Source organism: Schistocerca nitens, chromosome 12 (assembly GCF_023898315.1).
Source record: "Schistocerca nitens isolate TAMUIC-IGC-003100 chromosome 12, iqSchNite1.1, whole genome shotgun sequence".
Lineage (NCBI taxonomy): Eukaryota > Metazoa > Arthropoda > Insecta > Orthoptera > Acrididae > Schistocerca > Schistocerca nitens.
Window position 1 is genome coordinate 74790022 of NC_064625.1, and position 72089 is coordinate 74862110.

A 72089-nucleotide genomic window follows, 5' to 3' on the forward strand; every position below is an offset into this window, starting at 1 on the left:
GTTGCAATTGAGAAAATTTTGTCAATACTGTATTGAATAGTCTGTTACATTATTCCTCTACTGCACACCAATAATCAGTAAGCGAAAACAAATTAAGAAGTGTTATTGAAAACCAGTTACAAATTAACATGTTGAAAAGAAGCTTTTGGAAACTAGCTGTAGAACGATTGGAAAAATGTGAAACAAGTTCCACCTATGACCCAAAAAAGAAGGAAAAGACACATTATATCTGTCATTATTGCAAGAAGCCGATCTGATTTGAAATCTCTACAAAAATTTCCAGTGAGTGCAAAGAAACCCTGTGAGAAGGGAACTAAACACGGTAAACGTAATTTTCATTTTTTGAATGTCTTGTGGGAGTTTTTATGTTTTTATTATTACCTTTGTAATAAGCAATAAAAATATTGCAAAAAATAAAATTTGAAGTACAGGATAGATGAGTTTTCATAGCATTAACATTATCATGTAATATTACATTCATTTTGTGTAGTTTTCTCTTTTAATGTGTGTTCTTGCAAAAATAAACATTTTAATTTACTTGAATATATATTTTTTGTGTGGTATTAATGGAATCTTTTACATAAAATGTGAAATGTTCCACTGAAGTTGCTGAATGCAATTTTTATGACTATTTAAATAGAGCAGGCACTCAGCCTGCATCTGGGACAGTGAGTGACAAAAAATGACCTGGGATGCTAAGGGTTAATAAATCAAACAACGGAAAAATCCAGGATGGAATGTAACTATATTAGAGAAGGAAAGTTGCTACACACCATATAGCGGAGATGCTGAGTCGCAACAGACACAACAAAAGGACTGACGCAATTATAGCTTTCGGCCATTAAGGCTTTTGTCAGGAATAGACACACACACACACACACACACACACACACACACACACACACACACACACACACACACACACACACACACAAATGCATCTTGCACAAAAGTCTGCAGTCTCAGGTAACTGAAACCACTCTGCCTTAGACTAGGCCTTTGGCTCGTTCCAGATGACTGACTGCTACCTATAAGGCAGTAGGGTTTCAGTCATCTGCGACAGCAGACTTGTGTGCAAGATGCATTTTTGTGTGTGTGTGTGTGTGTGTGTGTGTGCGCGCGCGCGCTCACTCGCCTGTGCGTGCGTGGGTGTGTATGTGTGTCTATTGCTGACAAAGGCCTTAATGGCCGAAAGCTTTAATTGTGTGAATCTTTCGTTGTGCCTGTCATGACTAAAGGCTAATAAAGATGCTTTTGAAATGTACTTGGTTGAGCCATGACACAGCATCCACCACTTGGTAATTTTAAATGGTTAAATGCTGGTCACATGCATTTATAAACATAAACATCATGCACAGACTAGGCCTTAGACTTGTTTCAGCTGACCAACTGCTACCTATAAGGCAGTATGAGGAGTGATGCATGTAGGGATGTGAATTATGTGAAATGCATGTATTTGAAATGCGAATACAAAATGCAAAGTACCTATTTTTATTTTGCATTTGAAATACTTTTTCCAAAATGCATTTTCTATTTTATTTGAAACAAAATATAGATATATTGTATTTGTAAAATGCAAAACATTTCTCATGAATTTTTTATTTAATACATCATAGTTTTCATTCATTTAATGAGCCATTTATTTTGACAAAAATAGTTCAACGATGGATACAGATGACACAATAAGCACCAGAATTATACCTGTCAAGTGAATATGACTATATGCTAATTATGAGTCTGCTCATGTCTGTTATCTCTACAACATGTAAATATTATGGTCACTGATTACTTGCAGTTCCAGGATAGCTGATGATGACAAATGTTAAAGTGCATAGTACTGGATTAATAAAACCATTTTGCATTCAGTCCATGATTTTTCCCTTGGTGACCTAGTCAGCATTTTGCAGACTAGGTCTATTTTTCATCATGGTTGCATGTCTCCTTCATGACTTTGTGTCATGGATACATTATTATGCAGTTTATACTATAATTCCATTCAAGATCTACTCACAGTCAAGGATACTCCAAGCCAGTGGTCATCAAACTGCGGTTCACTGGCTGAATTAAATGTTCTTCATCCCACAGTTCTCAGCCATATGCTGTTACAACATGCAGTTCTGTTTTCAACTTTCATTATAATTGTATGTTAAGACAGTACCTAGCAAAAAAGGTGAAAAAGTGTTTTGTGTAAATGGTGCAGATAGTTTCGTAAGCTATACAATATACCTACCGTTGTTGTTGTTGTGGTCTTCAGTCCTGAGACTGGTTTGATGCAGCTCTCCATGCTACCCTATCCTGTGCAGGCTTCTTCATCTCCCAGTACCTACTGCAGCCTACATCCTTCTGAATCTGCTTAGTGTATTCATCTCTTGGTCTCCCTCTACGATTTTTACCCTCCACACTGCCCTCCAGTACTAAATTGGTGATTCCTTCATGCCTCAGAACATGTCCTACCAACCGATCCCTTCTTCTGATCAAGTTGTGCCACAAACTCCTCTTCTCCCCAATTCTATTCAATACCTCCTCATTAGTAATGTGATCTACCCATCTAACCTTCGGCATTCTTCTGTAGCACCACATTTCGAAAGCTTCTATTCTCTTCTTGTCCAAACTATTTATCGTCCATGTTTCACTTCCATACATGGCTACACTCCATACAAATACTTTCAGAAACGACTTCCTGACACTTAAATCTATACTCAATGTTAACAAATTTCTCTTCTTCAGAAACGCTTTCCTTGCTATCGCCAGCCTACATTTTATACCCTCTCTACTTCAACCATCATCAGTTATTTTGCTCCCCAAATAGCAAAACTCATTTACTACTTTAAGTGTCTCATTTCCTAATCTAATTCCCTCAGCATCACCCGATTTAATTTGACTACATTCCATGATCCTCGTTTTGCTTTTGTTGATGTTCATCTTATATCCTCCTTTCAAGACACTGTCCATTCTGTTCAACTGCTCTTCCAAGTCCTTTGCTGTCTCTTGACAGAATTACAATGTCATCGGCAAACTGAAAGTTTTTATTACTTCTCCATGGATTTTAATACCTACTCCGAATTTTGCTTTTGTTTCCTTCACTGCTTGCTCAATATACAGATTGAATAGCATCGGGGAGAGGCTACAACTTTGTCTCATTCCCTTCCCAACCACTGCTCCCCTTTCATGTCCCTTGACTCTTATAACTGCCATCTGGTTTCTGTACAAATTGTAAATAGCCTTTTGCTCCCTGTATTTTACCCCTGCCACCTTCAGAATTTGAAAAAGAGTATTCCAGTCAACATTGTCAAAAGCTTTCTTTAGCTCTACAAATGCTAGAAACATAGGTTTGCCTTTCCTTAATCTTTCTTGTAAGATAAGTCGTAGGATCAGTATTGCCTCACGTGTTCCAACATTTCTACGGAATCCAAACTGATATTCCCCGAGGTCGGCTTATACCTACTAAAGAGCTATATAATGATGTTAAATTTGATATAAGTGGCATGTTTAATACATCTGGAGGTAAGTTTGATAATAACTATAATATCTCAGTATGTAACAGGTGAGTAGTAGGACCTGTGAAAGATGAGTTTGATGGAGACATTGTAACAAAATTTATTGGTTTATAAGCAAAACTGCATGCAGTAGAAACAGATTATCAGTGGGTATTTCAAAAAGCAAAAGATGTGTACCATGCATCTCTAAAGATCTATGAATATTGATGACTACTGTGCATGTTTATTGGATAATGTGCTTAATATTACCACATTGTTCACTATCCACTCAAATTATCACATAGCCCATACAATAAGGGAAATAAAATTAGTATTGGCACATGACAATGACAAATGATAAGTGGTAGAAAATTATATAAATACATTACCACTCAGACATCACAGGACAGAAAAAAATTCAGCTATTGTGTCTATTAAATGTACAATCTTGGAAAATTGAAACATGTATGTATAATTATATTAAAGATGGATAAAATAACAGACCGTTTGATTTGCATAGTTTTTTATTCACAGAAGAAAAATGAAATGCAATGATCGCATGGCATTGTTGCCTGGGAGGCCCCTTCTGGGGGAATTCGGCCACTGGGTTGCAAGTCTTATTGCAGGTGACACCACAATGGCGACTTGTGTGCTAGTGATGATGAGGACAACACAACACCCAGTCCACAGAAGATAAATTAATTACATTCTTTCATTGTTTATGATTATCTATTACACCATTATATTCATTATCAGTTCGAGATTGTTACAATGCTTATAGTGTTTTAAGTATGGATCATTTTGCAAAGATGATGGCAAGGATTTAAAAACCTATGACAGATATTAACACAGGTAATAGGGCCACAGGAAACATAAAATAATTTAAAGCACTTAAATTTTGAGGGTCATCTACCAATTGATAAGTTCTAAACAGGGTTTTACATATGTTTCTTGGTTTTAAACTATTGGAATAACTGAAAAATGTCATAATCATCTACTTGGAAACAATAATCTTCCAGCAGTACCAGATGTATAACTTTATGAATTGCATTCCTCAAACACTGCAAAACTTCCAGTTGCACATGATGTCTATAGTATACAATTATTTTACATTCACTGTGAGAAACAACGTTTCAATGAGATTTTCTAGTTTAGTAGCTGAATAGATAATAACATGAGCACTTAATTTTTTCTGAGCACCCTCCATTAAATTCACAACTGCTCAAGTTATAATATAGTGTAACCTAAGAAACACCAGAGGAAGATGGTGAATACACACATTTGCTACATTCAAAACCAAACATTATGGTGACTTCATTAAATATCAAATGATTGTCAAGAGAGAAAATTTTTTTTACTATCAAATAAGTGCAAACAACATTCATGGGACATTTTAGCTTTGCAAGAAAGACACAGAGAGGTAAACAACGAAAAAGCAAACTCTAAACTGATGGTATTAGAATGTCCGATTGAACAATGTGGTAGCACTGTCTTTGTAATAATGGATATAGAGATTATCAAGTATCACAGACACAAAATCTGCGCTCCATATTCCAGCAGGTTGCTAGTAGTCCCAGCTGATGCCCCCTTCCACATCCTCCCCGCCCTCCTCCCACTCCCATAGGTGGACGCCTATGCATGCAACATTCCATCTCCAAGGTCATGCAAGCTTTAGGGTTTGCATTTGCCACCATGGTGAAGGTGTACCGCAAACCCTCATTTCAAGGAAGATCAGTTGCACCAGAGCCAGCTGCTTATGAAAGGTCACTATTGTTTATCAAGGATTGTTGCACTGGACAGGTGACTGCAGTGCAGCAAGACATTCACCTGTTCATTGTTGAACAAAAACAGCTGATGATAAGTCATTGCATCCAGAACGATCCCATTGCTGTAAAGTACAGTATGCTTCTGTATGAAATAAAGATCAGTTTTTAGTGGTGGGAATTCAAATTGATACATCCAAGTATTTGACTCAATTGACTGATTCCAGTTGTGACTCATTTTATTGCAATCATAGCTAGAAATAAATTTTGTAGTTTTAGATTCCTAAACTTTTAAAGCAAGTTTCCAATCCTTGCAACATCCTGAAACCTCATCAAGATCTGACTGAAATTTGTGCAGCTTTTTGCAGGCAGTGCTTCACTGTAGATAAATGTACCACCCATGAAAGGTCTTCATCTGTCAACAAATCTCCACCCAAAACAAAATCTTGCATCTTCACAATTGACAAATCCTCAATACAGGCACAAATTTTGATTGACATTCTGTATGATCATCTGCCTCCATAGCTGAGTTCATTAACACAAACCTGTGCAGTGGTGTCTGACTGGGTGGCAAGTTGGTTTGAATCCTGGTATTGGAAAATTTTCACAGCCAGCATTTGGCCAGCAAGTGGAGGAGAAGTTTTGATGTAAGATTTCTGATTATCAGTCCTTGTGCCAGTTTCATTGATTAAATTCCACGGAGACATTAAGCTCAATGCCCCCTCAGTGCTGCTGAAAAAGTTGTTCTATGGCACCAGGTCTCTCTCTTTCCTTCTCTACATTGATAATAATACAAACCCAGCGGTACTGTGTACAAGCACTCATTACCATCATCCACATGACAGAGGTACAAATTTGACACTTCATGAAACATAGGAGAAAGGCAATAGCAAACCACCTTCATTGAGACCTTGCCTAGAATGGTGATGCAGGCTTCCAGAATCTGTCTCCCCTCTCCTGCCGCCCCCCCCCCCCCTCTCCCAACCTCAGGCCGACCACCATGCACATTTGATGAGTATGGGAATACTTTGACTGGGTCTCACATATTTGTACTTTGTTAAAACCGAGCCAATTGCCTTTTGGAAGCCAAAAAATATGTCCTCTACCTGACTGACTCAAATGATATCTTTCAGGGTGTGTAGCACAGCTTGTTTGGTAGAATTTGCCAGTACTTCACTGCCACCTGACAGGCATCACATAATTTTATTTATTTATTCTGTTGCTGAATATTGTGCCCCTGCATGGGAAGGCAGTGCACAAGCAACTAATATAGATTTACATCTGAATGAGGCCTTCAAGACTGTTTCTCATACTACCAAACTGACTAATATTCAGTGGTTGCCAGTTCTGTCCAGTATTGTTGCTCCACAATTCAGAAAAAAATCTGGTTCACAGAACTATGGAGAGCTCTTTAAATACCAGAGCCCCAGCTCCAAGAGGGGAGAATGATTCAGGTCAATGGGAATGATTGAGTCCCATGAGAATTTATTTCTAAGTACTATTTTCCAGAATAGACCACATATACACATGAAGTCACGCAAGCCATTGGGTCACTCTTTGCATCCCAGATGTTTTCTGTCACTGATTAGTAGAAAGAGTACTGGAATGAACATTCACCCCAGAACACTCACCTTATTGAAAATCTAACAACTAAGTTGCTGCCTTAGGCAACTATTTTGTAATTTTTAAAAATTTATATACTGTTCTGGCACAGAGTAATATGAGTTCCAAATTATAAAATTTTTAATGAAGTTCAACCACTTTGACATAAAATAGGCCTGTTACTCCATGATTAGTGGCAGACCCAGAAGCATGGTGATACAAGACGGACGGGCAGCACAGTCTGCAATTCTGCACTAGCTGAATGAGATAGAGCACAACAGCAGGAAAACAGAAAAGGACAGCGATTAAGCAAAATAACACGCATGCTCATTCATGCTGTGTGATGCCACAAGAAGCAATAGACATGGCTAGGGAAAACAGTCATAGACCAATTTAACTAGCTGCTAAGAGAGAATTAAAGCAAGGGTAGCAGAATAACGAGGCCACATGTGGTCATCGCTAGTAAACCGCATGTCACAGAGCTACGGAGAGCTCTTTAAATATCACAGCCCCAGCTCCAAGTAGGGGAGAACTGTTCAGGTTAATGGGAATGACGGAGTCCATGTCAATGACATTCCATTCCGTGAGCATGTTGTTTTAGTAAGTCTAGTCTCAGATCAACCAGCACAGCAGCAGCCAGCCATGGAGCACCACAGAGCTGAACTCCACTGATGTACTTCATGCTGTTTCACATCACGCACTACCAATGGGAGAACTGATGAACTACCAGCAGCAGTGGAGTACCAGGTGCTGTACTCTCTGAGTGTGGGATGGAAGATAACCATGAGGCTGGCAGTACTTGGTTCAATGCCTGCCGTCTACACCATGCTGTGGATGGGATGGTCCAGGGAAGAAGAGGCATGGCATGGGATCGAGTCCACTCCCTCAGCCAGTAGCAGCTACCATGGTGTACTAGACTGGACTAAGCATCTGTATCTTTTTGATAAACTTAAGAAAGAAAAGAAGAAAAATATTATCATAGCAGCTGATTTTAAAGTAAATATCATGACTATAGCTTTAAACTAAACTTTTGTGAATTCCCAAGGGAAAATGTTTATTCAGCTGCTTGTATATACAATTTGTTAGCAAATTTACGTTTGACTGTGAAAACAAGTTCTATTTGGACTTAGGAATTTCTGAACATTCTGCTTTGTTTATTCATCTGCCAGGAGTAACTAAACCAGATGTTACGAAAAGTATTATGTAAAGAAAGTTATGTGAAAATAACTTGAACATGTTGTGTGACAAAATAGATCCAGTAAAACAGCATATAGATAATAGTGTGTCAAGTACTAAGAACTTAGATAAATTTCTAAGTAAGTTTTCTAGAGGTGTTCATTGAATTGTTCCCACCAAAGATCTGGCACCAAAAAGCCAAAAGTAAACTATATGGGATTACTCCAGGATTAAAATATCTAGTGCTAGAAAATGAGAGCTACATAAAGAACTGAAATACAATAAGACTCCTGACTTTATTAACTATGCAAAATGTTACAAAGTTGTTTGAAGGTGTCAAAACTACCAAAAGAATGTCAAAATAATAAGTTCATTTTAGGACATAATAATAAATCTAAGGTAGTATGGTGTGTTATTAAATCTGAATTAGGTACAGTAGTTGATCACCAGGAAATTTCAAAATTAAACAAAACAACAACACTGTTCTCAGTTCCATTCAAATATCTCAATGCTTTAATAAATTTCTCATAAATGCAGTAAAATCTAATGCTGATGTGGTTATTTATCAAAACAGTGTACATCTCTTTGGCCCAGACCAGAATACTGGGACTCACACTCGGGAAGACAATGGTTCAAACCCGTGCGGCAATCCTGATTTTGGTTTTCCATCATTTTCCTAAATCACTACAGGCAAATGCCAGGATGGTTCCTTTGAAAGGGCGCAACTGACTTCCTTCCCCATCCTCCCCTAATCTGATGGAACCAATCATCTCGTTGTTTGGTCCCTTTCCCCAAATCAACCAACCAGCCATCCACAATGGTGACTCCCTTGTGGCGTTTAGCAAAGTCTCAGCTGAAGATGTAAAGAATGCTATTTTGTCCTTAAACAAAAACTCTGCAGGGTGGGACCAAGTACACACTAAAGTAATTAAATCTGTCTGTGATAAAACTGCACACCATCTATCTTTAATAATCAATCAGTCATTTAAGCCAATGACTGGGAAAATTCCCACTTCATCGGTACCTCGGAGATGCTGTGTCCCATGGCTGTTGCGCCGACTATAACACCAAGTTCAGATTCACTTAATCACTTAAATCGTGATAACCTGCCTTTGTAGCAGCAGTAACCGATCTAACAACTGTGCCAGACACTTGTTCTCTTATATAGGAATTGCCGATTGCTGCAGTGTATTCTGCCTGTTTACATATCTCTGTTTTTGAATACCCACACCTGTGCCAATTTCTTTGGCGCTTCAGTGTATATGCTTATGGCTACTGTGCTGGATCTTTTTACGTCAGCACAACTTTAAATAAATACAGCGAAACAGAGTGTTTGTAACTTGCTTTTCAGTGTCACAAGAATTATCTCGAGTATGTAACAGAACATTTCCCCGTCATCTCATATATTTGAAAAGTTTGTCTGGTTACTCCGATAACTGAGGACAGAGTGTATAGTACACGACATGTTCTTTATGAGAGATGAAAGCTAATTCACACTCATTTGGAGTCTCATTAATAGCAGAAGCTGCTATGCATCACTCTTATTCAAACACAGAGATGTCGTGGTATGCAGCCCACCCTACTTAATACACAGAACAAATTCCACCCCAACCTAACCCCCTTGACTCTGCCAAAAACTGATGGAAGAGATTGGACACACCATGACCACGCTGTCAGCTGATGTTATGAGGCCACCTCTGGCAGCGGTGTCTGACGACTGTTGTCGGTGCCACTGTGAACGCAGCCTTAGTTGGTGCGCACAGTAGTATGCACTGCCATCTACTGCCAAACAAAACAGAAAAGCTTAACTCCGTCCGAATATGCCTTGGAAGGCCCGACGGTACCAACCGGCCGCCGTGTCATCCTCAGCCCACATGCGGATATGGAGGGGCATGTGGTCAGCAAACTGCTCTCCTTGCCGTATGTCAGTTTATGAGACCGGCCTCTACCACCAAGCAAAACAATTATTCCAAGAGTCCCATAACACAGTCAGGAAATAATTTATTCCGACTTATGTCGCACGCTAAACAAACTATGAGAAAACCCAGCAATACCGCTAACATCTTTCGCGAACTAGGTAGCATTGAGCGAGTTTTGAAAATACCCCCCCCCCCCCCCCCCCACGTGAGACGAGTTTTGCAAGAACGGGCTGTATTCTCTGTGATATAAGTGTGGAATAAAGCCAGTTTTGCTAAAGGCGGCTGCACAGTTTTTTAGAGAAAGCTGAACAGTGTATGTTAAGAAAAAAAATTATTTTTTGCGAAAAAAAGATGAATGAAGTGAGTTTTTCAAAAACGCTCGTTAGTTGTGGTCCTAAGAATAGGATGTGATATGAGAGAAGTGGAGTTTCATAATAACGGATGTTTTCAGTGTTACTGCAGAGAGAGAGAGAGAGAGAGAGAGAGAGAAAGAGAGAGAGAGAGAGAGTGGAGGGCAACAGAACACTCGAGACGAGTACCAAGTCCGGCTGCACGGCGCCAGATAAGCGTGCTCTGTGCTCTGCCACAGGGACCTGGACACAGCTGCGGTCGCCCAGTCCCCACCATGACGTCCCTCAGGCTGGTCGCTCTCTGCGGCTCGCTGCCGCCGCTGCTGTTGCTGCTGCTCTGTACTGCGGCCGCCACGGCAGCTCAAGCACCAGGTACGCAGGTACCTCACCACTTCACCCTACGTCGCCTTGTGTTGTGTTCCTGGTACGGTCCGCCGAATGCCGGTAGTCACTAAAGCAAGGGTGCGGATATCGGCGGGTATACCCGAAATAGTAGTTACTGCATCTGCATTTACATATACATGATGACTCTGTAATTCACAATTAAGTGCCACCATTAAGCTAATTCTCTACCGTTACACTCTCGAACAGCGCTCGGGAAAAACAAACAGTTAAATCTATCAGTACGAGTTCTGATTTCTCTTATTCTATTATGATGATCGTTGCTCCCTATGTAGTTGGGTGGCAACAAAATGTTTTCGTTCTCTGAGGAGAAAGTAGGTGACTGAAATTTCACAAGAAGGTCCCGCGCAACGACAAACCCCTTTATTTTAATGACTGCCACCCCAATTCGTTTATCATGTCCGTAGCACTCAATTCCCTATTACGCGGGAATACAAAACAAACCACTCTTCTTTCAACTTTATCGATGTCCTCCGTCAATCCTATCTAATACGGGTCCCACACCGCGCAACAATTCTCTAGAAGAGGACGGACAAGTGTAACGTAAGCGGTCTCTTCAGTAGACCTTTTACATTTTCTGCCGATAAATCGCTGTCTTTGGTTTGCTTTCCCCACATCATCATGCACGTGATTGCCCCAATTTGAGTTATTCGTAATTATAATACCTGAGTATTGAGTTAAATTTATAGCTTTTAGATTTGTGTGATTTATCGCGTAACTGAAATTTAGCGGATTCTCTTTAGTGCTCCTGTGCATGACTTCACACTGTTCGTGATTTAGAGTCAAGTGTCACTTTTTACACCATACGGATATCTGGTGTAAATCATTTTGCGATTCGTTTTCATCATCTGATGACTTTACATGACGGTAAATGACAGAATCATCTGCGAACAATCTAAGAGGATTCTTCAGATGGTCTCCTAAACCGTTTGTGTAGATGAGGAACAACAGAAAGCCCGTAACACTTTCTTGGGGAACGCCATGCGTGGTATAACTTCTGTTTTACTCGGTGACTTTCCGTCAGTGATTACGAACTGTGACCTTTCTGACAGGAAATTACGAATCCAGTCGCACGGCTGAGACAAGAGTCCGCAGGCAAGTAATTTAATTACAAGTCACTCGTGAGGGACGGTGTCAAAAGCCTTCAGGAAATCCAAAAACGTGGAATCGATTTGACTTACCCAGTCGATAGCACTTCGTGTCTAAAAGTTAAAGCACAGCGTCAGTAGTACGATCTTCGTGTATTTTAGCCTTACAATACGTTAAAGCAGCCCCATAGTCAGGAAATGGGTGTAGGTGAACGAATTCTGGGATCCTGCACCGACGGCCTAGACCAGTTTCAAGTGAATGTACGCAGGTGACGTAGTAGTCTGTTAATTGGATGCGACTTTAACTGCCGAGTGTAGACTGGGACGTCTATGAGATTGATTGCAGTGGGTACAGATAGTCTTACGAGGTATATCGCATACATTATCGATAGAAGGCAACAGGAAGATTTCATATTTCTAGATTTTAGGAAAGCATTAGACATGGTGTCCCACGGTAGAATGTTGACGGAGGTCCGACAATGCAGTTTAGGATCCCATTTATGTGAGCGGATCGAAGACTTTTAAAGTAATAGAATCCAGTACGTGGTCCTCGACGAGCAGTGTTGATCAGAGACAAGGGTACAGTCAATAGTGCCCCAGGGGAGTGTGACAGGACCGCTTTTATTGTCTGTATTCACAAATATTGTGACGGAAGGGTGGGCAGCAATCTGCTGTTGTTTGCCGATGACGCCGTGGTGTACGGGAGAGAATGGAAGTCGAGTGGCTGTACGAGCGTACGACTTGGACAGAAGTTCTAGTTGATGTTATGAATGGCAGCTTGCTCCAAAAGTAGAAAAATGTAAGCTAATGCGGATGAGTAGGAAAAAAGATTATTGTAACGTTCGAATACAGCATTAGTAGCATGCAGCTTGACAATGTAACGCTGCAAAGCGATGTGAAATGGAATGAGCGCGTCAGGTTGGTAGTAGGGAGGTGAATGCTCGACTTCGTTTTTTGGGAGAATTCTGGGAAAGTGTAGCTCATGCATAAAGGAGACGCTTTATAGCTGTATAGCATTCCTGAGTACTGCTCCAGTGTTTGGGATCTTCACCAGGTAAGCCTGAATGAAGATTTCGAAGCAATTCAGAGGTGTGCTACTAGATTTGTCACTGGCAGGTTCGGTCAGCGTGCAGGTATTACGGAAATGCTTTGGGAACTCAAATAGGAATCCCTGGATACGACGCAAGGCTCTATTACAGAAATTTAGGGAACAGGCAGCTGAGACCGACTGCGGAACGATTCTGCTGCCACCAACGTACCTTTCGCGAAAGTACCACGACGATAAGATGAGATAAATCAGGACTCATATGAAGGCTTATAGAGAGTCTTTTTTCCTCGCTCTGTTTGCAAGTCCAACAAGATACCAAATGACTAATAGTGGTAGAGGGTACCCTCCACCACCACCGTACGGTGGCTTGCCGACCTGCAGTATGTAGATGTGCTTTTGAACACGTCTTGGGAAGATACTTCGACAACCCACACACAATGGAAATATTTTAGAGCCGGCCGCTGTGGCCGAGCTGTTCTAGGCGTTCCAGTCCGGTACCGCTCTGCTGCTACGGTCGCAGATTTGAATCCTGCCTCGGGCATGGATATGTGCGATGTCCTTAGGTTAGTTAGGCTTAAGTAGTTCTAAGTCTAGGGGACTGATGACCTCAGATGTTAAGTCTCATAGCTCAGAGCCTTTTGAACCATTTTGAAATGTTTTAGATTTTGTAGCTACATACAGGTCTGACCTTACCGACGGCGTCAGTATAGAGACAGGGATTAGTCGCCATCATCTCGCCATACTGACTGTGGTTACTAAAGATAATAAATACGTGAAGAAGGCTAGGAGACTATTTATGCCAGAAGAAGCAAGCAAGCAGCTTGTGGCATCCCATTCAGAAAATAAATGGACATTACTTTGTTTCAATTTGACGGAAGTAGAAAAATCATGTATACAGTTGTTTAAACTTTGTAACTCATGCTTTGGAGAAGTATGTGCGGAGTTTAGTGGGTTGAGGGCGAAAAAGACCCATTGTAGTTTGACAACGAAATTCGGAAATTGCTGAGGAAGCAAAGGCTGTTGCACTCTCGGTTCAAAAGAGAACGAGCAAATGACGACAGCTGACTGTGCGACCGTGAATAGAAGATCTATGCGCGAGACATACAATAATTCCCAGCGCCGTACTTTAACAAAAGATCTAACAGAGAAAATTCTGGTCTTACGTAAAATCTCTAAGCGCGTCGAAGGCTTATATCCAGTCACTCGTTGACCAGTCTGGTGCAGCAGTAGAAGATAGCAATACAAAAGCCGAAGTTTTAAATTTCGTATTTAAGAAATTACTCGCCCAGGAGGATTGTACAAACAGTGTCGTCTGACCGTCGGGCAGATTCCCGTATGGACGACATAGTAATAAGCATACCTGGAGTAGAGAAACAAGTGAAACAGTTGAAAGTAAATAAGTCGCCAAGTGCTGATAATCCCAGTTCTTCACTTAAAACTTCCGGGCCGATAGGCCGTGCTCGGTGTATAAAACTCTCCGCTGACGTTTCGTCTCCGACTGCGGGACACATCCCCCGAGGAAAAGCGGCGAACTGCAAAGGCAACTCGAGGAAGCGCTGATTATATAGGCAGTGCAGAGGGCGCCACTGTCCATCACGTGGCGTCGGCAATGAGACTGTCTCTGGTAATGCCAACATTCTCGACTGAAAGTAATCGATCGTCACGCTTCCGGTGCAACGCTGACTTCCAAATTTTATCAAAGAAAATTCCGCACTGGCTGTATGACTGATTTTTATTAAATCTGCGACCGGTTTCGCACCATTTATCGGTGCATCCTCAGGCAATATATGCTATTTATAACACAGTAACGTTGAACATTGCCCTGTAGCCACTCCTCACTCCAACTGCAGGCGTCTCAAACCATTACAGAGCATCCACCAGCTTGAGCAGTACCCTGATGACATGCAGGGTCCATGGATTGATGAGGTTGTCTCCATACCCGTACACGTCCATCGGCTCAATAACCTTTGAAACGAGACGCGTCAGGCTAGGCAACATGTTTCCAGTCATCAGCAGTCCAATGTCGGTGTTGATGGGCCCAGGTGAGACGCAAAGCTTCGTGTCGTGCAGTCATCAAGGGTAAACGAGTGGGCCTTCGGCTCCGAAAGCCTATGTTCCGATGAATGGTTCGCACGCTGACACTCGTCAATGGTCCAGCATAAATCTGCAGAAATCTGGAAGGGTTGCACTTCTGTCAAGTTGAACGATTCTCTTCAGTCGTCGTTGACCCCGTTCTTGTAGCATCTTTTAGCGGCCGCAGCGATGTCGGAGATTTGATGTTTCACAGAATTCCTGATATTCACGTACACTCGTGAAATGGTCGTAAGGGAAAATCGCCACTTCACCGTTACCTCATAGATGCTGTGTCCCATCGCTCGTGCGCCGACTATAACACGACGTTCAAACACACTTAGATCTTGATAACCTGCCATTGTAGCAGCAGTAACCGACCTAACAGCTGCGCCAGACACTTATTGTCTTATATAGGCGTTGCCGACCGTAGCGCCGTATTCCGCCTGTTTACATATCTCTGTATATGAATGTGCGTGCCTATACCAATTTCTTTGACGTTTACGCTACGCAACCAGCAGGTGCAAAGGATATTTTTGATTCTGTAGAATATCACGCAAAATTCAGAATTATTTTCCCTCGATTACTCGCAAATGTGGCCCACTAGGGCGCGTCGTTGCTGCGTGTGATACCTGGGACCTTAATTTAAAAAAATTATATAGATGGTTTTCAAAAAGTTCATTCCACCGCTGGGGATCTCTCCTTGTCAGATGGCATCCAATGACTACAGTCAGTTCATTGTGAGAACAATCCTGATGTAGATATTACGTTACATATTCTTCTGTACTGTCTATTACCTCACTAGATTTTATTTTTAGCGGAGCGTCAGCTATGTGTAGGTAGGTACAATAGTAAAGTTGACGTTCCATCTCTGAATCTAAACAAGACATTTCATCAGTGGAACTGCCATCTTAAACACTGATATGTGGCCGATCAACATTACAATCTATGAAGCCATCCAATTACTACTTTTTTTCTTCCTCTTTAGTACAGGTTGTTCTGCCTTCCACCAGCTTTCGGCAGTGAAGTGCGGCAGAGCTTTGTGCATTAATTTATGCACATTTGGTAGTTAAAATGTCGTATCATTCTTTGTGATATATCCGTCAATTTGGCTCCTAAAACGTTCTGAGAGGTTCAAATTGCTGTGTTATGGCGGTAACCTAACGACAATGTGACCTCCAGACTATGCCGCTTCATCAGTTTACTGATCTGCAATGTAATCTTCAGCCTCTTTCAGTAATTCACGCTTAATCTCAATAGGATCGACATGTGCTCCCTTTCCCTTCAGGCAGTCTGCAGTGTCTTCCTTCATTCCTCCAAGATTTTTCTGTCCTCCACTCAACCCTAAAACTACGACACCAAGCATTGACCATAACTATAACACTGTTGAGCTCTAATTTGGATAAAATATCTTTGAACCGTGTTAGGAACCCTTCACTATTCGTATCTTCATGATAATCTCCACTCTTTTTTAATCCAAAAATCAATTCAGCATCTTCCACAAAACCACAGTTGTTTTCTATATGAGCTGTAATCAGCCTTTTTCCTTTTCCCGTCGGGTGTTATAACCCCTCTGATAAACCTGCAACAAAATCGTGTCTCTTATCAGTCACTGTTTTGTCAGTCCACACATTTTGTGCCACATGCCCAGCATTAACCATTGTTTTGTCAGGGGAATAAATCTTCCGTCCGAACTGTTGAATCTGCTGGAGATAACTTCTCCTCCACATACCAATATCCACTCTATCTGTAATTATGCCATTTCGTTTATTGCTTTCGAATCGAAAACCAATATCTTTTATCGGTTTATAAAATTCATTATTTTAAAAGCAGGCAAGTCATCATCATTATTTACCGCTTGAAGTATCTTGCTTACTGGAGGTGATTCGTTCCTGAAAAAAAATGCATGCAACTCTGACCGTACATCACTTTTATCGAAATAGTCACATTTTCCTAAAACATGTGATGGACGTTTTCTTGTCTTTTCTGGAATTGACAGCTTGTGCGTACACATTACATTTGTCATTGCTGCTAGTTCCTTTACCATTAGCGACGGATTTTCCTCCGATAACTTCACAAAAACATTGAGAACTACCAATTTCTCATTCCTTTATAACGGTGTACTTCTTCTATGTTTCACAAAAGACCGTGACGCAGTTTCAGTCATTTTTACCATACACATGGGAAACATGAGAGAATGAGAAGCACCACAATGACTGCCAGCGCGATTGTTGCGAAGCGGTTGGGGAGGGGAAACTTCCCGCTGTTTCCTTCAGTACTCACAACGGGAGAGATTCTCTGCTCCCTCCTTCTTCAGAATGACATATACAGTGTGGTCAGAAAATGTCTGAAACGCTTGTAGGGATGTTGCACGGCGGTTTGTACTGAGATAGAATGCTACGAAAAAAGTTCGATACGTTACGCCGTTTCCGAGTTATTTAGCATTGGAGTTAGCCAAACAGATCGTCGCGCGCGTAAATTCAAGTTTCAGCTAACGAGACAAAGCAGTCGTTGGGCAACACCGCCCCTGGCAGGCCGCTTCAATGTGAGCGCTCGACGCCCCGATAGGCTAACTTCAATGCTAAATTACTCGGAAACGGCGTAACGTATCGAACTTCTTTCGTTAACATTCATATCTGAGTACAACCCGCCCTGCTACATCCCCACAAGCATTTCACACATTTTCTGACCACCCTGTATAACTGAACACTCCTGTACAGGAACTTAGGAACTGAGTATTGTCACATACAATGTGTCATTTTCCTCCGCGCACTCGCCTTACTCTCAAATGTGTAAGACAGAATATCATTTCGGTAAACATTAAGAAAAAAAAATTAGAGTGGCACCCACAACTTTACTTACAATTCAGTTACTGCGCTAACACAACTGCGTGTATTTGGTGATATTTTTATAATGATCTATGCCATGTTTTTTATATTTACTAGGACCGTTCAACAAGTAATGAACCATATTTTTTTAAAAAGCATTTAATATACATAGAGAAACGTCCTTGTTGGTACTTAACATTTGATATTCGTTCTGTGTGCCGGTGAGGTCGCTGATATGGAGCACCTGGCAGTAGGTGGCAGCACAATGCACCTAATACGAAAAACGTATGTCTTTGGGGGAGTCCGGGTACTTTTGATCACATAGTGTAACTAAAGCTCAAAACTGCTACAGCGTGTATTTAAAGCAAACCTGATTTCCCTCATCATAGTTGCATTACTAGCTATTGGCGCAAAATTTGAATAGACATCAACTTTCAAATGTAGAAACTCACCTATCAAGTTTCTTTTACGTCGCACAACTCGTTCATGGTGCTGAGATATTTTTTCATGCGTGTACAGTGAGACATAAGTGTCGTATACCATTGTAGAGAGGGGTGACTTTGTGCAGGCGAATGAAACCCTTTCCGTTCAGGTGGCTGAACCCCCCAGCCACCCGTGCACAAGACCGTTTGTTTACAGCGATGCTGTTGCGTTGCCGTGTTTCAGAGGACGTGGAGGAGGACCGCGTGCTGGGTCAGAACGCGTCGCTGTCTTCCTTCCCGTGGCAGGCGACCGTCGAGTTCAGCGGCTCGCCGCGCTGCAGCGGCTCCATCCTGACGCCCACCATGGTGCTCACCGCCGCTCACTGCACCATCGGTGAGCTCGGCCGCCACTGCCTGGCCCGGCTCCCTGCCGCCCAACCTTCTTCCAACACTGATATTTTACACCACTGGCCATTAAAATTGCTACGCCAAGAAGAAATGCAGATGATAAACGGGTATTCATGGGACAAATATATTATACTAGAACTGAAATGGATTACATTTTCACGCAATTTGGGTGCATAGATCCTGAGAAATCAGTACCCAGAACAACCACCTCTCGCCGTAATAACGGCGATACGCCTGCGCATTGAGTCAAACAGAGCTTGGATAGCGTGTACAGGTACAGCTGCCCGTGCAGCTTCAACACGATAGCACAGTTCATCAAGAGTAGTGACTGGCGTATTGTGACGAGCCAGTTGCTCGGCCACCATTGACCAGACGTTTTCAATTGGTGAGAGATCTGGAGAATGTGCTGGCCAGGGCAGCAGTGGACATTTTCTGTATCCAGAAAGGCCCGTACAGGACCTGCAACATGCGGTCGTGCACTATCCTGCTGAAATGTAGGGTTTCACAGGGATCGAATGAAGGGTAGAGCCACGGGTCGTAACACATCTGAAATGTAACGTCCACTGTTCAAAGTACCGTCAATGCGAACAAGAGGTGACCGAGACGGGTAACCAATGGCGCCCCATACCATCACGCCGGGTGATACGCCAGTATGGCGATGACGAATAGACGCTTCTAATGTGCGTTCACCGCGATGTCGCGAAACACGGATGCGACCGTCATGATGCTGTAAACAGAACCTGGATTCATCCGAAGAAATGATGTTTTGCCATTCGTGCACCCAGTTTCGTCGTTGAGTACGCCATCGCAGACGCTCCTGTCTGTGATGTAGCGTCAAGAGTAACCGCAGCCATGGTCTCCGAGCTGATAGTCCATGCTGCTGGAAACGTCGTCGAACTGTTCGGGCAGATGGTTGTTGTCTTGCAAACATCCCCATCAGTTGACTCAGGGATCGAGACGTGGCTGCACGATCCGTTACAGCCATGTGGATAAGATGCCTGTCATCTCGAGTGCTAGTGATACGAGGCAGTTGGGATCCAGCACGGCGTTCCGTATTACCCTCCTGAACTCACCGATTCCATCTTGTGCTAACAGTCATTGGATCACGATCAACGCGAGCAACAATGTCGCGATACGATAATCCGCAATCGCGATAGGCTACAATCCGACCTTTATCAAAGTCGGAAACGTGATGGTACGCATTTTTCCTCCTTACACGAGGCATCACAACAACGTTTCACCAGACAACGGCGGTCAACTGCTGTTTGTGTATGAGAAATCGGTTGCAAACTTTCCTCGTGTCAGCACATTGTAGGTGTCGCCACCGGCGCCAACCCTGTGTGAATGCTCTGAAAAGCTAATCATTTGCATATCACAGCATCTTCTTCCTGTCGGTTATATTTCGCGTCTGTAGCACCTCATCTTCGTGGTGTAGCAATTTTAATGGCCAGTAGTGTATTTAATATCCATCTAACTCCATAATATCCAATTAGCCTGATAGGGGTTCAGTTTGAAAGGTCTGTATATCTGTGTGTGTGTGTGTGTGTGTGTGTGTGTGTGTGTGTGTGTGTGTGTGTGTGTGTGTGTGTGTTTCATAAGCAAGTACTACTCCCTGAAGTAGTGATAATCAAGCTCTAATACTTTCAAGATATGTAAAATGTATACTTGTAATGTCCCAGAGAAACACAGTCTGACTCGTCAACAGAACAGAAAATGCAGTATCCAATTTCATTAATGTGACCACCTGTAAAGAGCCTGAATGACCAGCTTTTGCAGAGACGTGCAAGAAGAGTGTCAGTGACGTTCTGGAAGGTACCGACAGGGATGTGGAGGCACGCCGACTCAGTGTAGTGGCCAGCTGCGCTAGGTTTCTCGGACGAGGATCCATCGTGCGGACAGCCCGATCGATGTGGTCCCACGGATTAACGATTGGGTTTCAATGCGGGCACTTTCATGGCCAGGGGAGTACGGTAAACTCATCTTGGTGCTCTTCGAACCACACTGCGAGCTGTGCGGCACGTAGCGTTGCCCAGCTGGTGGATTCCATTGTGCTGAGGCATGTCAACCTGCCAACACCAGACATGCTCCTGGAGGGTAGATGCATACTTGTGTTGCTCCTTTGTGCCTTCCATAATGGCGAAATGACCCAGGAAGTGCCACGAAAACATTCCCCCAGGCCATAACGCTCCCTCCCCTGGCCTGGAGCCTTCTGACGATTGTTGCAAGGTTATTGCTTCCAGACATTTCCCACTATACACGCCAACAGCCATATAGATGGAGCACAAAACGTGTTTCTGCTGGAAAAGCCACCTGTAGCCACTCTGTGGATGTCCAGTTGTGATTCTGGCGTGCAAATTCCACCCTTCGTCCCCGACAAACAGCAGTCGGCATGGGTTCATGAACCAGCAAGCACCTGCTGTGGAGGCCCATACGCGGTAACGTCCACTGAATGGTCGTTGAGGAGATGCTGTTGGTAGTCTCTTGGCTCATCTTGGCGGTCAGTTGGCCAAACACATCTCTGCAGCCGTCGTTCACCCTGTCGTGTATGGGCCACGGTGCGCCACAGTTGCCTCGACGCCGATTTTGGATGTTGCCATTTTAGCATGCAGAGTATACTTTAACGACAGCGGCACACGAACAGTTTGCAAACTTAGCCGCTCCAGAAATATTTCCATCCTTGCCCAAAAAACCAATGATCTTGCCCCTTCGGATTTGAGATAAATTGCTCCGTTTCCGCATCACGACAACAGCGACTCAACAAGTCGTTGGAAGTTCCCTGCAGCCATGCTGCGTCTGCGGACGTCCATAACTGCGAAAATATTGCCGCTGCAGGATTTTGGGCACAAACTGACCTGTCTGTTATGTTCCATAAATATTCGATGTGATTCATGTTGGGGGATCTGATCAGCGGAACCATTCGCTCGCGATATCCAGAATGTTCTTCAAGTAAATCGCGAACAACTATGGCCTGGTGAAAGATGCACTGTCATCCATAGAAGTTACATCGTTGTTTTGGAACATGACGTCAGTGAATGGCTGCAAATGGTCTACAAGTAGTCGAACACCCAGAGGATCCAGTCTATTCCATGTAAAAACAGCTAATACCACCAGCTTGCGCAGTCCCATTTTGACAACTTGGGTCCATTGCTTCACGGGGTCTTCTCCAAACTTGAACCCTACCATCAGCTCTTACCAGCTGAAATCGGGACTCATATGAACGAGCGACGGTTTTAGGATTCAACAGATATTGATTTCTGTGGCTATTTCAGGTACTGTTGCTTGTCTGGTAGCACTGACAGCTGTACGCAAATGTCACTGATCTCGGACGTTAAGTCGGCCACTGCGATGTCCATGGTGAGAGATAGTGTTGGACATTTGGCATACTCGTCACACTGTTGACACGTTCCATCTCGGAATATCGATTTTGCTAACCACTTACGAAAAGGAATGTGCCATGTGTCTACTCCAACAACCATTCCACTTTCTAGTCTGTTTATTCCCGCCGTGTGGCCATAATCACGTCGGAAGCCTTTTCACATGAACCATCTGAATACAAATGACAGCTCCGCCAATGTAGTGCCCTTTTACACCTTGTATACGTGAAACTACTACCATCTGTATATGTGCATATCGCTATCCTATGACTTCTGTAACGTCAGTGTAGAAGCTTCTGAAATGTGGTGCGACAGGAGGGTGATGAAGATTTGATAGGCAGATCGAATAACTAACGATGCATTGAATCGAATGCGGCAAAAAAAAAAAAAAAAAAAAAAAAAAAAATACTGTAGCCCAATAAGAAGGCATCCTTTGATAAGACACATTATGAGGAATCGTGAATTTGGTAATGGAGGGAGGTGAGGAGGGTAAAAATTGTAGAGAGAAACCAATGTTTGATTACAGTGAACAGGTTCAAGTGATGAAGAGATTTAAGGCTTCTGCATGGTAGACTGCCACGGGGAGCTGCATCAAAAACATCTTCCGACTGAAGACCACTAACGAGGAGAACACAGCAAGTGCCATAACGCGATTCCCCAGAAACTTCGTCCAGTGGCAGAGGAGCCAAAATGTTACCAAACTCTTCGTAAATTTGATGCGATGTTGTAATCACTGAAATAGCATCACATGGCCACACACTCACCAGATTTTCTTTTCCTTTGCTGATTCATCTGATTCATTCTATAACGTTTTAGTCCGGCTAACTAGCGGTAGAGCTGTATATATTGACGTTACATAAAAGATCTATTTGGGCTGCGCCGAAATCCCACCGAGTGCGTATTAGAGTCTCGATCAGGGGCAAGCAATTACGTGCTCCCCGGCGTATTTAAACACAGTTACACGTAGGGATATATCAGTTCCTATTCCGGTATTAATCATAGCTTCAGTACATGCACAACACCAATATCTCCACTGAAGTTTATCAGAGTACTAGAGCCTAATAGTTCGTAACAGAGCGATAATTTGTTAATGCGGCAAAGAGTACTTATGCCCGCCGCGTTCCTTGGACAATCAATGTCGTCGCACAGAGAACTATTTACTGAGTACACAATACTGAATCGATTGAAATAAGTTATTAACGCAGTAATAACACTGAATGCTGGTTTATTGCACTATTTTCACATCCTAATATTGCCGTAAGGAAGTAGCTTTTCCTATCTCGGTGGAATTAATGACGTATATTTCAGTCCAAGATATTAAGCAAGTTCCAGAGTCCATTAACTTATACGATAGTTAATTCTTTTCTCACAATTCGATTTCAATGTTTAGACTCTGTATCGGTCCATCATTAATAGTTTCTAACTTTGGGTAATGTCCAGTCTTTTATTCAAAATATTCAATTTAAGACAATTTCGAATCTCACTATCTGGATTCTACGTGATATCCTATTTGAAGTTACCGATTTACCTCTTACAAGTTCAGTGCGTCGTAGTAGATCGCAACTCTTCAGCGTTCAAAAAACAATCTCGTCTCGCGCACGTATACGAGCAGCACACGCTGAAGTACGACTTGATCCGCAAACTCTCGTAACTCAGTAACAATGCATGGCTCTTTCTTAGATATTACATACGATTCTCAAAGAGTACTCATAAGGAGTATTCTTCGAGATCGTTCGTCCTACTCCGTTATTTCTAATTACGATACTTTGCGATCTACTATGATTTTATTTTGAAACTAATGGGATTCTATCTTCTTTCTTTCTTTCTTTTTCAAAACATTAATACTTGGTACTGAATTTCTTTTCTATCTACGTGCTACTATTCAAGCAACATTATTCTAAAAGGGGCTTTTTTTGTCTTTTTTTCATTTATGAAATTTGGAACTTGATTATTTGGGACTTTTGGGGCTTTGCGGTACTATTTTTATATTGTTCATTTTTCGTCTAAAGGAAGCGGCGTGACACTTCTTAATGATTCACATTTTTATCAGGCTGTGCAGTATTGAGGAAAAAGAGATTTCTGATAGAAAAGAACAAACTGTGCAATTCAAGATGGTGGTATTAAAGATTTTTGTGCGGTTTATATCTACTGCATCTTCAGTGTCATTTATTTGAAACTGTCTTCAGACAATAACTGTAGAGCCAGGACTTACCAAATTTTTGTGAAAATATGAGGGCGTTCAGAGTGCGATAATGCACGCATTCTTAACACAAAATATCGTATGGAACAATACAAGTATTTTAACAACAATGAAAACTTTATTAAAACAAAACTTACGAAAACGGAGCTTATCAGGGATTAAATAAAGTAAAATTCCACTACGCTACTCGTATTATTTGACGCGAAACTTGACATTATAAATAACTAAAGTATAATGCTTCCATTTGACGAATTTACATCATCCTACAGTACTTTCAATATTATGTATACAAACAAAGATCATAGTTCATATTAATTTGTGAGAAATTTGGATTCCTAACTTATATATAAAATCGGCAGTGTCACATTAAGTTCTTCGATTTATGAGAACAGTGGCAGCTGGCCCTTGAGCCAGAATCGCCAGGTGTGTGTCGATTATATCGGCAGCTGTTTCTTATCAATTAATGAAAAGCAATCTGTCTTAAGAGAAGAAGGAGATAAATTCCCAAGTACCTTAATCTTGAAGTATCATACGCCTCTGTCAAGTGGCTCCACGGCTGGAATAGCACTAATACATTGAAAATGTGTCGCTGTGTCAGACTAGGTACTTTTGCACTGATTTTTGTCGAAATTACTGAAAACGTCACCATAGGCAGACCAATGGATGGGCGTGGTTAGTGACAACTAACAAGTGCAGTAAAGGAGCTGCTCTCGTAGTTCTGGTATTATCGCCCGATTCTTCTGAGATAACAGATTATTTGAGACGTGCTGTTCGTGGTAGACGACATCAGTGAATTCTGAAGTGCGCTGGCGTATCGCTAACAGCCTTGACCCAGACACAGGACGAAAGGAATAACATGCCACTGACCCCTAGCAAACTTCCTCACTCAACAGCAGAAACGTGAGGTCCGTCGCTTCTTCTCCAACGGTCCTTTCCGAGCGAGACCATTAACGACTTTGGAATGATCTCCCTCACTACATTATACAATGAAACACATGTCCACCTGAGGATGACCGTTAAGAACCTATCGTCTTAGAGAACATTAATATTCACTCTTGATTTGGCTAAGGATCACCCTTCTACATCACGACTTTTCCATTTCCCTATATCTACATTTACATGTATACTCCGCAACACACCACATGGTGCATGTCGGAGGGTATTTTGTACCACTACTGGCCATTCCTCTCATTGTCCTTTCATTAGAAAAAAGGAAAAATTTTTAATACAAATTCTTAAAAGTATTTGTCAAACAAAACTGTGAAACTTTTTTTAAAAAAAGTCAGTATTCACATGGTTAGCCCTCAAAGAATCGGGAAGCTACGATGTACAATAGTTTTTATGAAATCCTATTCTAATAAAAACTGAATTTTAATTAACTGTGCGTCGCCTCAGGATGTACCTGTTATGGTGCAAAATCCGTAGTGTTCCCAATAAAGAACTACTTAACATATTTGTAGAATAAAAACCCCACAGTACTTATAAGTTAGTAGCTCCTCCTCTTCTTCACAGTTGGCGGCACCTCAAGTTTTAAGCTTCGTAACCAGTCGTGAAATAAATTAAGAAAATTACTGGCAACAGAAGCTGATATTTATTCTGTAACCACGTTCTTCAGTTCCGAGTGTTCATCTGATCAAATATTTTGCTACTGCATCACAGTTAAAGCAGCTTGAAGAGTCTTCATTAAGTTTAAATCCCATAATCCATAAGAATTTTTTTTACTACAAAGAAGTTTGATAAAACGTTGTGTAGGTGCAATGAGATGGCATGAATAGAAAGACGGCTCTGGGATTTCCGGAGACGATCCATGCGCTGCTGATTACTGTAACAGCAGCCATTGTTAGCCAGTTTATGATCTAACCTCAATTTCTTCCTGTAAAGGAATTGTGAACAATCTGTGAAGAGCATCAATATGCCTAAACCCCCACACAAAACACTGATCCACTATGTGGCAGTTAAACGCAGAAAAATTCCATACATTTGCATCTTTCTGCCAAGGAGTTAAATTCTTTTGCAACAGACCGTCACCTTGTAATGGTTCTTTACTTGCGAAACCATTACCACCCGCCAACCCTATTTTTCGATACCGTAGATTAATGAATATTTTTCTACGTAATGTCTCATATTTTTCACTCTATTCAAATTTGGTTTCATTTTTGTATGTGTACGTCGATATTTTGAGATGTTGAAATCGATATAATATCTCGTGTGAATATCTTTGTACTTATTGAAATCTTTGATGCTGGCTTGTGTCTTTTGGCGCGGAAGCGTGCAGAGTAGTCAAGTTTTTGTGTTGAATATGAACAGTCTTGACTTTGTGTTGGAAATGAAAAGATGAGTCTGAGTTGTGGACAATGAAAAATGTTATGAGTTTTATTAAGAGCAGTAACGGCTGCGAAACTGTATGATGAACTAATGTTTTGAACATGCGAAAATATAAAAAGTTTAATGAATGTGAATTTTTGTGAAAAGTGAGTGTCAAGAATTATTGCCACGTGACCATTGTTTAAAAAAGTATGAATCACATTACAATGAAAAACATAAATAATCAAATTAATCCTGAAAGATTGTCTTCGTAAGCTCTTCAAGTCGGCATAATTACCATCCGAGTGCCTTTCGCACCAACAACGATAGTCATGCTACCTAGATAACATTTTTAATTACGAGCCAAAGCCAGAGCGAGATCGTCGTTGGATTGCAAATACAAGATAAGTGATATTATTGTTAATTTTCTTCGGTGACTGTAATTAATTGATGTAGCAATACCTGCCACATTAAAGACCTTTTAGTTGCGCAATAAAAAGATCATACTTTGAGTGCGCGACGTGATAATTTTTGAACTAATTAACTGTTAGTGGAGGTATTGTTACAACCTCTTGGTGGAGGCGTTAAACAACAGTCTATCACACCACCGTACTGCGAACGGAGTTAATTGTAAAGAAGTTACTGATGCTGAAGTTTTATTACAGGAACAGCGAAAATGTAGGAAATGATAAAACGTTTTTTCTTTAATGATTTTGTGGGGGAGGTGGGTTCTGAGTAAGTGTAAAGTCCATTGGAAGGCGCTAAGTGCTCTGATTATCTGGATTCGGTAGTTTCGGTACACCACATCAATGTGAGGGCAGGGATTCTTGGTGACCACGCTCTTCGACTGGTTATTACTCGACAATGCCTCGACGGAGAAAGGTACCTGAGCATTCTACGGAACACGCTCCCTGGGCAGCTTGAGAATGTGGCTTTGGCCGTATGGTAGGTTATGTGGCTTCTACATGACATGAAGCACCATCCTTCTTCCGCATTACAGTTCGCCGACATATCAGTAACATCGTCCCCTGACGCTGGATGAGATGTGGAGCCCCTGTAGCATGTCCTACTGAATCACCGAACTTAAACCTCTTCTATTTTTACCTCTGGGAACATCTGAGAAGTGCTGCGTATGTTGAATCAGTCCCTGATGCGCGGACCCTTCAACAGCGTGTTCACGACGCCTGTGACGGTGTTCGGAGAGGGGACGGAACGTGCGGAAGGCTACAGCAACGCATGGCGTGACGTCTGAGCACGTCCTCCCACGGAAGCCACTCTGAACATCCGTTGTGGCGTGGATGCGATGCAGCTCTGTACTGTGTTCCGGGACGATTTTTTTTGCCATTCCACGCACACCGTCCATTACCTGGTACTTGTTCCCAGGACCTTTTTTCCTCCAATTCCAGTGAGCAGTCCGTTCCTGCAGTATGTCGGTTTTATTAATGCTCACCCCGGATGGATCTCCTCTCCATTGTCCATAGTCACTCGGTGTTTCCAAACTTACGGAGGGTAGTGTATGTCATGTAAAAGACATTCGAAACAGAAAATTCTAAGAGATTTGGAAAAACCGTTTTTCCACTGAATAAAATTGCTCAGCGCGCGCACATGTACGCAGTCTCTCACTTAAAAATTTGCCTTACTGTATTAAACCATTACTGTAAGACTGTCGCCTCTTAATGAGTAGGTTATGAGGCATTTTAACACTCCCTCAAGTCAACAGACACCGCTGGCTGCCCGTAAATATTGCAGTGGAGTTTTGTCCCACGGGTTGCTGCTGTTGAGTAAACGAAACATGTTGTGTTGCGAGGGCAGACGGGATCGCGCAGTACATCACGGTGCGTGTGGGGACGTCGGCGCTCAACAGCGGCGGCGACGTGTACCAGGCGGACGCCATCTACATCCACCAGAACTACAAGATGTTCAGCGAGGACTACGACGTGTCGCTGCTGCCGCTGACGAGCGAGATCGCGCTGGAGGAGGGCCGCGTCGAGGTGATCCCGCTGCCCGGCAACGAGACGCTGCCGCCGGCGCTGGGGGCCGTCCTCAACGTGACCGGCTGGAGCACCGAGAACGGCACCTCTGCCGACACCCTGCAGGTACGCCTCGCCACCCTGCCCAGCGTCACCAACATCAAACAACTTTGATTCCGTAACGAACTGTTGCGCACAGCGACCGCAAACTACGAGGGTGAGTCAAATGAAAACCTTAAATTTGTAATAACGAATCGAAATATCGCTCCGATATCCTGTAAGTTGGTAAGCGTGCTACAAATGGCGTGCAGAATGGCCTGTAGGTGGCAGCATAGCGCAGATGCACACATACCGTCGCAGTATCAGCATAAAGATGGCCGCCCGACTTGCGACTTGAACCAGGGAAGAACAGCGTTCTGTTATTCGGTTTTTGCGTAGTTAAAATGTGAAACGTATCGAAATTCATCGACGAATGAAGGTATTGTACGGTGATGCATGTTTGTCACAGCAGCAAGTCTACGAATGGAGTAGGAAATTCGCAAATGGTGTGACTTCAGTGGACGATGCTACTCGTCCAGGTCAGGCACAACGAGTTGTGACTCCACAGAACATTGCAGCAGTTGAAGCCATAGTGAAGGAAAACCGCCGAGTGACCACTGAATGACATTGCAGCATGTTTACAGAGTAGTCATGGCTCAGCACACCACACTGTGTACGATGTGCTCTAGTTTCACTCTTGAAATGAGAGAACTACGTGTTGATGCTTGTGAAGAACTTCTTCGGCGCTTTGAACGAGAAGCTGACGGCTTCCTTGCAAGTATCGCTACTGGGGACGAAACCTGGGTTCACTTCCACCAGCCGGAAACGAAGAGAACGAGCAAGGAATGGCGCCGTTCCTCATCACCAAAACGAAATAAGTTTCGAACAGAACCATCAGCAGGGAAGGTTATGCTGACTCTCTTTTGGGACGAAAAAGGCGTCATTTTGGAGCATTACATGCCTAGAGGGACCACTGTCACCAGTGCATCATACACAGATCTCCTAAAAAATCATCTGCGGCCTGCAATCAAATCAAAGCGACATGGATTGCTGTCAGCAGGTGTCCTTTTGCAACATGACAATGCAAGATCCCACACTGCCCGTACAACACTTGTAACAATCACAGACCTGCATTTTGAGTGTCTTCCTCATCCACCATACTCACCAGACCTCGCCCCAAGTGATTTCCATATGTTTGGACCACTCAGAGAGGCAGTGGGAGGAAAGAACATGAAGAGGTACGCCACGCGGTGCATGAGTGGTTGCGCGGACTACCAAAAGAACTTTTTTCTCTAAAGGAATTTATGCACTTTGTAAGCGCTGGAGAACTCGCATTGAGCGTGGGAGAGATTATGTTCAAAAGTGATACAGCTTTGTACCACTTCTGCACAATACATAATATTTAAAAAAAATATTTAAGGTTTTCAATTGACTCACACTCGTATAACGAAGGAGAGGCACACAGCAATTAGTCACAATCCTATTAGCTTTCACTACTCTTGCAAACCTAGATTTCTTCTGGGTATTATAGTTACAATTCATCAGACTCGCGCCAGTACATGTCGTCACATGCTCTTACTGGTATATCAGGCAGAAGGAAACAGAGCGCATATGGTGACAAGTACTGCTGCAAGTATGTTGAACTGTAGCTCAAATACTTTACAATGTGTATCAAAAACAATCATCCGATTTGGTACGTCTATATTTCTGAAAATAATAAACATATACGATGAATTTTGTTTTTTGATGAACGGGAAACTCATAAAATTTCTTTTTCATACCTTTTCATAGGTGTTCAGCATGCCCCCCTTGAGATGCACGACATATGTCACTGCGGTATTCAAATTGTTTCCACACTGCAGCGAGCATTGTCGTGTCCTGACATAGGTGGGAGGGGGAAAAACGAGGTTACTGGTCAGTCTGCGCACCCGAGCGGTAAGAGCAGAAGGCACAAGGACAATTCGCAGTGAAGGCATTTGATTGTTTTCTTCTATCTGAGCCAACACTGGTACAGGCATTTACTAGAAATGCAGGTGGCGAGACTCGGTAGGGAACTCGTTGTGGAGACTCTAGGACAAACAGGGTTTTGAAATAGTTGTTTATTCCAGACAGGACTAACTAATACACTGGAGGCTAGTTCTAGGGTTAGAAAAAGCATGAATGACACTGTTACAACAGAAGCCAGTGCAGAAGTCCCAGAAGTGGATCCTAACCACAGTAGCAAACACTAGCAGCATCTTAAGGCAACAACTTAGTTGCAAAACAAAACATACTGAATGTGGCACTGTTCAATGAGGCACTCCAAGTGAGAGAGAGCAGAATTACGCGCAGCTGGACCGAGGCGGATTCGGCGCCCAGATCGTCTGACTGTGAACTCCGTCAACATGGGGAATCTTGGGGTTTTAAAGAGTCGCTTGGGGGCACTGTTTTTTCCACTTAAAGCCACACAGCCAATGCCATAGGTCTCTTGCAGGTACCTGCCAATCACGGTTTAGTAACGTCCCCTCTACTGCTCCTAAGGCGTGGATGTTAATGCAGTTTAACTAAGTCCGTATTTGGTATCAACATTGTTCAGCTGAAAGCTAAACGTAACTGCTCTGCCAAATAAGGCTTGCAACATTATTCTTATAAGTCATTTAGTCCCGTCCCTCGGGCTCCCCAGAGTATGGACTGCTAGGTCAACAGTTTTTTGGCGTTTTCGCTCTCTTTCTAACCCTTGCGAGCCTACTGACGTTGCTGTTCTGAGGGCTGGTATCAAGCTGGCTTTATACGCTAGTACGTACCTGTTGGTTACAAAGTTCTGCGGTGGCAATCTACCACAGCGTCAAGACGACTTATGAAGTTACATGTTAATTGCTTGAAGAGTGACTAACGCCCTGGGACCGCGTCTGTGGGCGCCTGCATTTTCGCAAGGCTCTCCCCTACGGTTTACTTCCTGTAACAATATCTCTCTTAGTTTCGTCTGCCCTCAGCATCGTCTCTGCTTCCGCACCTTGGAGCGCCTGTCCTCCTTTCTCACAGCTTCAAGATAACACTACAGTAGCAAGGAGTAATCAATATATTACAGCATGTCTTGAATTACAGCTTCAACAGCTGCTGTTATGCGATGCACTTCATCCATTGTTGTTGGTAACGCAGGCACATATTTTATAAACCCCACAAGAAATAATGAGATACAGACAGGTTCGGTGACCTTGGAGGACAGTAATGTAAGGCTGAATCATTTGGTTCAGTGCGACAGATCCATTTTTTCAGTAATTATTCGATTTAAAAATTCCCGCACTTCCAGACGTCAGTGTGACGTTGCCCCATCCTGTTGGTAAACCAAGTCGTTTTGAATCAGTCTCCAACAATGGCAAAATAATGTTGTCAAGCATATCGAGATATGTGCTTCCTGCAACAGTGTTATTGGCAAAGAAAAATGGACCGTACACCTTTTCCGGTGAAACAGCACAAAACACATTAAATTTTGGAGAGTCTCTCTTATGTTATACAACTTCATGTGGTTGTTACGTACCCCATGTTCTCACATTATGACGGTTCACTTTCATATGGTTGTTCCGTACCCCATATTCTCACATTATGACGGTTCACCTTCCCATTTAAATGGAATGTTGCCTCGTCACTAAACGCTAAGCGTGGAAGAAAACTGTCAGCCTCCATCTTGCCAAGAACGAAATTACAGTACTGACACGTTGTTGTTTGTCACCTTCACGAAGAGCTTGCAGTAGCTGAATTTTGTATGGTTTCATGTCTAAACTTCGACGCAACACACGCCAGACGGACGTCGGGGGCATGTTGAGATGTCGAGCTGCATGGCGAACGGATTTCTGCGGACTCCTTGTGAAACTATGGTGGATGCGTTCAGCGCCTGTGTCAGACACTCAGGGACGGTCCGACGATTTAACCTGTTTCTCGGAATTGTTCTTGTTATCGTCTAATGCTCTGTGCCGTAGGAGGATCCACACCATAGCTAGTGGGAAAGTCACGCTGAACAGTTATTACTGAGCAGCACTGTGCAAAACGTAGAACACAAAACGCTTCCTGGTGTCCCGACACCATTTTTACTAGAACTGAATTGGACGCCCAGGCAACGGCCTTGCCGCAGTGGATACACCGGTTCCCGTGAGATCACCCAAGTTAAGCGCTGTCGAGTGTGGCCGGCAGTTGGATGGGTGACTATCCAGGCCGCCATACGCTGTTGCCATTTTCCGGGGTGCACTCAGCCTCGTGATGCCAATTGAGGAGCTACTCGACCGAATAGTAGAGGCTCCGGTCAAAGAAAACCATCATAACGACTGGGACAGTGGTGTGCTGACCACACGCCCCTCCTATCCGCATCCTCAACTGAGGATGACACGGCGGTCGGATGCTCCCGACGGGCCACTTGTGGCCTGAAGATGGAGTGCTTTGAATTGGGCGCCAACTGCTGCTACCTAGCGGGAACCATGCCAAACTCGAGAGTTTGCTCTTTCCAACAGTACACTGTTCACGCACATATCTCAAATAACATGATAGTTAAGATTTTTTTCAAATCGGATGATTGTTTTTGATACGACCTGTACACTGAAGATGGCTATTTGCAGCCGAAATCTAGATCTGGAAGAGTAATAAAAACTAACGGGATTGCGACTGATGGCTGAGCGCCTCTCCTTCCGTCACTGACGTAATTTAAAATCTATGCCGCCATTCCCAGTCATCTTGACCATTCCATAAACTTTTTGCCCAGAAGCAAATATTGTTTAGCTGACAGGGGGGCATTAAACGTCTTGTATTATCTTTCTTGCACCTTATTTCTTTCCGAGGCTACTAGGTTAGTGCATAAGTTCGTAGCATATACAACAGATGCACATAATGTAGATTTTACTCATCATTAATATACAAATATTCTCCCTCACTATTTACAACACTGTGCCAACGCTGGAGTATCTTTTCGAGTCCACGACTGCAGAAAAGACGTGGCTTTCAGACGGAGAACTCGTCGAGCCATGTTCGGAGCCCATTTTCGTCCGGACCGGCCGCAGTGGCCGAGCGGTTCTAGCCGCTTCAGTCTGGAACCGCGCGACCGCTACGGTCGCTGGTTGGAATCCTGCCTCGGGCATGGATGTGTGTGATGTCCTTACGTTAGTTAGGTTTAAGTAGTTCTAAGTTCTAGGGCACTGATGACCTCAGATGTTAAGTCCCGTAGTGCTCAGAGCCATTTGAACCATTTTTTGAAACTGAAGTGGATGACTGTCGATTAATGCATTTAAATAATGTGCCTCAAACCCCGAACATCTTCCTGAACTCGAAAAATCTCTAATGTCAAAACGACCTTCCTTAAACCGAGAAAACCATTTTCTTGCCGTTCTCTGTTCATCCGCATATACAGCATAAATGTTTCTCGCTGCCTCCACTGCTGTCCGCACCCAGCAACAGATGGCAACACTTATCTCTGAGCTTTTACACTTGAGGGTTATCCCGTTTTCCAGCGCATATCTTCGATTGTGTTTGAGTTCATAGACGGCGGACAGCAGCGGAAATAGCCAGAAACATTTGCGCTATGTATGCGGATAATGCCACTGGACAGAGCACGGCAAGAAAATGGTTTTCTCCAGAATGAGATTTTCACTCTGCAGCGGAGTGTGCGCTGATATGAAACTTCCTGGCAGATTAAAACTGTGTGCCGGACCGACACTCGAACTCGAGACCATTGCCTTTCGCAGGCAAGTGCTCTACCATCTGGAGCTACCCAAGCACGACTCACGCCCCGTCCTCACAGGTTCACTTCCGCCAGTACCTCGTCTCCTACCTTCCAAACTTTACAGAAGCTCTCCTGCGAACGATGCAGGACTAGCACTCCTGAAAGAAAGTATATTGCGGAGACATGGCTTAGCCACAGCCTGGGGGATGTTTCCAGAGTGAGATTTTCACTCTGCAGCAGAGTGTACGCTGATATGAAACTTCCTGGCAGATTAAAACTGTGTGCCGGACCGAGACTCGAACTCGGGACCTTTGCCTTTCGCGGGCAAGTGCTCTACCATCTTTTCTCGTTTTAAGGAGGACCGTCTTGATATTAGACACTCCCCACGTCCAAGAAGATATTCGGTGTTTGATGTAGAGCATCATTGTTTATCCACAATGATCTACTTCAGTGTTCTAGAGAACTGGCAAATGTGATAAACTGTGATCATTCCAGCGTCGTGTGACATTTGCATGAAATGGGGAAGGTTCAAAAATCGGGTGTATGGGTGCCGCAGGCTCTAAACCAAAATCACACAAATCAGAGGGTGGCCATAGGTGCATCTCTGCTTCACTGTTGTCGTTTGAGTTTACGTATTGTCATTTTGTCATTTGGAGGTAGCGAGTGGAGGTACCAACACTAGAAAACGAAGTCTCAAGTGGAGGAATCGGAACATTTCCGACGTATAATATTGTCCGTCGGAAGTGCCCCGATTTCTCCACCTGGTACTTCGTTTTCCAATACCAGTGCCAGGTGGAGAAATCGGATCATTTCCTACGTACTGTATTATACGTCGGAAATGTTCCGATTTCTCCACTTGAAACTTCGTTTTCTAGTGTTGGTACCTCCACTCGCTCCCTCCAAATGAGAAAATGACAACACGTAAACTCAGCTACCAACAGTGAACTATAAATAAAAATGACAATCGATAAAGAAACCTCTAGCAACCGGAAAACCAACATTCAAAACAAAAACGGTACGAATTTATGCACCAACCTAATATTAACAGCCGTACATCTTTTAAATAGCATCCTAAATTTTGTACTTGGCTGTCCATTTTCTCTCCTCAGGATCCGTTCGAAAACGCATCATAGCGTATCACTCACGTAAAAATAACGTTAAAAAGAAACAAAGCACAAAACTGAGCTTGACTCTCCCGTACTGGCATCTCCATCACCTAACACCTATAGCCCACTTATCTGTTCCTTCTCACACAGCCAGCCCACGTCCTTTTCCTTTAACATCCTCTCCAGTATTTCACACATTAAAATGCTTATCCACAGCCACCAGGGGCCACCATCACATCATCCTCATAATGAAAAGATTGTGTAAATCGCATCATATATTGTCATAAAAATCATAACTCACTTCATCTACTTGAATTTCTTATTTTTTGTATTGTATTTTAAAATTCTATGGCCGAGTGCATGAACGTGATAACTCACACATGTTACTTTTGACATATTTAATAAAATGTAACCTGTTATTATTTTAAAGGTTATTATTGAATTTTTTTGTATTTACCTATTCAAAGTTAATAATATAAACTAATTATTCACAAATATTTGACAAAATACCTTACTGTTTTATCCACGAAAACATAAGAATTAGAAATTGCAGCAAACAGAATTTAATTATTTCACGGCATGAACCTGGTAAACTAAAATACTTTTTTACTCGTTATCTTTATCATACCATGAATTTTCTGACTCACTTTCAGTATGAGAGTACTGTCGTTGTTGCTGCTGCTCTTGCATTTGTTGCTCTGTTGCTTACCTATCCTGTAGTTTGCATGGTGTAGCCACTTTGCTCCTCAGTCCAGTATAAAATTCTCGGTGTCCTTCAGGTATAAATTGGCACAGTTTCATCAAGTCCTTCAGTTTAGTTTCATTGATTGGTAGGCGGTATTAGTGGAGAGGTGCTAGGCATGTTGTGAGTATCTCGCCTTTCTCTGCAATGTTTACTTATTTGTATTTTTCCATTTGTGGATTGTGTGAATATGCAGTGCAATATCTTCTTGGTAAGTGCTGGGTAATCATTATGTGTGTAGCCTTTTGTATTCTCACAAAGTTATTATCAGCGTCTTCATTCCTAAATATTAAGTAGTTCTTCTAATTTTCAGCTGACGCAGTGTCTTCCTGGACCATTCGTTTCACATGAAAAGGCTGTTTCTCCTTGCATGTTTCTACTAATTTGTACCTACCTCTGGTGTATGTACAACAAGGAGTCTCTTTTTCATATTTTCTATAACACCGAAATCATGGTCACAAGATAAAAATATATTCCCAGATATAGGAAATTTGTCTTCCACTGTGTGGAATAATTTTCAAACATGAACAACACATTATCAAAAAGATACGAAATTCACCTTTTTGTTTTGGCCTTCAGTCAGTTTGACAATGCTATCAAGTGTTTGGCTTCTATTGACCCTTATAGTTGTTTTACGTATGCATATAAATATAACAGTACTTCTTGTGATCCCCGACCAGCAACATCCTCTGACTACATATGCATGTGAGATTCTGCTTTAGAGTCATGGATTCCAAGATTTTGTGTCCATAACTGCCTGGAATAAAATGTGACACTGGTATGTATGTATGCAGTTGCATTGCTGCATATCAAATTCTATTGTGAAAAGTGTTTCACTTCCAGCAGAAATCTCAAGAACTATTTTCATCTGTGTTTGGGCTTTTTCAGCTTTCCGAAGATGCAGCTCTTTGCCTCTTAGGATGCTCCTTTTCTCTGTTTCTACAACATCACAGCGCTTACACGTGTTCAGACTGCGTTCGCCAAAATGTAAATTAAATTATGTTCTGAAAATATGAGCGAAGAAGGTGAATGTTATTGGTCCTTGTGTGTTGCCAATACAACTCTCCATATATGTCATATAGCTTATAGTTCTGGAGACAGGTATTTCCTATTAGCATTTTGTCTCCTTGTGTAATGACGCCTGTATATGGTTATTTTGTTAATGAAATCTCGAATAATATTCTCCGTTCTTCACATACCTTGTGTGGTCTTGATTGGTATTCTCCCTTCTTGTCTTCTGTCGGCGTTGTATTTATTTTCTTCATATCGGTGGCTAATAAATTTTTGCTATTTTAATTCCAAGAACAGCGGCTGAGAGCATAATGTTTTCTGAACTTACAGGTAGGCTGCGTTGTAGGCTGATAGCTCTGTGTCTTTTTGTGGACTAGCTGCATCACGCCTCTTTGGTGCCACAAGAGTAACGCATTTAGAGAGAAGTAATCTCTGACCAGTAGCATCGGGAAGGCTGTAATGTGAGGGCGGATATTGGACCTCAAGTGTTCTTGAAGGTTCTGGAAGCATTTCTTCGAGCAGTTACGTGATTTATATCCTATAATTTGTTGCCGATGTACTTCTCTCCTTCTGTACGATTGGTCGCTTGTTTGTTGCTGTGCCAGGATGATTCATCACGCTTTGGCTTTCTTCCTCTTTCTTTTGATGTTGTCTCACCTCAAATTAATATACAAAATAGAATGTTAGCAACTTTCATATTTACATTTCACTAATTTATTCTCTTTGTTGCAAGTGATGATACGGTACACACCTTTCGTTACGTTTATTGAATCAGTCGATTTCACAATAAATAAATTCATATGTTTATCCAGTTAATAATATATTACAATATTTGAAATCCAGAGTACATTGCCTGGTTCATTTGACTGCTCTAACAATAAAAAGTCAAGCTTTCTTGCAGCAGAAAATCTCTTGTTATTTTTTGAGCCATTTCCTGAGGTTTATCAGATTCTTGCACAAGAGAATGCTTAGGTACAAATATAAGCAACCACATGTGGCCTCTGTGGAATGAAAGTGCAAACAGATATGAATACCATTATTTAGCAAATGATAACGGATGGCATTAGCAGTCACTCAGTCATATTAAAGAATTTTTTTAAATGTGGGTTATCAGGTCCATGCACCAGAGTACATTACCTGGTTCATTTGACTGTGCTAACAATAAAAAGTCAAGCTTTCTTGCGGCAGAAAATCTCTTGTTATTTTGTTCAGCCATTTGCTGAGGTTTATCATATTCTTGCACAAGAGAATGCTTAGTTACAAATACAAACAACCACAAGTGGCCTCTGTAGAGTGAAAGTGCAAACAGATATCAATACCATTGTTTAGCAAATGATAACAGATGGCATTATCAGTCACTCAGTCATTTAAACAATTTTCTTTTAATGTGGGTTATCAGGTTCATGCACCAGGCCAGAAAATTATCCTGTCGAAAGGTTGAACGGCAGCAGTGTGGTTGTTGTTAGCCTATCCGCAATATATGGAATGTACAGTGCCTGGCATGAACGTGAAGCACGGAGGAGGGGAGGAGGAAACGAAATGAGACAAAGTTAAAATCTTCTTGGATGTTAGGACGCGTCATATTTACTTCTAAGATAATAGATTTTTCGATTCCTCTGCTGGGATCTTCTTCAGGATGTATCGGTGTCCACTATTGCTAGAACGCTATGCAGCAGTGGGCACCGAAACATCGTGCAGAAGATCCCAGCAGAGGGGTCGAAACGTCGAATATTTTAGAAGGAAATACAACGCGGCCTGACATTCCAGAAAATTTTAACTTTAGTGGCAACGGCCACGGAAGCCTGCAGACATAAATGAAATGAGACATTACGGCTCGAAGGGATATGCGATGTTATTTTAGAGATTAAAAAATCGAGTGAAATTAACGGAGAATTTTACACTGTGGGCCCACTTACCGGTACTGCCTTACACCCCTTCTGGCCTGGGTGCAAACACTGATTCGTTTGGGTAGGGCGTCATAAGGCCGTTGAAGTCTAACATCCGAATTGGTCCCACTGATGCTCTACGGGGCAGATCTGGGGATCTCGCTGGCCAAGTGTGTTCGTCAACATCACGCAGAAAGTTCGTAGAGGTGCATGCCATCTGTGGACGAGCTCTGTCCTGTTAAAAATGGTAACACAGTTCGGTCATATGCGAAATAACACATGAGATGTGTTGGGCTGTCAGAGTTCCCTCATTCACTACTAGCCGTGACCTAAAGTAATACCTGATAGCTCACCTTACCATGACGCTAGCAATAAGACAGCTGTGTCCAAAACAGTGGAAGAATGGGAATTCTAAGTCTATGCCATAGTCGCTGGCAATGATCATCTCGGGTGGGGTAGGACTGCAGTTCATCGTTGAACACGATGCGACGCCATCCATCAGCTGTAATGCTTGCCAGTCAAGGCACAACACCACATGCATCCGTTTGTGTTGTGGTGTTAATAGCAGCCTACACAGGGGATGGTAATTCCTTAGTCCAGCTGCTGCCAATCTCCAGCCAGTGGCGCGGGATAACACGGAATGTTGTAGTAACTACTAGTCCTTGGATGGAAGATGAGCATGTGGACTGATTAATATGTGCTTAGGGAAACATGCGGCGATCCTCCATTGTGGTGATCAGATGTGGTCGACCGGAACCTTGACGACGAGCATCCCTACCCTCACATTCCCATTTGGTCCAACGTCAGACCACTGTCACATCAAAATGCCTCACACATTTGGGTACTGCACCATTCGACCAGCAGGCCGAAAATAGACCTACAATGAGACTCCGTTCAAACTCGGTAAGATAACGAAAACGCTGTTTCACACGAGCACACAGTACCTCCACGTCCTTCAGGGTGATTACAGAACACCTGGCGTCGTTGACGTCCCTCATGTACCCTACCAGGCCTGGTAACAACACTACCCCAATGCACTCTCGTGGCCATCCTACTTGTCACAAAGAATTAAAGATCAGATCATTTACAGACTTGCCGATGGTGTTCGTAGGTGTACGAAGTTACATTGATATCCATACGAAGTTATATTGATATTCCATCACACACTATGCAATCAAAAGTATTCGGACACCTGGCTGAAAATGAGTTACAAGTTCGTGGCGCCCTCCAACGGTAATGCTGGAATTCAGTGTGGTGTTGGCCCACCGTTATCCTTGAGGACAGCTTCCACTCTCGCAGGCATAAGTTCAATCAGATGATGGAAGATTCCTTGGGGAACGGCAACCCATTCTTGACAGAGTGCAACACTGAGGAGACGTATCGATATCCGTCGATGATGCCTGGCACGAAGTCAACGTTCCAAAACATCCCAAAGGTGTTATATAGGATTCAGGTCAGGACTCTGTGCAAGCCAATCTATTACAGGGATATTATTGTCGTGTAACCACTTCCCCACAGGCCTTGCATTATGAACAGGTGCTCGATCGTGTTGAAAGATGCAATGGTCATTCCCGAATTGCTCTTCAACAGTGGGAAGCAAGAAGGTGCTTAAAAGATAAATGTAGGCCTGTGCTGTCATAGTGCCACGCAAAAACAACAAGGGGTGCAAGCCCCCTCCATGAAAAACACGACCACACCATAACACCACCGCCTCCGAATTTTACTGTTGGCACTACACACGCTGGTAGATGACGTTCACTGGGCATTCGTCACACACACACACACACACACACACACACACACACACACACACACACACACACTGCCATCGGATCGCCACATTGTGTACCGTGATTCGTCACTCCACACAAAGATTTTCCACTGTTCAGTCGTCCAATGTTTACGCTCCTTACAACAAGCGAGGTGTCGTTGGGCATTTACCGACGTCATGTGTGGCTTATGAGCAGCCGCTCGACCGTGAAATCCAAGTTTTCTCACCTTCCGCCTAACTTTCATAGTACTTGCAGTGAATCCTGTATGATGGTCTGGACAGACGTCTGCCTATTACACATGACGAATCTATTACAAATGGCGACCTCTGTCAGTCAACAGACGAGGTCGGCCTGTACGCTTTTGTACTGTGCGTGACCCTTCACGTTTCCACTTCACTATCACATCGGCAACAGTGGGCCTAGGGATGTTTAGGAGTGTGTAAGTCTCGCGTACAGACGTAAGACACAAGTGACACCCAATCACCTGACCACGTTCGTGAGTTCCTCGGAGCGCCCCATTCTATGCTCTCACAACGTCTAATGACTACTGAGGTCGCTGATATGGAGTACCTGGCAGTAGGTGGCCGCACAGTGCACCTAATATGAAAATCGTATGTTTTTGGCTGTGTCGGGATACTTTTGATCACATAGTGTATGTTCCATGTGCTTCACTTATTTGGCAGGCAGTGTGAATTACAGTTAAATTAGAAAAAAATACTCAACATTTAGCCTCATAGAGCGTGGTGTTCGGCAGTTGTCTCAGATGGTGGTGGTGAACAACACGGAGTGCGTGGACGGCCAGGGCGGCAACCTGACGGAGCGCATGCTGTGCGTGGCGCCCCTCGAGGGCAGCGTCTGCAAGGGCGACGACGGCGGCCCGGCAGTCATCGACGGCGTCCAGTTCGGCATCGTCTCGGTGGCGCCCTACTCGTGCGACACCAACACCGTGCTGGTCAACCTGGCCGAGTACTACGTGCGAGACTGGATCCGGTACTTCTCCGGAGTGTGACGACAGGCTTGACTCTCCGTCACTGGCCCACCTGGCGGGACAGCTAGGATAACTGGCGCCTGGCTCAGGCCCAACCCTTCACGCCTGCTGACATCTCCTCTCCTTAGGCCTTCGCCTATACGCCCTTATTGGTGTTGTATATTTCAATGGGTAAATAAAACAAAATTGCAGGACAGAAGTAATTTTGAATCCTATATTCTTTGGTTACCTGTTTCGACAAAATGTCACCAAGTTTACAGTTCCAGACTTCAAACCAACCGCACTGTCTACACGGGATTGAGCAAACGCATGGAGTGACGCTTCCGTAGGAGACATTTTTCTGTGGAACCTTGCTGGTTTGCTGGGATAAGCGGCTCTTTGTAGGCGATTGTGGTGACCAACTGACTTGTAGCTCTGTCTGATGTCGAGGCTACCTTCGAATGTAACAGTTTGGTTGTGAGTTGGTGAAGCCAACAAATGAGAAAGCAAGGAATCAGTGTGTGTTGACAGACTAATCTTTAGCTTAGCCTGAGGTCCATGTTAAGTCGTAATATCACACTTTGGGTGCGAATGTGAAACCTAGACACCTGTTGTGGTGACTGACCTATTTGTAGCTTAGCCCGAGGTCTGAGTTAGTTTGGAATGCGATAGTTCGGTTGTTGGTTGACAAAGCCAACAAATGTGAAAGCAAGAAATCTGGGTGTGGTCACTGATCCATATCTTAGTCTGATGTCTAGTTAGATTGGAAGGCGATAGTCTGGTTGACAACTGGCGAAGCCAACGGATGTGAAACATTAAAGTTGAATGTTGTGACTGACTTATCTGTAGCTTGGCCAGAGGTCGAGGCTAGGTTGGAACATGACAGTTTGGTTGCGACCTGGCGAATGCAATGAAAGTGAAACCTAAAAAACCTGATTGTGGTAACTATGTGATATTCCTGCCTGTGGCCGTCAGTATTTTATTTTGCTAGAAGCTCGCCTTGATGCAGCTTGATACGCGTGAAGTAGCATATGGTACAAAAGTGGAGTGAGGTACAAGCGACAGGTGGTATGTACCAGTCCCGTCGGAGAGCCCGTCAATTGTACTGAACTTGCTTCTGATTGGTCAGCACATTCGGGTGCTAGGCGCCAAAACACCTAACTTCCCTTATTAATTATTTATCTAATTTCATTATATTTAACCCAGTCTTTAGTATGACACCCTCTTATGGTTACCCTACGAGTCCATCATTTTTGTTTATTGAATTTCACCAGTTCTGAGAAACATAACAGTATCGATACTGCAACTGAAGTGCTTCGGAGACCTTCGGGTCTCTTCGGCGCGCCTGGGAGATGAAGTACCTCGGCTGCGTTAGTCACTGTTTTCGGGCCTTGCGGAGGATACAGTAATGAGAAGTGTCAGTACTACAGATCTTGCCGTCTGCAGATACGGAGACTAACCTGGGCAAGTGGCATCCAATAAAAAGCACAATCACAGGTTCCAGTTAACAGCGTAGCAGCCTCCGCCGGAGAAGATCCCACGACCGACGAGCTGTCTTCTGCGCTGAGGACCCAACTTTAGAAGACGACAGGTTGGTGGAAAGTACGCTCAGGGACCCTTATTCAATCTCTACAGATGTTTCCAGCTTCCAGATCTGACTTCCAAATTGCACACATAATTTATAACTGACTAATCTATAGATTAGCCTGAAGTTTAGGCTAGTCTGGAATGCGAAAGTTCGTTTGTGAGTTGGCAGCTGGAGAAGCAAACGAATGGGAAACAAAACGTTGATTGTGGCGACTGTCCCATCTGCAGCTTAGCCCGAGGTCTAGGCTAGTTTTGAAAGTGACAATTTGGTTAGGAGTTGTCGAAGCTAACGAATAAAAAAGCAAAAAAAAACCGGAAGAGTCTTGGGCTTCACAGCTATATCAACAAATTCCACCCCCCCCCCCCCATATAAGCTTCACTCTGCACGACTGTCACAATCTTGTGTAAACTTTTACTGTACTAAGAAAGTGCAATGAACCATTCCATAAACAATCAGGAATAGTTAACTAAAGGCTATATATTTCTATAATTGACATAATTCTAAACATGGAACAGCAAAGAGAGCCAAAAGTAACACTGCTGGCAATAATATTGCGTATTCTTTCAATACATATCGATACAAAGCCGCAGTAAACAAAATGTCAAACACAAAAACTGTTGTATCTAGGAATCCTGCCTACTCGGTTCGCTAGACAAATAAACAAACAACTTGTATTAATGAGTTTTATTATAACAAGAAAATTACAATACTTAACTTTGCTAGATTTGTCGCAAGCAAAGGGAGACACAAAATAAACTGAACTGCAGTGACTGCTGCTGTCTAACTAACAAAAGTCTGTCCTGAACCGCTGTTGAAGAGCCTCACGTTCAAGCTGCTATTAAAGTGGGCTCCAGCAGTCGGGCGTGGCGCTTATTTCCTCTTCACCTAGGGGCCGCTGCTGTCGCATTGTCGTCTTGGAAGATGCGACTGGCTGCCCTCTTCTCACAGCCTTCCCTTCTCTGTCGTTCCCTTCTGGCGTGGCGGCGCTGACTGTACACCGTAACAAAAACATTCTTTACACTGCCATTGCAATGACTTATTTGACATAACGGGAACAGCTACATCTAGTAACTGAAAACGAGAAGCAACTGTCTCTGTACCAGCAAGAGGTATGCAGGTCTTACAGAAGTCAACACGGTCCAGCCCCAGTCCTCAAGATTTCCTTTTATACTCTCCTCTGATTTTGCTGCCTTACAACGTAATCCTTCCGCTTCTTCTTCTTTTTTTTCTTCTTCTTCCTTCGCTTTCCCTCCTCCATTTTCTGCCGCCTGTTCCAAAACTGCGCCACCACTGAAATGGTGCCCACGAAACGAGCTCCAGCCAGCATATCTTAGTTGTTTTTACAATCAGAACATGTATATGCACGTACCCAATGAATTTACAGGTTTATGTTTAAATTTGACAATCAGACTGCAGCACTCAGTGTCACTTTAAAACGAAGATATGTACTGGAGATAAAACTGGTGTTTCTCAAGCAAGAAACTGAATTGTCTCAAAACATGTAATACCTTGCAGCAGGTACGGACACGAGGCTGCTCTATAAACGTCAATAACTACAGAAGAAGAATGAGACCGCCAAAACTACATACTCGTAATATACTCACATCTCAAAACTAGAGATCTCAACAGGCAAAATTCCGGTTGTTACAACCAGTAACACAACCTATGCTGCTGTATAGATGCTCCACCTGGATAACTGCTACTAAAACCAACATAAACCTCCTACAGAGACTCCGGAACAGATTTGAGTCACATTTTAAACTCACCCATAGAAATTCACGAAGAATAAACGTCTGCACAATTGAACAGTAGAAGTAAATCAAGAAACATACCCAAAAACTCATCGACAAAGTAATGCAATATGTAGAAGTAGTAGAACCAGCAGCTTGGCACAAATTTAGGGTATCACTATGCACCTCTGAAAGTCCAGCATTCAAGAAAGGTCGTGCTTTAGCATTTTTTAAAGAAAAGTGTCACTTTAGGCCAGTTTTTCAGATCATCTCCAAATAAGTGGACTCAACAGTTCACCCACAAATGTCATTACTCAAATGGCAAATGTAATGTGGTGGCTTAAACCATTTTAATTCCTATCCGTGAAGATGGTCCATGACTGAAACGGGTTGATATTTGGATTTAAAATAGAAGCAGCTGACAGTCAAACATACATTTTACACTTTTTTGTTGTTGTAAGGAACCTGTGTACAAAGTTTGTAAAAGTATTTTTCAAACAGATTCTATAGAAAGACGGAAGTCTGAAAAGGGACGTTCTCACTGCTGCCGTCTTTGTAGAAGATCTACAGTAGTCAGCGTTAATTGTGTTATAAATGGGTTCTTAAAACTTATAAACTCATTTGAAGCTTCATCAAAAATGCATGCACATACAATTTTTAAGTACTTTCTACACTTACGTTTGGCGTAAAACTAGTCCCATATTTTGTAAACATTACTACAGTTACTGCATTCACTGCAGTTGGCTATGCAGTGTCACAGTTCACCCAAAATTAGAATGGGGTCTCACATACTGAGTCCTACAAAACATTAAAGAAAAGATTAACCATATGCTATGGGATGTGGCGACTTTGGAGATGGTGCAGTGCGAGATTCATCATTGAGGCAGCTCATTATTAAGAAATTCTCTGACATACATCCAGGTTAATAAAAGAGCTTTGGATAATTGGAAATCAGGTAAGGCAGAAGGTATAGGTAACATTCTATCGAAAATGACATGAAACGACCATGCAGGCTGGTGTGTAGAGTCTATGAGACTGACGATGTGCCATCAAACTTTCTGAAAAATATCATCCATTCAATGCCGAACACAGGAAGATCAGGTATGTGGAAGTACTATCGTATAGTCAGCTTCACAGCTTTTGTGTCCAAGTAGCTGACAAGAATAACATACAGGATAATGGGAAGGGAAATCGAGGAACTGTTAAATGACGGTCATTTTGGATCAAGGAAAGATAAGACGAAAAAAGAAGAAAGTAATGAGACATAGCAGAAATGAAAATAGCGACAAACTTAACGTAAAAACTGTTCAAAAAGTAGAAGGTCATAAGAATCAGACTAGCAACGACAAAGAGGGCATTACTAGCCCTGAGAAGTCTACTGGTGTCAAACATATGCCTGAAATTGAGGAAGCAATTCCTGAGAACGTACTTTTGGAGCACAGCATTGAATGGCAGGGAGACATGAACTGTGGGAAGATCGAAACAGAAGAGAATCGGAGCATTTGAGATGTGGCGCAGAGGAAGAATGTTGCAAATTTGGTGGACTGATAAGGTAAGGCCGTCGGCACACGGACCGTGCTTTCGAAGGTCAACATTGTGCATGTCGAGTCCAACGTGCTGCTGAACGCTTAGAAAACATGCGACTTGTGCAAACGGCACGCGTGTCCCAACGTGGTATGAGCGACCGCAGCGCGCTGCAGCGTCAGTAGTCGGCGGTGTCTGACACACTGATCTCACTGTTTACGAAATCGACGGGCGTAAAATCCCTACGGCGGCTCTATCACAACGCACATTTCCTCCCTTGTCCATATCCTAGTCATTTTGTTCTGTCTGTGGTACACATAAATAAAAACTTCAGTACCCATTAGCAAGAGGTAAGGTCAAAAGGAAGAACCATGTGCAGTAAGTAAGGGCATCGGCTTACAAAAGTTCCATTACAAATTGTGCGATACAAATTTACAACATTTCTCCACATAATATAAAAATTATTTCATTATTCTCACTTTTTAGCAAACTCTAACGTCATTCTTAATTCAACACTGTTCCCGTTCAGCAGCAGAATCTTTACAACAAATGAAGTACAAAACTTGAAACAAGAAAGTGCAAAATGTCTTACTGCAGGTAATGCAAGCTAACTTAAAGCCAAATGAACAAACTCACTCAACATAAAGAGCGCACTTATATTTACATAGCATCGTATATTATAGAGTACTGATCTATTAGTAATGCCGGCCGCCGTGGCCGAGCGCTTCTAGGCGCTTCAGTCTGGAATCGCGCGACCGCTGCGGTCGCAGGTTAGAATCGTGGCTCGGGAATGGATGTGTGTGATGTCCTTAGGTTGGTTAGGTTTAAGTAGTTCCAAGTTCTAGGGGACTGATGACCTCAGCTTTTAAGTCCCATTGTGCTCGGAGCCATTTGAACCATTTATTAAAGTAATAAGGTAGTTTCAGATCCTGTAAGAAAACTCGAAGCTTAGTAAAGAAGACGACTTCGGTCCAGTGATACCCGAATCAGCAACGCATCATGTGTTATACCACTAATCAGCATGTATCATGTCTACTCATTACACTACACCGCTCCTACGTGGTATACCATCATACTTAGCATCTTACAATTCCCTGAAAGCTTTAATTGTTGATATATTATTAATTGACATTTACTTGTAACAAATTGCGCCAAGAAAAATGCGCTTTTGATGGATCCTCACTATGCCATTGCCTTGAAGCGGCATACTTTCATAATACGCAAGTTACAGTAATTCTTTAAGCAGCAATATGACGTTCGCTGTCATTTCACTACAACAAATCATACGTTTTTCCAGAGAGCCGCAATTTGATGGTACTTAGAAACGGCGTGTATAGATGTGGGCTTGAACTGAAAGCCAAAATGGCGTCTCGCGACTCTGCACTGTAGAGTGATGGCGTCATCTGACTTAGATGGCGTTCTTTCTTGACACTGGTCAACGTTCAAACGCACGTTCACAATATCTGACACGCTAGATATTGCCCTGCACGTTCGGAAAGACTCCTCGGCGCTCTTCTTTCACGCTACGAGGTCAGAAACTCGGCACGATCAACGCACAACATGCGAATGCACGGTCCTTGTGCCAGTGGCTTAAGCAAAGAGGTGGTTGTCCTCAGAATCGGCGATGAAAGTAACATATGGAAAACACAGCCAAGAAGGGACGGAATGATAGGACATCTTTAAGAGGTCAGGGAATAGCTTCCATGATACTACAGGGAGCTATAAAGGGTAAAAACTGCAGAGGAGGACAGAGACTGGAATACACCCAGCAAGTAATTGAGGACATAGGGTGCAATTGCTACTCCGAGGTGAAGAGGTTGGCACAGGAGAGGAATTCGTGGCGTGGTGCATCAAACCGGTCAGATGACTGGAGACTCAGAAAAAACCATCTTCATGAATTTGTACGGTTTCCAGCCCCTGTTTGGTCTATTTAGCACTGTAACGACAAGCAGTCGGACGTTACTTTGGCCAGCGGCTGAGGGGAGGTGGACGTCAGGATGCCGGGGATCACCATCCCAGGAGGCGAGCCAACAGTCGCTTGGAGAGTGGATGCTTGCCTGACGCCCAGAGGCGTTAGTAAAACATCATTAAAGAAGTAAACATATTTAATTGTTCTACAATACGAAAAAGCTGCGATGACGCTCGAGGCTGCCCGCGGCAGCTGGGCGGAAGCAGCGTACTCGCCCCGCCAGAAACAACCGGTTTTCGGCTTAAGTGTTGAGCTAGAGATAAGCAGCCTCCTGAAGAAAAGTTCATTGTCGCAAGAGAATCTCAGTAGCTTTCGATGCCCTAGATTATATGGCAGTCTGAAGATCCACAAAGAAGGGAATTCTCCTAGGCCTTATATCTGTTATATTCTCGTCGCCACTGTACAGTTTTGTACCGTAGGCAGAAAGGGAGTGGACGTTGTTATGGGTGGCCGGTATCCTCTTTCTTCAACACAGATGCAGACGTGGATTAATATGGTTCTTTATTTACTTGTACTGGAAACATTCACTTAACTGGAACAGAGTCCATGTTCTGTCGTACAAGCTCATCAGTAATAGTCCTCTTGTAGACAATATAGGTAAAAATGTAAATGTCGTGTGACTAGGGCCTCCCGTAGGGGTAGACCGTTCGCCGGGTGCAAGTCTTTCGATTTGACGCCACTTCGGCGACTCGCGCGTCGATGGCGATGAATGTTGATGAGTCAGTGAGGCCCTGCGGTCAGCGGCGGCGGCCTAAGAACCTGCTGTCGAGAGAACGTTGGCGGAAAATTGCTTGTCGGTGTGTCTGTGGCCTCTCTCGTGATAGACGCACTTGATCCAGCGCCTACTAATCGACCTTCGCTTCGTCTTTGTCGACCGGTCAGCTGGCGACAGCTTACGCCAGCACATTATCAGTAACAATGCTGCTCCAACAAACTGTGCAACAAAACACCTTGCTACTCTGTTGAGCCCACTAACAGGCAGGGATGGCGGTTATCTCTGAAACAAGCGGTTTTCTGTTATATCGATTTTCTCCACACCAGTTTAGCCTGAATGTTGAAACCGATCAAAAGAATCTGTTTCTGAAACAAACGATTTTCGGGTTTTTATTTCCTTTATTTCCTATGGCAAACGTAAAAGTCGAACAAAGATGGAAAAAAATTTCACCCTCTTAGTTTCAAGATACATAGAATAAAAATGTGGAACAAAATTGTTAAAGTAAATTCTTCTTATTAACGTATTTTAAAAAGAAGTTTTGTGTTACATTATTAATCAACATCATATATGAGCATAATGTTTTATCTCTGTTTTTTATTTTGAGTCACAACACTCGAACTTTTACCCTTAGGTGTTTTCAGAAGCTCGTTGTTCAAGTGACTTCTTGTGTGAACAATGCCTCCAGATTCAGAAATAAATCTAAGTATTCGAAGACCAAACTCACTGCTTTTTGTCAGCACCTGATCTTTATTGAGATAAATAATTTTTTTTTCTCTACAAGATACAATAAAAATAGGCAAATAACAGAAAATTTATTCCATCTATCGTTTGCTGTTTTTCTCAAAAAGTGACAAGTGGTTGAATAGTCCAAAAAAGCAGCAATTTCTTATTGATTTCAATTTTCTGGAACTCTGCTCAAAAATCAAATTGTAAATAAGGAACATTCCACTGTTTGCGCATTACCAATAGTCAGCGCTAAAGGGTGAAAACGGTAGTTCAACAACAAAGCTTTTCGAGTTAATTTGTCCGTTTTCAAGGGCTACAAGCAGATAAAGGCATATTATGTAGTCGCAGTCAGCAGACGAGCTAGTTTCAATTTTTATTGTAAAGTATGTGAATGAACTGTCAAAATTCAAGCTTTGTCCTCGTAGTTTGTTGTGACTCCTCCCATTTTTGATCTTTTGAACCAAATGGAGCAGACTGTTGGTGGTGCCGTTCTATAATATTGCTGATGCCTGACGACGACGGTAAGGAACTACCACACAGACCAGATGGCGGAAGTCTTGCACGCTGCTTGTACACGCGTACCATTTAATAGGTCACGCCACATGGTAACAGTTACACTATTGACCAGTTCTTATGCGATGTGTTTGTTGGTCGTTTCTGTCGGCATTGTTATTAAAATACCACTGACCGTTTTTCCAATTTTCCATTGCAACGCAGTATTTCAAACTAATGCAAATTTTACGAATAGATATTACTCAATTTTTTTTCAGAAAGAAGAATGTTTATTTAAAAACGAAAATATTAGCACTGATTCTATGGCAGATTGAAATGTCAGTTTTTTATTCTATTATCTATAAAAATGAAAAACACCTATTATAACCGTGACATACTAGTTATTTAGAAGTTCCCATCGCTACGACAGGGGCGACGCTAGGTCGCTAAGGTGGGACATAATTAAGTTTGATGGTGCTCTCAGAAACCGAATCCCGTTTTGCGATTAATTTGTCACTATTAATTTTAATCGCCATTTCTTATCTACAGTTTTTTTCCGTGAAGAGCAGGTATACTTGTGCGGTAAAAATCGCAGTCCTGCTTCCTCAACCACTGACACACAGAATTTTTCAACGCCTCGAGTCTCTTCTCCAAAACTCCTCCCCATCCACATTGAAACGCTACGAGAAACTTGATGCAAAATAGTTTTCCTTACATCTTTATTCTGGATGGTCATATTTTCTGTACCTAGAGGGCCCAAGTCGTGCAGTAGCCCAGTATTTCAATAACGCCATTAATGCCGTCTCTCTACCTTCGCCGATGGATAACTGTCCACGCAATTCACCTATTGTGGTCACCACGTGAACTGGTCGACACGCTGGATGTTCAATGACGTCACTACAATCGCTTGCCAGCCGCTTCGCGTTGCATTTGCCGACTGGGTTTGCCCTTCCCATTCTCTACAGCGACGACGCCGTCGTCTGAGTTCGCAGTGGCACCGGCAACGGTAGTCAGACGCCGTCACCAGAGATCGTCCGAGTAAACCGGCGAACAGCTTGGTGACATTATGTAAGATCCCCTTCGTCAGTTTTTGGATGGGTCCAGAAAGTTCGTTTAGGATGGATTAGAAACTATTCCGTGTGTGAAGCAGGTTAGATTTTAACCACCTACGGTGAGATGGATACCTCGACACCTCTGTGCTTGGAGACGTGTGCTGTGTCGGAGCTTTTCCGATATTCAGTCACCGGAATGACGAGACAAGTCCTACTAATACAGGAGGTGAAGGGAGAAACGTTTCGTTACATATTCGAGATGAGTGGTGGTGAACTTGAAAAGAAAGATTTCAAACGTTTTGTTTGCCTGTACCTATTTCTTTGAGGTTCTACAGGCGTACGTCAATCAAACTTCAATGACTACCATTCAGAATTTGAGTGAAAAGCTTAAACTTTAGAATTGGATACTCTGAACACCTGAATGACTCAAAAATGGAAACACTTATACCACATTTGTAAACAACTTCGTACACTGAGGTGGCAAAAGTCATAATGAACAGTATATCGTGTCGGACCTGCTTTTGGCCGACGTACTGCAGCAAATTGGTATGACGTGGACTCAACAAGTCGTTGAAACTCCCCTGCAGGAACACTGAGCCATGTCGCTTTTATAGCCGTCTATAATTGCGAAAGTGTTGCCGGTGAAGGTTCTGTGCACGAACTGACCTCTCGACTATGTCCAATAAATGATCGGTCGGATTCGTGTTGGGCGATCTGGCTGTCCAAATCATTCGCTCAAATTGTCCGCAATCTTCTTCAAACCAATCAGGAACAATCGTGGCTCGGTGATATGGCGCATTGTCATCCATAAAAATACCATTCTTGTTTGGGAACATGAAATCCATGAATGACTGCAAATGGTCTCCAAGTAGCTGAACATAACCATTTCCAGTCAATGCTAGGTTCTGTTGGACCAGAGGAACCAGTGTATTCCATGTAAACGCAGCCCACAGCACTTGGAGCCATCACCTGCTTGCACAGTGCTTTAGTGACAGTTTGGGTCCATGGCTTCGTGGGGTCTGCGCCACACTCGAACGCTACCATCAACTCTTACCAACTGAAATCGGGACTCGTCTGACGAGGTCACATTTTTCCCTTCGTCTAGACTCCAACGGATATGGTCACGAACCGAGGGGAAGGGCTGCAGGCGATGTCGTGTTGTTATCAAAGGCACTCGCGACCGTCGTCTGTTGCCATAGCCCGTTAACGCCAACGCAGTGCCCTAGCAGACACGTTAGTCGAACGTAAGACATTGATTTCTGCGGTTATTTCACGCAGTGTGTCTCGTCTGTTAGCACTGACAGCTCTACGCAAACGCTGATGTCTGGAAGGCCGTCGGCCCCTGCTTTTTCCATGGTGGGAGGTAATGCCTCAGATTTGGTATTCTCGGCACATTCTTAACACTGTGGATTTCGGAACTTTGAATTCCCCAATCATTTCTGAAATGGAATGTCCCATGCCTCTACCTCAAACTACCATTCCGCGTTCAACGTCTGTTAATTCACGTAGTGCTGCCATAATCACGTAGGAGACTTTTCACATCAATCGTCTGAATGAAAATGACAGCTGTGCCAGTGAACAACCCTTTCATATCTCGTATCTTGTGCACACGATACTATCACCATTCTGTATATGTACATATCATTGTCCCATGACTTTCATCACCTCAGTGTTCGCTTCTGCACGTGCCTTAATTTCTCTTATATTGTCTTCACGATCCTTGCGCGAAATGTACAAATTAAAACCTACCTGCCGCAGCCGTGTCGTTCGCTTTAGGCGCCAATAAAACTGGCCGTCTCTCAGAATTCTAAGTCCAGTTATCCTGCACCGTCTGACAACACTGTAGCATACGGAAGTCCACGGCCAACAGCCCTGCAAACCACATACTCTACGATAAAGGAAACCCGCGAAATATGAAGTTCGACGCCATACAATATGGCTGCTGCCAAGTTCTGCTTATGACCTAAAACGATGTTGCATCTCAATGGTCAAGTTCCTCTCCACGAGGTAAAAAATGTGACATCCCAGATACTTTGATTCATAAAACTTATACACTACTGGCCATTAAAATTGCTACACCACGAAGATGACGTTCTACAGACGCGAAATTTAACCGACAGAAGATACTGTGATGTGCAAATGATTAGCTTTTCAGAGCGTTCACACAAGACTGGCGCCCGTGGCGACACCTACAACGTGCTGCCATGAGGAAAGTTTCCAACCGATTTCTCATACGCAAACAGCAGTTGACCGGCGATGCCTGGTGAAACGTTGTCGTGATGCCTCGTGTAAGGAGGAGAAATGCGTACCATCACGTTTCCGACTTTGATAAAGGTGGGATTGTAGCCTATCGCGATTGCGGTTTATCGTATCGCGACACTGCTGCTCGCGTTGGTCGAGATCCAATGACAGTTAGCAGAATATGGAATCGGTGGGTTCAAGAGGGTAATACGGAACGCCGTGCTGGATCCCAACGGCCTCGTATCACTAGCAGTCGAGATGACAGGCATGTTATCCGCATGGCTGTAACGGATCCTGCAGCCACGTCTCGATCCCTGTGTCAAGAGATAGAGACGTTTGCAAGACAACAACCATCTGCACGAACAGTTCGATGACGTTTGCAGCAACATGGACTATCAGCTCGGAGACCATGACTGCGGTTACCCTCGACGCTGCATCACAGACAGGAGCGCCTGCGACGATGTACTCAACGACGAAACTGTGTGCACGAATGGCAAAACGTCACTTTTCGGATGAATCCAAGTTGTGTTTACAGCATCATGATGGTCGCATCCGTGTTTGGCGACATCGCGGTGAACGCACATTGGAAGCGTTATTCGTCATCGCCATACTGGCGTATCACCCAGCGTGATGGTATGGGGTGCCATTGGTTACACGTCTCGGTCACCTCTTGTCGCATTGACGGCACTTTGAACTGTGAACGTTACATTTCAGATGAGCTACGACCCGTGGCTCTAGCCTTCATTCGATCCCTGCGAAACCCTGCACTTAAGCAAGATAATGCACGACCGCATGTTGCAGGTCCTGTACGGGCGTTTCTGGGTACAGAAAATCTCCGACTGCTGCCCTGGCCAGCACATTCTCCAGATCTCTCACCAATTGAAAACGTCTGGTCAATTGTAGCCGAGCAACTGGCTCGTCACAATACGCCCGTCACTACCTTTGACGAACTGTGGTATCGTGTAGAAGCTGCATGGGCAACTGTACCTGTACAAGCCATCCAAGCTGTGTTTGACTCAATGCCCATGCGTATCAAGGCCGTTATTTCGGCCAGAGGTGGTTGTTCTGGCTACTGATTTCTCAGGATCTATGCACCCAAATCGCGTGAAAATCTAATCACGTGTTAGTTCTAGCATAATATATTTGTCCACTGAATACCGGTTTATCATCGGCATTTATTCTTGGTGTAGCAATTTTAACGACCAGTAGTGTATATAATATATATAATTCAAAAACAGTCTAGATCGCAAATTTCCTTTAATCGGAGTGACCAGTTTCAATCCTTAAGGATCATCTTCAGACTCCAGAACGGCAGCAGGTGGACTTCCATGGAGCAAGCTGCGCCGACCCACGACGCTGAACTGACTGCTCCAGCTCGTGGGTCGGCGCAGCTTGCTCCATGGAAGTCCACCTGCCGTAGTTCTAAGTTCTAGGGGACTAATGACCATAGATGTTAAGTCCCATAGAGAGCCATTTGAACCATTTTTGACGCAGTCTGTGCTGAAGTTTCTCGCTCTCGTCGCCGGATATTCGTTGTACTACAGACTGGGACCAACCATAATTCGCAAATGCTTTTTTTTCAAAGCGACGTAGCAATGAAGTACAATGCATCATTATCTTTAAAAGATCAAAGATTTGTCTACCGTTTCAACGAAATAATAGAAGACGAAGGAAATTATGTTAAGAGAAGTAAATTAAAAACTTAACAAAAGTTAACAACAGTCTCAGGACTGAAAACAACAACAACAACACCAACAACAACAACAACAACAACAATTCGTCCCTAGTACACAATAAAAATAGAAAGTAGATGATCTGACAGCTGTGTCTCCATTTACGTGTATGTAGCCCTTGACAACGGATAAATCAATACGGAAAACAAAGTTCTTTAACCTCAGATTTCACCCTTTATCACTGACTGTTCGTAATTTCCAAATAGTGGTATGATCCCTCGTTACAACATGATTTTTGATCAGTTTTTCAAAAAATTGGAATTATTCTGCAAGGGCGTCCATAATCCACCCCATAGCTCTCAGGGAATTGAAAATACACAGTGTTATCACGTGTTTTTGTTTCAATGAAATTATTTCTTTCAGTAAAATCATTTAAAAGTCGGTACTACGGAGGTTTTTTTTCTGACAGAGGCGGAACTGGAACATTTTTGTGGCTACTTACAACTTGCCATTGGTCTTCTAAAATATTAAAAGTACTGGTACCTCCACGTCTAGCCCCTCTCCCACCCTACAGCCAATCGTATGGGCGCTGTTGTCAATAGGAAAGTGTTGTTGTTTCTTTTGTGCTGTTCAACCACTTATTACTTTTCGAGGAAAGCAGCTAACGGTGTTGCTTGAAATTGGGGGAGTCTACATTTTTCTATCTTTGTTCGATTTCTATGTTTACTACAGGAAATGCACTGAAGCGCCAACTGGTATACGCGTGCGTATCCAAATACGGGGATATGTAAACAGGCAGAATATGGCGCTGCGGTCGGCAACGCCTATATAAAACAACTAGTGTCTGGGGCAGTCGTTACATCTGTTACTGCTGGCACAATGGCAGGCTATCAAGACTTAAGTGAGTGTGAACGTGGTGTTACAGTCGGGGCATGAGCGATGGAACACAGTATCTCCGAGGTAGCGACGAAGTGGGGATTTTCCCTTTCGACCATTTCACTCAGGAATCCGGTAAGACATCAAATATCCGACATCGCAGTGGCCGGAAAAAGATCCTTCACGAACGGAACCAACGACGACTGAAGAGAATCGTTCAACGTAACAGAAGTACAACCCCTCCCCAAAATGCTGCAGATTTCAATGCTGGGCCAATAACTAGTGTCGGCATGCGAACTACGCGTGATGTAGGCTTTCGGAGCCGAAGGCCACTCGTGTAGCCTTGATGATTGCGCGATACGTACCTCGCGTGGGCCCGTCATCAGCGACATTGGACTGTTAATGACTGGAAAGATGTTACCTGGTCAGAAGAGTGTCGTTTCGAATTGTATGGAGCGGATGGACGTGTACGGGTATGGAGACAACCTCATGAATCCATGGACCCTGCGTGTCGACTGGGGACTGTTCAAGCTGTTGGAGGCTCTGTAATCGTGTGGGCTGTGTGCTGTTGGAGTGACGTGGGACGCCTGTTACGTCTAGATACAACTCTGACACGTATGTAAGCATCCTGCTGATCACCTGCATCCATTCATGTTCATTGTGCATTCCGACGGACTTGGGCACTTCCAGCAGGACAGAGTGGCTTCAGGAAAGGTCTTCTGAGTTTAAACACTTCCGCTGGTGACCAAACTCCCCAGACATGAACATTATTGAGCATATCTGGGATGCCTTGCAACGTGATGTTCAGAAGAGATCTCCTCCCCCCCCCCCCCCCCCCCAATTGACTCTTACGGATTTATGGACAGCCCTGAAGGATTCATAGTGTCAGTTCCCTCCAGCACTACTTAGACTTTAGTAGAGTTCATGCCACGTCGTGTTTCGGCACTTCTGCGTGCCCCCGAGGGCCCTACACGATATTAGGCAGGTGTACCAGTTTCTTTGGCTCCTTAGTGTAGCAGGAAGGAAAAAAACTGAAAATAGGTTATTTCAGAAAACAGACAAATGGTTGAAGTGGCTCTGAGTGCTATGGGACTTAACATCTGAGGTCATCAGCCGCCTTAGAACTACTTAAACCTAACATAAGGACATCACACACATCCATGCCCGAGGCAGATTTCGAATCTGCGACCGTAGTGTTCACGCGGTTCTAGACTGTAGCGCCTAGAACCGTTCGGCCACCCCGGCCGGCAGAAAACAGACATTTTGAGTGGATTAACATTCATGCTGCACTGGCGTGAAAAAAAAATGTAACTGAAAACTGGTTGTTACAGCGATAACTGCCTTCCCTAGCTTACGTGCGTTTTCACGTCAGGTGAGATGTCGGCCTAAAGGAGGCAGGTTCCGACAAAGCAGGTGACAGGGAACAACCGCCGCCGGGACGCGTGACGCAGGGAGGCGTCGGAAATTGCGAGCAGCGCCGGCGGCGGCGGCGGCGGCGGCGGCGGCGTCGGTGGCGTCGGCAGCGGCAGGCTCCCCCCGGCGTCGTTACGCCGCTAACAGCCGGCCGGGGCCGGCGTCGCGACGCTGCGCTGCCATTGGCCGACGCCGCATTCCGGCGCGCTGCCGGCTTTTACGGGCCGTATCGCCGCCGCCGTCGCCGGGGGCCATAACGCCGCGTCCTGTGTGTGTGTGTGTGCGTGCTCGCGCGCGTGTGTGTGTTTTCCTCCGTAGATTGGTCGCCGCTTTTACGGCCCTCGCGCGCCGGCACCGGCGAGGGCAAATTCTCGCCGCGGGATTCTCGACGTGCCGGAGGGAACGCAGCGGCGCGGGGCTCCTTGCATGCTAATTTTTTTCTTTATTATTCCTCCATAGCGTCGCCCATCAGGGCGACGGTGGGCCGGCAGTGGTCCACCGCCGCTCGGCAGCTGAGTGCAGTTGTACGGGGCTACTACAGATGACTCATTCCTTTCCAAAGCTCTACATTTCCCAAAATATTACATGTACAAATGAAAAACATACGACTTGCAGAATTATGGAAAAATGAAGGAGAAAATCTTATTGCAAAACTCAAAGAAATTATACATGAAATCTGGAAAACCGAAAAAATCCCCACAGATTGGAAGACAGCAATCATACATCCTCTGTATAAAAAAGGAAGTAAAACAGACCCCAACAACTATCGTGGAATCTCTTTATTGTCAATAACATACAAAATTCTGTCTAAAGCCCTACTAAACCGAGCACAACCTCAGCAGGATTCAAAACTAGGCGAATACCAAGGTGGATTCAGAAAAGATCGATCATGCGTAGAACAAATCCTTAACTTGAAAAACTCAATGAAATATTTGGATAGTTCTTCAAACAAAAATTATTTCATCACGTTTGTCGACTTTAAAAAATCATATCACAGTATAGACCGAGAATCCCTTTTTGAAGTATTAGCAGAATTTGGACTAGATCAAAAGACAACAAACACCGTAAAAGAAACACTCACGGAGACCAAATCAAAAGTAAAATTTATGGGAGAATTGAGCACAGAATTTGAAATAGACACTGGAGTACGACAAGGGGATGTACTGTCCCCAGTGCTTTTCAATTGTCCTCTTGAAAAAGTTGTTAGAGAATGGAGAAAAGCAGGTGCACCAGCACACAGACTGGGACCAAGACGTAAGGGCATCGAATTAGACTGTTTAGCATTTGGTGATGATATGGCACTGATCGCTCAAGCCATTACCGATGCACAGAAACAGCTAGAATTGTTACAAGAGCGGGCAGAAAAAATAGTATTACAAATTTCATTTGAAAAAAACAAAATTTATGACTGACATCAAAGATTCACCTTCTGATCTCAAAACTGGTAGTAACCACATCTCTCGAGTTAAAGAATTTAAATATTTAGGTGAATTGATTGCAGAAAATTGTAATTAAAAGAAATCTGTAAGATCAAGAGTCCAGAAAATGGAGACGGCGTTTCAGTTCTCTCGTGGAATTGCAAAATACGACACTGTTGTTGTTGTTGTGGTCTTCAGTGCTGAGACCGGTTTGATGCAGCTCTCCATGCTACTCTATCCTGTGCAAGCTTCTTCATCTCCCAGTACCTACTGCAACCTACATCCTTCTGAATCTGCTTAGTGTATTCATCTCTTGGTCTCCCTCTACGATTTTTCCCTCCACATTGCCCTCCAATACTAAATTGGTGATCCCTTGATGCCTCAGAATATGTCCTACCAACCGATCCCTTCTTCTAGTCAAGTTGTGCCACAAACTTCTCTTCTCCCCAATCCTATTCAAGACTTCCTCATTAGTTATGTGATCTACCCATCTATTCTTCAGCATTCTTCTGTAGCACCACATTTCGAAAGCTTCTATTCTCTTCTTGTCCAAACTATTTAACGTCCATGTTTCACATCCATATATGGCTACACTCCATACAAATACTTTCAGAAACGACTTCCTGACACTTAAATCTATACTCGATGTTAACAAATTTCTCTTCTTCAGAAATGCTTTCCTTGCCATTGCCAGTCTACATTTTATATCCTCTCTATTTCGACCATCATCAGTTATTTTGCTCCCCAAATAGCAAAACTCCTTTACTACTTTAAGTGTCTCATTTCCTAATCTAATTCCCTCAGCATCACCCCACTTAATTCGACTATATTCCATTATCCTCGTTTTGCTTTTGTTGATGTTCATCTTATATCCTCCTTTCAAGACACTATCCATTCCGTTCAACTGCTCTTCTAAGTACTTTGCTGTCTCTGACAGAATTACAATGTCGTCGCCGAACTTCAAAGTTTTTATTTCTTCTCCATGGATTTTAATACCTACTCCGAATTTTTCTTTTGTTTCCTTTACTGCTTGCTCAATACACAGATTGAATAACACCGGGGAGAGGCTACAACCCTATCTCACTCCCTTCCCTGCCACTGCTTCCCTTTCATGCCCCTCGATTCTTGTAACTGCCATCTGGTTTCTGTACAAATTGTAAATAGCTTTTCGCTCCCTGTATTTGACCCGTGCCACCTTCAGAATTTGAAAGAGAATATTGCAGTCAACATTGTCAAAAGCTTTCTCTAAGTCTACAAATGCTAGAAACGTAGGTTTGCCTTTCTTTAATCTAGCTTCTAAGATAAGTCGTAGGGTCAGTACTGCCGCACGTGTTCCGATATTTCTACGGAATCCAAATTGATCTTCCCCGAGGTCGGCTTCTACCAGTTTTTCCATCGTCTGTAAAGAATTCGCGTTAAGAAATCTGTCAGATCAAGAGTCCAGAAAATGGAGACGGCGTTTCAGTTAACAAAAAACATTTACAACAAGAAGAGTCTCTCGTGGAACTGTAAAATACGACACTACACAACAGTAATTAAACCCGAAGCTCTCTACGCATCTGAGACACTAAACCTTCAACACAGAACACTTAAAGAGGAATTAGAAGTGAAAGAACGTAAAATAATGAGGAAAATCCTAGGACCAAGAACTAAAGATGGTGTGCATTTTCCAAACCCCGATGCAGAAATACATAAAAATATCTCCAAAATAACAGACACAATACGCACGAGAAAAATACAATTCATGGGGCATTTAGAAAGAATGGACTCAAACAGGTTAACGCACAAAATCCATACATTTTAAAGAACAAAACTACAAGACCGAACTGGTACAAACAGATGGGAAAAGACCTGAGAGAATTAGGGTCTCCAAATCTACATGACAGAAATGAAATCAGAAAAATTACAAACACATGGGGTTTTGAGGAAGAAGAGAGAAAAACGAACCGACATACCTGGTCTACGCAACGAAAGTTAGCCCATTCGTTGTTTCTCTGGGCGAAAAGGAAGGCCAACAAATGTTGATTACGCGTGGTCTTAAGTGATCCATCCGCGAAGAAGAAGAAGAAGGAAAACATACGACTTGCAATTGCGTTGGCGCTACGAGTGCAGTGCGTTGATAAACTGACGACTAAGCAAATAAAGTCACTGTACAGGGTGAAAATTAATAAATCCGACAAATTGAGGAATCGGATTCCTGACTGCAAATGGAGAAAAGAAGGTTCTACGAACGTGTCTCCGGAAACGCATCGTTGCCACTGTTGCACTGAAGAATGGAAGTTCCTCTGACCACGTGCCGTGCGTTCTTTGTGCGTTGCAGTCTGTGTTATTGACGCAGCGTACTGCAAGCATCAGAATGGTCCGGTATTCATACCGGGAACAAGCTGAGATGTTTTCTGTGTACTGCCAAGCAGCTGGAAACGGTCGAGAGCCAGCACGGCTATGCCAAAACAAGTACCCTCGTAGGCCCCAACCGCATCACATTTCAAGCCCTTTTGGGCTTTTTTGTGATAATGGATCCCTTCAGGCAAACGAAACTGCAGGGGGCGGCGGACTGTGCTTGCACCAGATTTGGAAGATCAGTTTCTACAGGATACTGAGACGAACTGTTGTACAAGCTCCAGGCAAGTGGCCCGGCAACATGGTGTGAGCCGAAGTACGATTCCGTGTATCCTACATGTATATAGGTATGTGTGAACATGTGCGATGCATTCCATGGAGGCCTCTTTGAGCGTCGGCTGTGATGTGGATGCGATGCAACTCCGTACTGTGTTCCAGGACGATTTTTTGTCGTTGCATGCACAGCGTCCATTTATGGACACCTGTTCATAGGATCTTTTTTCCTCAATTTCCAGTCAGGAACCCCTCCCTGCAGTTTGTAGGTTCTATTTATGCTTACCCTACATATACAGGGTTTAACGGCTATACAGGACGTTCGGAAATCTCCGTTACTAACTTCTGCGACTTGTAGAGGGGAGTGAGTACGTAATATTTTGAATAGGAGCCCATGTACGGAAACGTACCGTCTCCGTTCTACGACTGTTTCATTTCAGATGTGTAACGTGTCCACGTCTGCTGAGGGAAAGAGAAAAGTCTCAGTTGCCTGTCCTGGCATGCAATAGGGTAGACAGGATGACGTGTACTACGTCTGACGGTCACCTGATGTCACTTAACGTCTGCGAGATCTATTCAGTACCTGTGCTTCTGCCGGCCGGAGTGGCCGAGCGGTTCTAGGTGCGTCAGTCTGGAACAGCGTGACCGCTACGGTCGCAGGTTTGAATCCTGCCTCGGGCATGGATGTGTGTGATGTCCTTAGGTTAGTTAGGTTTAAGTAGTTCTAAGTTCTAGGGGACTGATGACCTCAGTCCCATAGTGCTCAGAGCCATTTGAACCTGTGCGTCTCCAATACGATAAACATGGTTCGGTACGCGTCTTCGGAAAACACAGACATGCTTCTCAAACTCGAGGTAACGGAAGGGCTACTAGTTGTGAAACTTCTTTATTTAACTTTTCAGCCTATATTGCTGAGTGAAATAGACTATACTGTCCCTTTACTATTCTTTCTCGTCTCAACACTTACCCACAATATCATAGTGCAACGCAGTCTGACTGCTCAAAAAATGATAACCTGACTTCAAATAATTAATACAAAAGAATGGTCCTCAATTAGTAGGAACGCTAACAATAACCTATACCTTTCGTAAGTCAATTACCTCACAAAAAACTTCATTACATGAACTGCTGCCATACAGTAAGCGCGAAGATAACCAGCTAAATAAAAATTCTAATTACTGAAGGCTCTAACTAGTAATAGGCATTTAAAATAATTGAAAAGCCACGATCGCTTCAATATCGTTTACTAGGTGACCGGTTTCAACACTATGAAGGCGTCACCATCGGATCTGAAACGTGGATCCGATGATGGCACCTTTAGGGTGCTGAAACCGTCATCTAGTAAACGATATTGAAGCGGTCGTGGCTTTTCAGTTATTTTAAAAACAGAGTGATCGCCCCACGACACACCATGTGTTCACTGCAAAATACTAATAGGTATGTGGTTAGCGAAGGAAAGATTTTGTTGCAGAGCAAATAATTTATTTACCTTAAGTATGTGACAATCAGTTCAAAAAATTATATAATCATCAGTAATAAATCTCCATGACGGATACACATTCAGACCGCCCGCTCGCGCTAATACTCCAAACCTCCAAAACTGCTAATTATTAAACTCCAACCTCTGTCACTGCTAACTACTTACTCCCAACTTCCACCACTGCTGGCTATTCTCCTCCAACTGCCAACGCCGCTGACTGCTAACTTCCAACTGCGTCAGACCAACTACAGAGTCTGTTACAGAGTGCACAGGGTTATTAACGCAAAGCGCTACATAGGTGCCAAAACAAACACATAAACAGCCAACTTACAGTTGTCGTTATTACGATAGTTTTCCGCAATGTAGCACGCCATCGCACAAGCTTTTTGCCCAAGTTTCGCAGCGGCTCCAAGGAACCAGCTACCTCCAACGTGAGGAGGCAGGAAAGTTGGGCACCACGGCAACGCCGCACGCCCAACTTTGAAGAAGATAAGCTTTTTTATCAAAAGTATCCCGACACCCCTACAACTTAGAACTACTTAAACCTAACTAAGAACATCACACAATCCATGCCCGAGGCAGGATTCGAACCTGCGACCGTAGCGGTCTCGCGGTTCCAGACTGAAGCGCCTAGAACCGCTCGGCCACCAGCGGCCGGCGGTGTGATGTCCTTAGGTTAGTTAGGTTTAAGTAGTTCTAAGTTCTATGAGACTGATGACCTCAGATGTTAAGTCCCATAGTGCTCAGAACCATTTGAACCATTTGAAATTCCTGGCCGAAGACATGTCCGGAGACGCCCCGGAAAAAGGTGGGTTATCAACCTGACAGACAACCGGGAGCGGTGGTCTGGGCTTCCATTTAATTTCATAGCAGGACCCCTTTGGTTGTCATCCATGGCAAACTTAGAGCACAGCGGTATGTCGACGATATTCTGTCCTTGTCGCCCTTGGTGGCAAGCCACTCTGGGCTTACATTTCAGCAAGATAATGCCAACCCGCACACGGCGAGAGTTTCTATTTCTTGTCTTCGTGTTTCTCAATCCGTTTCTTGGCCAAGAAGGTCGTCGAATCTCTCCCCAGATGACAACGTTTGAAGCATTATGGGTGGCGCCTTCCAACCATCTCGCAGTTTTGAAGATCTAACGTGCCAATTGGACAGAATGTGGCATCATATCTGTCAGGAGAACATCCAACAATTCTGTCAGTCAATGAAAGCCGAATAACTGCTTGCATAAGGGCCAGAGGTGGATCAATACGAGGGGCGTTTGAAAAATCCGTGGAAAAATAAAAACTACTTACGTGTTTGAGGTAAACCTTTTTTATTTTTCGACATAGTCTCCTTTTAGACTTATACACTCCGTCCAACGCTGTTCTAATTTGTCCAGCCCCTCAGAATAATAACTGTCCAAGTCTGCAAAATAGCTATTAGTTGCTGCAAGCACCTCATCGTTTGAATAAAATCTTTGTCCGCCAGCCATTTCTTCAAATTGGAGAACAAATAGTAGTCCGAGGGAGCCAAGTCTGGAGAATAGGGGGGGGGGGGGTGTGAAACGAGTTGGAATCCTATTTCCAATACTTCTGCGACCACAGCTGCTGAGGTGTGTGCTGATGCATTGTTGTGACAGAAAAGGACTTTTTTGCAGTCCAATCACCGGTGTTTTTCTCGCAGCTCGGTTTTCAAACGGTCCAATAACGATGAATAATATGCACCTGTAATAGTTTTACCCTTTTCCAGATAGGAGATAAGGATTATCCCTTGCAAATCCCAAAGGACAGTCGCCATAACCTTTCCGGCCGAAGGAATGGTCTCCGCCTTTTTTGGTGCAGCTTCTACCTTTGTAACCCATTGTTTTGATTGTTGTTTGGTCTCAGGAATATAGTAATGTATCCATGTTTCATCCAGAATGACGAAAAGACGCTTAAAGTCCTGCGGATTCTTCCTGAACAGCTGCAAACCATCCTTACAACACTTCACACTATTCCGTGTTTGGTAAAGAGTGAGCAATCGCGGAACCCGTCTTGCGGATAGCTTTCTCACGTCCAAATGTTTATACAAAATATTATGTACCCGTTCATTCGAGATGCCCACAGCACAGAAATCTCACGCACCTTAACTCTTCTGTCATCCATCACAATATAATGGATTTTATGAATGATTTCTGGAGTCGTAACCTCCACATGGCGTCCAGAACGTTCAGCACCACTTGTGCCCATGTGGCCACTCCGAAAATTTTGAAACCACTCATAAACTGTTCTAATCGTAGGTGCAGAGTCACCATAATGTTTATCAAGATTCTCTTTAGTCTCCTGAGGCGTTTTGCCTTTCATAACGTAATGTTTAATCACCACAAGAAATTCATTTTCGTCCATTTTTTGACAATCACTCGACTTCCTTGATACACACGAATGCCAAACACAAGGAAATGGACCAATATGGCTGAAATTTAGTGTGCGTTCTTTCCAAAGATGCTATTAAGTAAACATGACCTCCATACGCACCGGTGGTACCACCTCTGGGACTTTGCACGGACTTTTCAAAACCCTCTCGTATGTTATTGCTCAATTTGCGAAGCCCTATCTCTTGAATTATTCATCCATTTTTTTGAGACTGTAAGCATTTATTTGTCTGTAGACGTACGTCACTTTTATCTGTTTACGTCCCCATTCTGATAATTATCGTGGCACGTCGTTTTTTTGTCTTGGAATGTAGCTCCTCCTGCTCCTCGTCGGTGGTCTTATTGCGATTCTTGCTTGAGATCATTTCATTTATTTAGTGGTTCTTTGTCCCTCAAGACCTTGCGTAGATGGTTCATTTCTGAGGCTGGTTATCAGCGACTGATATCTTTCTTGAACGGCATACCAATGCTTTTATCACAGTGCGCTTCCGTGCCGTGGGATGATGGCATTCAATTAAAGATCGGTGTGCGTAGGTTTTCTGTAGACGCTGTAGCCAAGGCATTCATTTAGTTTGCGGCAGACGAGCACGCCGAGGAAGGGTACGTCTCGTCTTGAAGCGGGCGCATCGAAAGCGGAGTCGACTTCCGCTCATGTATGGCGATGCCCTGAGCACAAGTGACGTCACTGCCAGCAGCGTACAAATAGTCCATCAGCAATCAATCGACTTGACAGTGGCCAAGGAGCGCTTCGTCGAAAGGTTGTGACACTTTAACCACGTGACACGGCTGCAAGCGCAACTAAATTTTAGTCAGAGTTACCGCCGCAAGACTGCGTTCTTGCAAGACCACTTGTTGTTCCAAAATTCATCGATGCTGTGCATAACGTGATCGAAGAGGATCGGCCCGTGTCGTCCCGTGAAATATACCGAAGAGTTCCTACACATTCGATTTTGCACGAACATTTACAGTGAAGAACCAATGAAACTGGTAAACCTGCCTAATATTGAGTAGGGCCCCGCGAGAACGCAGAAGTGCTGCATCACGACGTGGCATGGATTCGACTAATGTCTGAAGAAGTGCTGGAGGGAACTGACACCATGAATCCTGCAGGGCTGTCCATAAATCCGTAAGAGTACGAGGGGGTGGAGCTCTCTTCTGAACAGCACGTTGCAAAATGGTTCAAATGGCTCTGAGCACTATGGGACTCAACTGCTTAGGTCATTAGTCCCCTAGAACTTAGAACTAGTTAAACCTAACTAACCTAAGGACATCACAAACATCCATGCCCGAGGCAGGATTCGAACCTGCGACCGTAGCGGTCTTGCGGTTCCAGACTGCAGCGCCTTTAACCGCACGGCCACTTCGGTCGGCAGCACGTTGCAAGGCATCCCAGTTATGCTCAATAATTTTCATGTCTGGGGAGTCTGGTGACCAGCGCAAGTTTTTAATCTAAGAAGAGTGATCCTGGAGCCACTCTGCTGGAATTCTGGACGTGTGGGGTGTCTCATTGTCCTGCTGGAATTGCTCAAGTCCGTCGGAATGCACAGTGGGCATGAATGGATGCAGGTGATCAGAGAGGACGCTTACGGACGTGTCACCTGTCAGAGTCGTATCTAGACATATCAGGGGTTTTACGTCATTCCAACTGCACATGCCCCATACCACTACAAAGCTTCCACCAACTTGAACAGTCCCCTGCTGACATGCAGGGTCCACGGATTCATTAGGTTGTTGCCATACCTGTACACGTGCCATAAGGAATGTTGTAGACACAATTTATATCACCTGAGGATGAGCCTATATTGGCTGAAACTGGTCAAGATTTTAATAAAAAAATTTCTACAGCCATAACGGTGTTTTTTGCCTTCTTATAAAAATATGGATATTTGGCTGCGGTTGCCCGCAGTTCGAGATAAGTTCATCTATAGGTTCTGATGAGTGAGTTTTATAGTATCCAAATATATGACATATCGCCGTATCTTTTGATTGCATTAACTTAGAAGCTTAAATTATTTACGCCACTAAGGGACCACAGACGTTAGTACTTGAGAAAAATGGCAATTATCTCTAACCGTTCCTGAGGAAAAGCAGTCTTAACAGACGAACGAACATACAGGCAGACTGACAGACGGACAATAAATGGCAAAAAATGCTATGTGATATAATTATCAATTAGCAGTTGTCAGATTTTTCGTTTACTTGTAATGTTAAACTTTGTTTCTTGTCGAATTATGTGGTAAGTGGTCAACGGGAAGTGTTCTATAGGTTTTGATGAATGAGTTTGCGAGTGTCGAAATATGTGACATGAATGTCCGTATCTTGTGACTCTGTTGACTTAGAAGCTTAAATTTTTTACACCGAAAAGGAACCTGACAGAAATTTCAGTTTGATATCTATGCCCGTTCCTGAGAAAAAAATGGGTCTTAACGGTCGAACAGACAAACAGATTCATACATAGACGCTGGCCAGAGTGGCCGAGCGGTTCTAGGCGCTACAGTCTTGAACCGGGCGACCGCTACGGTCGCATGTTCGAATCCTGCCTCGGGCATGGATGTGTGTGATGTCCTTAGGTTAGTTAGGTTTAAGTAGTTCTAAGTTCTAGGGGACTGATGACCACAGCAGTTAAGTCCCATAGTGCTCAGAGCCATTTGAACCATTTGATACATAGACAGACGGACAACAAAGCGATCCTGGAAGGGTTCCGTTTTTATCGACGTCAGAGTATGGATCAGGGGGCGGTGTACGTCGGGGCGACATCTGCTGCCAACAAGCGTCGTGTGGCGAAAAGTTTATGGGCAACGTGGCTGCCGAACACACCCTGCGCCACACGCCTCGTGACCACCCTCGATCAAACAGTCCGCCCCGACCAAAGCACCGTGGGCTCAGACCAGCCTGGGCTACAAAACGCCTGCTGCCATTATTTTTAACTGGAAAAGCTCTCCTCGTAGTATCCAGCGGGGGCGCAAGAAGGCAGGGGAGGGAAACGCGTCAGCAGGACTGCTGGGTTATTTATCGCAGAACTTCGGTTATGTCCCATTTTTATCGGTGTAAACACGATTCTGTGCACCGCCTCCTGACAAGGCGTTAACTGCAGTTGTGGCGCTGTAAAACCGACGGAGAAAAAGAAATAAAAGAGGACGTTGTACCTTACACAGAGTGGGACGAGATTCTGGGGATTGGATTCAGTATCTTGGCGCTTAAATTTCTGCTGGCTCTTTAGGAGGAACATTTTTTTCATCTTCCTGCTGGCAGTTTATAATACTCTTCAATTCTGAAAGGGGAGTGAAACCTTATTTAATCTGTACACTGAGAATTCAACAAACCCGAATCAAGCAGAAATTGAGAAAGGCAGTTTAGTTTCACGGAGAAGAAATAAAATCTTCTGAGGTTCAGAGTAATTCCGTCAGAGTTGGCAAAGGAATTGAAAGAACAATTGACGAGGTGGATAGAGTGTTGCAAAGAGGTTATAATGTGGACATCAACAAACGTCAAACCAGAGGCGATGGAATGTTGTCGAATTTTATGTGGCGTTGCTGAGGGAATTAGATCAGGAAATGAGAAAAATGGTTCAAATAGCTCTGAGCACTATGGGACTTAGCATCTGAGGTCATCAGTCCCCTAGAACTTAGAACTACTTAAACCGAACTAACCTAAGGACATCACACACATCCATACCCGAGGCAGGATTCGAACCTGCGACCGTAGCGGTCGCGCGGTTCCAGACTGAAGCGCCTAGAACCGCTGGGCCACAACGGCCGGCCAGGAAATGAGAAACTAAAAATGGTAGATCAGCAATGCTATTTGGGCAGTAAAATAACTGATGATGGCCGAAGTGGGGAGGATATAAAAAGCAGATTGGTAATAGTGAGAAGAGTAGTTCTGAAAAACCGGAATTTGCTAACACCAATGTCAATTTATTTTTAAACTGTTACACGCCTACTAAAGCCCACGTCAAAGTAAGCATATATTTTTTCTTTTCCTTCCTCTTCCTCCAAAACTCTTTCATTTTCTCAGTATGGGCTCTTTTCTCTCATCTGACGATTTGACACAGGTTGGTTTTCTGTTTGCTTGAGTTTTCTGAAAATCTGCATTTCTTGACTTCTAGTTGGTTTTCTGTTTGCTTTAGTTTTCTGAAAATCTGAATTTCTTGACTTCTAGTCTGAAGTTGTCTCTGTTACGTATGGTGGCCTGTTCGGCCTGCTTTTCACCTAAATGGTTTTTTTGTCTTGCCTCCCCACCTATTTTCTTTGTCTGTGTATGTAAGTGTTAGAGAGACCTTTCTGAAGGTATGTGTTTGGAATGTAGCCGTTTATGGAAGTGAAACGTATACAATAAGCAGTTCAGACAGTTCAGATAGAAGCTTTTGAAATGTGGTGCTATAGAAGAATGCTGAAGGTTAGATGGGTAGATCGAATAACAAATGAAGAGGTACTGAATCGAATTGGGAGAAAATGACATTTATGGTACTATTTGACTAAAAGAAAGGATCGATTGATAGGACTGGTCCTCATGTGTCTAGGATTAGTCAGTTTGCTTCTGTAAGAAAGTGAGGCGTGCAAAGAGGGAGAACAGGAGATGAATACAGTAAGTAGGCTCAAATGATTATAGGTTGCAGTAGTTGTGCAGATGTGAGAGGTTTGCATAGGATAGACTAACATGCAGAGCTCCAACAAACCTGTCATCGGACTGAAGACCACGACAACGTCAAATTCATACTGATGATCAGTGCATTATTCTGGGACAAAACAAGACTAAAACATTACATTCATAAACTGGCGTCATTCCTCAAAATTTTAGGACATTTTCAAAGTGAATATTATTTATGTTAGAAAATAACAGAAATATGTGTGAAATGACAGTTTCAGGGACTGTACTGGTCTCATACAGACATGACTTTATGTATGAAGTGGGGAGTGAAAATTTGTTCTAAGGCCGACAGTCGAACCCGTGTCTCCTGTTTACTATGCGTTAATCACTAAGTCAGCTTGGCACAGCGGTTCACTCATCTGCACGGATTACAACGGCACACTTCTTTCCACGATCCAAACTCTCACTGCCGCCCCGGTCTACTTAGTAAGTCACTGAAACTTCGTCAGTTCATCTGTCAAAGTACTGGCTCCTCGCTTTCAGACTGGATTCCCAGTTTACGTTAGATGCTGGTTCATTATAATCTCACAAAGATTCCTTAGTCCTTAATTGACAGCTTATACTTACTCGTGCATTTTTAAAAACTGATGACAGTATTCAGAATTAATCACAGTTAGCTATATTTTTACGCGAATGCCGTTAACAGAAATTATCTGCCAAACAATACTTTCACAGGCCAAATGCAGTTCCTTTAACTGTGGTAAGTAACTTGAATGCTTTTAAAATTTAGCTCACAACGCGACCTATAGCCAGTATTGCAGACTAATACCAGGGTATTATAGAAAATCTGTTTGGAATTAACCTAAGATGGATGTTCAAAGTAAAATCCTTATCTCATCGACATCATGTCAGTATTGGTAGCATGAACTACATTCGCAAAACTTTTAGTTATGAAATTTCCGTCCAGCGAAAATAGACTCTGTCGTTCAAGATTTATCTCCGCCTCACAGAGATTAAGTTACTAACCAGGTCAGCGATTTATTTTCCTACCTACACTGGCTTTCCTTTACTTCTCTTTTAAGAAAGTAAATCCGTTTTCCTTCGCTTTTTATCTTTACTAAATGCAATTAGTTTTGGAATATTTGAAGTCCAGTCAGAAGATGTGTATCTTTGATTCTGAAGGAATTTTCTTTAAAAACTGCATTTATTTGTCATTTTCGGCAATTGCGGCTTCCTAGAGCGCAGTCTAATAAATACAGTCACGACACTCTCTGCGGCGAATGTTGTTAAAGTTTGACAGGGGGAACGACACTAGCCGGCCGCTGTGGCCGAGCGGTTCTAGGCGCTTCAGTCTGAACCGCTACGGTCGCAGGTTCGAATCCTGCCTCGGGCATGGATGCGTGTGAGGTCCTTAGGTTAGTTAGGTTTAAGTAGTTCTGAGTTCTAGGGGACTGGTGGGGTCCCATAGTGCTCAGAGCCATTTTTTTGAGCGACACTACCGCTCCAAGCGGTGAGGAAGCAGGCAGCCATATGCGTCAGAAGGATAATGTTTGTTTTAATTTTTTCCTACTTGATTAACAGAACAGAGGCTATATTTTTTGGTTTCGTGCGTTAGGTTACCAACAGACATTAATTATCGTGGAATACACGTAGAAACAGCCGAATCTCAGTCATTCGATGACATGAGTTACAATTCATTCATGAAGAAATACTTTCGAATATATCTATAATCGCAGCTTGTTCCGCGTTCCGCTGACAGTAGGAGAATAAAACACATTTCATGCATGACAACCATATATTTCTGGTGTTCCCTGTTGTTATTATCATAGGCATATTTGTCGACATTAAAATTTTTTTATGGAGTCCGATGTTTCGCCATTTCTTACACTTCATTTGACTTTCTAATACACGAATATTTTTGTAAATGTAATTACTTTCGCTTCAAAAGCGAATGTTTTGAAGATTCTTGCCGTTTGTGGCTCAGATTTAGC

General features: G+C 43.4%; 1 protein-coding gene across 1 annotated transcript; it reads left to right on the plus strand.

The window, feature by feature from the left end:
* The first annotated feature begins 10526 nt into the window (after positions 1-10526).
* LOC126215230 (trypsin beta-like) lies at positions 10527-41830 on the plus strand. Its single transcript, XM_049941896.1, has 4 exons — positions 10527-10658; positions 18389-18538; positions 28243-28526; positions 41394-41830. The coding sequence occupies exons 1-4, from the start codon at positions 10562-10564 to the stop codon at positions 41646-41648; spliced, it is 786 nt and encodes a 261-aa protein (XP_049797853.1). The 5' UTR covers positions 10527-10561; the 3' UTR covers positions 41649-41830.
* The last annotated feature ends 30259 nt before the right edge of the window (positions 41831-72089 follow it).

What these genes read in the sequence shown, in the direction of transcription:
- LOC126215230 (XM_049941896.1), top strand. Translation starts at nt 10,562, where the DNA reads ATGACGTCCCTCAGGCTGGTCGCTCTCTGCGGCTCGCTGCCGCCGCTG. An exon ending in CACGGCAGCTCAAGCACCAG is followed by an intron (nt 10,659 to 18,388) that starts GTACGCAGGTAC and finishes GCCGTGTTTCAG; the next exon opens with AGGACGTGGAGGAGGACCGC. An exon ending in CCTCTGCCGACACCCTGCAG is followed by an intron (nt 28,527 to 41,393) that starts GTACGCCTCGCC and finishes GGTGTTCGGCAG; the next exon opens with TTGTCTCAGATGGTGGTGGT.